General features: G+C 32.2%; 2 protein-coding genes and 3 long non-coding RNA genes across 7 annotated transcripts in view; 1 reads left to right on the top strand and 4 right to left on the bottom strand.

Annotated features, from left to right (window-relative positions):
* Positions 1–4,383: 4,383 nt before the first annotated feature.
* Positions 4,384–6,311, bottom strand: LOC139486224 (uncharacterized). Its single transcript, XR_011655516.1, has 2 exons — positions 6,173–6,311; positions 4,384–4,882 (listed from the first exon to the last, which is right to left on the bottom strand). It is a non-coding gene; the product is annotated as an uncharacterized lncRNA (long non-coding RNA).
* Positions 6,312–6,437: 126 nt separating this feature from the next.
* On the bottom strand, positions 6,438–50,293 carry LOC139486225 (furin-like protease kpc-1). Of its 2 annotated transcripts, XM_071271014.1 has the most exons (10): positions 49,924–50,293; positions 46,915–47,031; positions 25,764–25,844; positions 21,397–21,525; positions 20,484–20,548; positions 17,419–17,507; positions 16,379–16,551; positions 11,616–11,819; positions 9,567–9,670; positions 6,438–7,851 (listed from the first exon to the last, which is right to left on the bottom strand). In XM_071271014.1, exons 1-10 carry the CDS (start codon positions 50,191–50,193, stop codon positions 7,683–7,685), a joined length of 1,401 nt encoding a protein of 466 aa, XP_071127115.1. In that variant the 5' UTR covers positions 50,194–50,293; the 3' UTR covers positions 6,438–7,682. The 2 variants fall into 2 exon arrangements, with proteins under 2 accessions (XP_071127115.1, XP_071127116.1); XM_071271015.1 differs by lacking the exon at positions 25,764–25,844 and having other exon boundaries at positions 49,924–50,265.
* Positions 28,654–34,338, bottom strand: LOC139486226 (uncharacterized). The gene is made up of 3 exons (XR_011655517.1): positions 34,004–34,338; positions 30,279–30,366; positions 28,654–29,645 (listed from the first exon to the last, which is right to left on the bottom strand). It is a non-coding gene; the product is annotated as an uncharacterized lncRNA (long non-coding RNA).
* On the top strand, positions 38,269–44,886 carry LOC139486223 (uncharacterized). Its single transcript, XR_011655515.1, has 3 exons — positions 38,269–38,448; positions 42,086–42,179; positions 43,486–44,886. It is a non-coding gene; the product is annotated as an uncharacterized lncRNA (long non-coding RNA).
* An 11,189-nt stretch (positions 50,294–61,482) lies between the features above and the next one.
* The window catches only part of LOC139486228 (heat shock 70 kDa protein 12A-like), an 11,157-nt gene continuing 550 nt past the window's right edge, over positions 61,483–72,089 (bottom strand). The window contains exons 1-6 of one of the 2 annotated variants that reach the window (XM_071271016.1): positions 70,695–72,089; positions 68,292–68,424; positions 65,830–66,122; positions 64,614–64,832; positions 63,721–63,874; positions 61,483–62,646 (exon numbers count right to left, since the gene is read on the bottom strand). The exon at positions 70,695–72,089 is cut by the window's right edge and continues 550 nt beyond it. In XM_071271016.1, the coding sequence (XP_071127117.1) occupies positions 61,589–62,646; positions 63,721–63,874; positions 64,614–64,832; positions 65,830–66,114 (1,716 nt within the window). In that variant the 5' untranslated portion in view covers positions 66,115–66,122; positions 68,292–68,424; positions 70,695–72,089 and the 3' untranslated portion in view covers positions 61,483–61,588. The remainder of the gene's footprint in view (positions 62,647–63,720; positions 63,875–64,613; positions 64,833–65,829; positions 66,123–68,291; positions 68,425–70,694) is intronic. The other variant, XM_071271017.1, reaches the window with a different exon arrangement.

A 72,089-nucleotide genomic window follows, 5' to 3' on the forward strand; every position in this document is an offset into this window, starting at 1 on the left:
CAAAGACGATAAAAAAGACAATCAAGTTAAAAAAACCACTAAACATGAAACTAAAGACCTATGAATATACATTATGTATTGCAAACCCTAGGTCATTACCTGGGGATGATCATATACATATATATACCTATATGAAGTTATTTTCTTTCAGAAGTTCAGAACGATAGGTCATGTTTTCGAAGAATCAACCCGGACTATACCATGTTTCAATAAAAATTGACCTTGATTAAGATTGTCCAAGATTTAATTCGTTTGATAGTTTGTTGTTGTCAATTAGGGAATTTATTTTTTTAAGTTTCATCTTTGACAGGTTTAACAAGAATTCGTCAGTGACGCGCATTTTAACCTTAGAAACAAGTAATGTAATGTTTTGTCAATTTTTCGCTACAATAAAGGGACATTATCATATATGTGAGATGAATTTTAAAGTAAAACTTTTCATGACACTAAAACAAGCCAGATTGAACACATTCGTGTGTAGGATTTTTTATAATATTATTGTTTCACACTGAATAGGAAATCATACTGGAACCTACATGTATTGATATTAGTTTTCGTGGTGCTCTCTTCGTGTCAGTTCTTAACTTTTTACATCTATATATACCTTTACTCTATCAAAAGATCAACTGATAACATATTGGTATATTATATTAAATAACAGTTACGAACCTCACAATGGGGTCGGGGGAGTATAGAATTAAATCTTGATTCTCTGTTTTAAAAAAAAATGTATTGCTATTCAAATTAAAACATTGTTGTGACGTCATTCTATTGTTTTACCTGTTCTTTATTTCAGTGATTGGACTACTATTTACCTGTAAGAAACCATTATGTCACCTTTAGCTGTCCAATATTTTTAAGAATAGCCCTCCTCTTTCTTAAAATATTGGATAGCTAAAGGTAGCATAACTGATTCTTACAGGTAAATGATAGCTAAATCACTGAAATAAAAAAACCTATTAATTACCCCAATTGTTTTCATCATGTTAACAAAAATACAACCAAAAAACAAATGACAATTAAAAAAAACCATTTTCATTGAAGTCACTTTCAAATACAATAACTTGTCACTCATCAAAACGGTTTCTTGAGGAAAAAATCACTTTCAAATTGATTTTAAACACATCCAATACTTATATCACAACCATTTTCTCATGTTTTGGGGTTGTCTCTTTTAAGACTAATTCAATAAGTTGATTGTGCTCGTTGTAAGTCTTGTTTTTTTGGCTATTATAAATTTCTTTTTTCAAAAGAGTTATCCTCATCCGTCTTTAGGCTATCAAAATTGACCTCTGGTGTTGCTCTTATTCTTCCTTACATCATTTTCAACTACAATTAAAATGAAAAAGAACAATGAAGTAATTTTTCTTAAATTTGATTGATCATGCTACAAACCAAGGGCCATGAACAACATAAACCTTATCCTGTGGACAAAGTGCGAATCTTGAACTTCCTTTATGAACTAGGGGACTATAATAGTTTTTATAATTTCCGATTCGCACTTTTTTGCAGTGATCGTTTTATGAGAGATTTTTGTTCAAAAGAAAATCGAGACAAGAATATATTTCGGTAACATTTATAAAACACAAGGGACTCAATAAACGAAAAAAGAGCGACACGATCTTGCAGAAAGAAAAAAAAAAAGAAATGGGGGAGGGTAATTAGGTGTTACTGTTTGGGTACAGTCTCTTGAAAATTCCAACAAAAGAATACAACTGATTGCATGTTGCTATTTCTTCATTTGTTAATATTTACTATATATCTGTAATAAAATCGACTGCGATGCACTCGATATGGTTCGACTAGAACCTGTTTTCATATCCTATTCTTTTTCTTTTCTCATTCACTTAGTTAAAATAAAACCCAAGAAGAAACAAGAAACTAATAGAAGCGCACAACATTATGAAATAAAATATATATATAATAAAATCAACGGTACCAATTTTGTTGCACCAGATGCGCATTTCGACAATACATGTCTCTTCAGTGATGCTCGTGGCCAAAATATTTGAAATCCAAAACATATATAAAAGATGAAGAGCTATAATCCAAAAGGTCCAAAAAGTATAGCCAAATTCGTGAAAGGAATCAGAGCTTTGCATGAGGGAGATACATTCCTTTATTTATAATAATTTCTAATATTTTGTAACAGCAAATTTTAATAACACAAAAAATCCGTATTTTCATGCCAGTACCGAAGTACTGGCTACTGGGCTGGTGATACCCTCGGGGACTAATAGTCCACCAGCAGAGGCAATAACTTACCATTATTAGCTGCTTTGACTATATCCTCTTTGTAATCCACACTGAAATAATGTATCTGAATAGATTCTGAATACACATTTGATTTTAATCCAAAGTTTGAAACAACACATTCATTAATACATGCAACGACATCTTTTTCTTCGTTTTTGCATTTAAATTAATATACTTTCATCACTTTATCCATTTTGAAACACAAACCGAATGTAAAGTTATTCACGGAAACTATGAGCAGAAAATGTGAGTAGTCCTTGCGCACGCAAAAATCATGATACGCATACCCTGTGTCTTATTCTTCATGTAGCAATACATGTTGTTTACCTTCAGCTGTACTTTCTTTTTGTCTTTTTGTTTTACGTTAAGTTATTGTTTAAAGGGGCCAACATGTAGGATATATTTTTATGTAAAGAAAGTTTATTCACAAAACAATTTTCATACTTGATGAAAATAAATCTTTGCTTGCTTTTTCTTTTATTTTACCTTTTATCGACGTGTTAAACAATGTTTTAAGTAAGATATAAGCCTCTAACAGTCCATTCTGTAAACTATTGAACAGGTCTTCGGGCCTGCGGCCTCAGACCTGTCCAATAATTTACAGAATGGACTATTATCGGCTTATATCCCTTACAGAAAATTATTCGGAAAAGTTCATTTGTAAAAAATCGTTGAAAAATAAACACTTTGCCTCGATAAAAATGTCATTACAAGTAGAGGTCGGTCATTTACAAACGTATCAACCGTATCGTATACGTTGACGTATCCGCATCTGCAGATATATAAAAAAAAACTATTATGCGATCCCGAGCTTATTATTAAGACCATACTCCATTTAAAAAAAACTAATTGGAATCTTTTCAAAACAATCAAACATACATCTTCAACATTTGTGATAGTAGTGTTTTGTCAACTACTTTTACATACTCTTAAAAAGGAGCCAATGTAGGGCAGGTACACGAATATCGTACACAATCCTTTAATAATCTAGTTAAAAAATATTTCAAGATATTATATGAATAAACACCAAAAAAATAAAATGTACTACTTATATACACGTAAGGAACTTTGAATATTGTTCATTTGTGATTTTATCAAAGGTAATAGAAAACTCTGAGTATCAATTAACAATTTGGTTCTACGTGAGCACAAGTTCATACACAAACAAACGGTTTTTACCGTATTTACTCCTATCATGCCTGTAAACTGTTCCAACTATCCGGAATGTCTTTAAAAGTAGGGCTACATATTCCACAAAAACTCGATACTTCCTTATTGCATTAGAAATTAATCAGTCGCCCATTTGCGTTATTGAAAGAACATAAAATTAAAGCTCGGGATCTATAATCTGTTTTTTGGTATATCTGCAGATGCGGATACGTCAACGTATATGATACGGTTGATACGTCTTTAAATGACCGACCTCTAATAGTAAAGAAGAAAAAAACCATAGCACCCACTTCCTTAAACTAACTAAAAAAGTTGGTACATTAAATTACTTACAATGTGAGTTGTATTATTCATACACCGTTATCGGGTGATTATAATTCATTTGTGGCTTTCTTCATGCAGTTACTGTAATATTTTTATTGTTTGGATAACGATTTTTAACGTTTAAATCTAGATTAATTAGTGAGTTTTATTTCACATTCTAAGTGAGCCGTAGGGCGTATTAAAATCTTAACGCATCAGAAAGGAGTATCCCACTTTAGTGTAGTCGGTAAAATAGGATGATAATTCTGCAAATCTTTGCAGAAAATAATATTTTGTTTACGGTTATTAAGTCAGATAATGCATATTTGAATGTTTTTCGTGTCGTAAAACACACCTCGGGGTGTCAGGATTGCCCACAAAAAGACCCCCTACGGTTTGTTATTCATTTAATCAATCCTGCCACCCCTCGTTGTGTTCTACGACAAGAAAAACCTCTAAGGAATGACTTTAATATTCTTTCTGTCTATGAAGAAATAACATAAAAAAATTGGTGCACACTGAATAACGCGCGTAGCAACTAACACAGAAACGAACTATAAGATAACAACTGCCATTTTCCTGACTTGGTTCAGGACATTTAAAGACAAAATGGTGGGTTCAACCTTGTTTTATGGCTAGCCAAACCTCGCGCTTTTATGGCAATGTTTATTATAACACTAAAATGACAACATTACATGACAGGACTACAGTACAAATAAATGCAAGAACATTCAGGACAGACAAATACACAAATAAACAGTACAATAGCACATTTCGAACTGAGAAAATCTCATTTAACACAGCAAAATATATTTAAACACTCGAAAAGGTTATTTATTATCACAAAAAATAGAATAAGTAGTTTCTATGAACAAAAATAGAAAATTCCGATTTTTCTGATGAATATGATACATGTATACCCGTTAGTTATTTCGAAAAAAAATACTATACACAGTTCTTAGTCAAATGTAACTGCAGTGTTTTTGTTTTCTTTTACTTTTTATTATGAATGTTCTACATTTGTAATGTAAATTACATCATATGGTCAATAATTGTCATATCCAGATCATGATGGTCCGATGGGATTTCATCTATATATGATGGACCGCTCTCTTCTGAATTGGTCTGGTTATTCTTTGAAATTGATGTTCGCCTGTCAAAAATGAATGCTACGTAAATTTTTTCGCGTATAAGTTTTGTAATACATGAATGGTCGTAAATACTCCGATATATGCATTTTTTTTTTAGCTCGTGTTAATGTTATATAATCCAAAGATGTAAATGCCAAACACAGAAACATATTTTCAAAATCATTCATTCAACTTTAAGATGTTAAAATTTTCACATTTAAAACATATCCAAAAACATTAAGGATTTTTAGAATATTTTCAGATAGATTTATAATGATAAAAATCCGTTCAGATAAATTCTGAATGTTAATTATTTGTTCTGATTGTAAAGAATATATTGAATGATTGAGACAAACATAAAAAAATAGTTTTGTTCAGTTTTTTCAAAATGTTAAGAACAATGACATACAGTTCAGGCAAATATGGGTCATTGCATATTATGGTGACTGTATTGTGAATCTATTATTAATTTCAGAATAATTGTCAAAAACACCAATCACTACTACAAGAGCGTCAATTACGAGAAAGTAACTGCCACGGAGAATCGTCTGACATTTCTGACATATACATTAGTAAAGTAAATCATTATAGGTCCAAGTACGGCGTTCAACACGGAGCCTTATATCACATCGAGCAGCAAGTTTTAAAGGGCCCATAAAAGACTAGTGTAAAACTTTTAAAACGGGAAAACCTGTTTTATAGCAAGCTAAACCTCTTACGTCTTTTGATTTTTTTGGCATACTCTTAATTTGTCATTCATGCTTCCTTATTTCCTAATATTATTCATGTTATTTCAATACCCATGTATACATACAGCATATATAAAACATATACAACATGCTTATACCACGAGACGGGTATAACATGAGAAGCGTCAAATCAAATGATTTCATTCTTTTTAGATGCCAATTTCCAACAAGGAAAAACAAGAATGAAATATTAAATGCCAAAAGTCGAGAGCCATAGAACTGTTTATAAAATAATTATTATATAGTTCTGATTTTGTAACTAGAGTACTTCTAAATGTGGTTCTCTTTACAAAACTTTGCATTTTTGAAATACTAAGGCTTTTCTACCTCAGGAATAGCTTAGCTGTATTTGGGAAAAGCTCTTCAACCTCGTATCTATGATGAGCTTATTCTCAAAAATGCGTATAGCCTAATGAACCTTACTAGAAGAATTACATTTGCAAAAATTGCAGAAATGACATAATATTTTGCTATCCATATATCGTTATATGTGCAAATGACATACATCTAGTATTAAGATAATGTGTTTGCATGATAATTATATATAACTTAATGATCACTTACTTTATTATCAAAATAACGACTGCAACTATTATTAACAATCCTACAGTTCCGCCAACTGATCCGAATATGACACCATCTACATGAAACAATTTTTTTTTCAAATTAGATCGGAATTGAAAAGATATTCTACAGATTCAAAAAACTCACAGCATAGTATTCATTGTAGGAATAAATCAAAAATGAAATCACTACTAGAGTGAAGACATACAAACAAGAGTCATAAGTCCAGAGCCAAATATTTCATGAATTATTTGAACAATATAATATACTATTAGCAACATGATTGGTTTTCACATGATGTGCGGGATCTGCATACCCTTCTGGGACATTTGTGGTGAACCCTGATTTGTTGTTGGAATTTATTTCGCTTAGTCTTGAGTTTTCTCAGTTGTGTTTTATAGACTGTTATTTGTCTCTTAATTGGGTTTTTTTGCCAGAGCAGTGTCATTTCGTCTGCGAGTTTAAAATTCCCTTTGTCTCTTCAGCCTCCCTTATCCTTTATATAATTTTGATGAACAATGCCTTTTATATTAATTAAAGTCAGCTTCTAAAAAATGTTGCAATTCTGAACTTCAAAGTCAATCATTACTTAGCATATTTAGTTATTTAAATGCATTTAGTCCTAATTAGTAAATATTAATATTAAACATCACATAATGGTTATAGTAAAAAATAAGTAATCGGAAACATGAGTTACATCTGTCTATAACTTACAGTGGTCCGATCTGTTGATAAATAAGATAGCTACACGTAACGATATAATCATAACAAAAGACGCACGTTTTGTCTCATAAGTGGCCCTCGATTCAAAAAAATGTACAGTATAATGTAAAACAATTCAAAGAATAACATAATGGTAAGATGCAAATGCAAAAGAGTAGGTCCAGGAAGATCCCTTAAACTATAGCAGTTTTACAAAATTGTTAAAATGTAAACTTTTAGTTATTTAAGTAGAATTCTTCTGCTACATAAATATGGTCTGTTTTTGACAATACAATGTACATATATTGGGCACTAGCATCATTAAGTCATGCTAAATTACTGAAATCTTCACATTTCAGTTAAATTTTAGACGGTTTCCGTCTTAAATGAAACCACGGGGCTGCATGTATGTTCATTCTTAATATAGAAATGTAAGTTGTATTTGATGATAATACATAACATATATAAAGGTTGAGGATGAACTCGGATGAGGCCACTTACATTTTTGACAAATCCATCTGAAAAGTGACATTTTTTGGCATATTTGATAGATTTTTTTTATATTTAAGCTTAAATGGGAGCGTTTTTAATGACTAAATCAGTTAAAATCTTTCACATAAACTAATTGAATCAACTGAAATAGACACTCACGTGTTAAAAAAGTGTCCAAAATCTTTCGTCAGATGAACCTGAAATTTGAGGCCAAAATCGGACCTACTCCTTTATAAAGCATGTAAAACATTATATCGATTATTAAGTTCACGTAACTTAGAATTGTTGCACTGCTGATTTCTATCTTTTATTTTTGTTAGTGTATATATTCATCTGTTTCCATAGTACTGCAATGTTTAATTTGTCGAATCTTACATTCTTTATTTGCTCCGTTGATTGACCAATTAGAGTAGGTGTCATTAAAACCACTCCTGTTTGATGTGAAAACAATCAGATGTTGAATGTCTCTCCAAGTCAGATTTGGGCTGTAAATATAATCATTTAGAGGACTAAAATCAGATATAGAAAGGCAGACAATCTAGGAACATATATGGATTGCCCAGACAGACCACACAGCAGTATAAACCATTCTAGTCGTGATATTTGATACAAATAATTAATTAGTTGGAGTACGTAAGCCTTTTTTTTTTTTAAATCGAATATAAATGATACTGTAGAAAAGACCAAACAAATTTGTTCAAATTGTTGGGTTTTTTTTGGGGTTTATTTTTATATTTGAGTTTGTGTAGTTAAGCATTAGGTTCAGAATATAATTACCAGCAGGCACATGTGATAATAATACCCTCTACAATTTTCGTAAATGCTAGACCAATGTAACCAAAGACCTTAAGTACATATGATACTACCCTTTACAATGCCATAAGTACATGTGATGATAATACCCTCTACAATGCTCGTAAATGCTTGATTAATGTAAAAAAAAAGGACCCATAAATGTATGAGATGATACTACCCTTTACAATGATGGTAATTAAGTGTTAGACCAATGTAACAAAATATGATAAGTACATGTAGTGATGATTAATTTAGCCCAAATGCTACGGTAAACAATGTCATCGAATAAAGATACTAATTAATCTTTCAGAATCTATGCTGAACAATAGCAGTGGTATCAGGTATTCACTTGTATAAAACACCAATAATAGCAATAATTAGAAATTGATTAAAAAAACTCAGATGGGTCTAAGTTACTGCGACTCTCGATGTCAAAATACATATAAGGTATTGTTCAATATTCCAGCCTAGATAGTTGCGTATTAATCAAATTAAAACCATCCAAATGAAGTTCTAGAAAAAAATCAAATAACTATTTTTCATATCGAATAATACTAAAATATTACTACATAAAGAAACAGACAGTAAGAGAAGTGTTTTCATCACTTATATATTCATTATAATAATGATGTGTCATACACTTTTAAGCAATAGCTTCAGGACTTTAAGATAATTGTTTGCACATAATATGATACAAACAATACATTTGTCCTTTGTTTCAAACTTTTAAAAATTTGTTTAGCAAATATGCTAGCTGTCTTTGGTACATTTTGCGCCTATACTATCATCGCAACACCATCAGAGGATATAGGTCCATCAAATAACAAGACCTGTTTATGTTGATACTTTTATATTTCCTCAGCTATTAGAGCAGCAATGCTGGAAAATGTTAATTCGATGGATTTATTTTAACTTGCTTTCAACTTTACACTGACAAGTAAAAGATACATAGTTTTTCCTGACTTGAAAAACAGCGATATGTCTTAGTATCAGTTGTTTTATATACTCTTAATTATCTGCATGTTTATGAAGATCAACCATATGTGTGTTTACCTACTTCGTGTCAGCAAAAAAAGCTGCTGGGCCTGGATTATTAATGCAACAACGGCGATTTAAATTATTCAATTAAAAGCCAAACTAGCTGTAAGTTACGGTACTTCTTTGTTTCGTGTAAATAACCAATAATTGTAAATAGTGATAATGTTTGTCCCAAATGTTAGAGCGCTATACAGGTCATTTGAGGAATACAATTTGCATCGATTTTCACTCTATGATGAGTTTATTTAGAAGAAGAAATAAACAGTAGATATTTACATTGCAAATACCAGTAGCTATTAGTGATTATAGATCCTCTGAATTATTGTACATGTTTAAAGCAACAATTTCAGCAGCGAAATATACTTACTTAGCCTCGAGAGTTAACGCAACAATACCAGAAGCAATAGCTGTTGCGTACGACGTCCCCTGGATACCATCACTTTTGCATCCTGATGCAGTTGTAGTTGTTGTCTAAAATGGATTATTATCAATGTATTTCCAGCAAATATACAATTTCCTATTCATATTCTTCGTTTCACGGCCAGAGGTTACTGACTTGGTACATATAGCACAAAGTTTAATACCATTACAAATTGATTGATTGATTGTCGTTGCGTTAACTAGCGACATGTTCGAGTGGTCTTATATCTTTAGTTACTAGTCTGGTATATATTTTTATTAGTTGTGTCCTATGCCCGATTTTGACATTTTCATTGAGTTTGGATTCATATAACAAGATATTCATACATAGAAGAGAACGTTTTCACAGTCCATCCATCCGGTCTCAATCCTTTTGTGATTTTAATCAAAGTTTAAATGGAGTGGACATAAGCAATTATTGGCAACCGTACGGCCATCATCAATAAGACAAACCCATACCGTTTAGTCAAAGTTAAAGGCACTGACATGAAAAATATAAAACAATTCAATTGAGGAAACAAACGGTCTAATTTGTAGAAAGATTTTTTTTTATTAAAACCAAATATTGTGGCGAGGTCAAAAATGTTTGCTGGCGCCTACCTTACCGCTAACCAGTGACAGTGGTGTAACAGAACATCTTTCGAAAAAACTATATAAGTCATTTGAAAAGGGATTAACACATCATATCGATACACAACAGAAATCAATTTAACAAAAACACAGACCGGACAGGCCAAAAAAAAAAATAAAGGATAGATCTGAAAGTTCTCGCAGTTACTGAGAGCTAGTTTCAAGCCAAGTTCTAAGTTCACCCTTGATTACGGTCAGTGTTCGTGTTGATAAAAATTTAGTTTTCTATGTGATATTAAGTTATATTTGTATGTCCATTTATCGTTTTTATTTTGGTTATGGTGGTGTCTGAATTACTTAGACTTCATATATTCAAATATACCTGCACTCTCTTAGTTTTTATGTCTACATTTTTTAATTTAATTTTATTTCCATAATATTAATATCAATATCTAGTTGTCATTTTTGATGAAAGGTTCTTTGAACGATTTTAATGGAACAATCGAAGACAGATTGTCAGAAGCCGTTTTCTTATTTATGTCGATTAGTTGCTGTCTCATTTGTCGTGTATATGTCATATTACTGACCTAGTTTCGGTACTGACACATATAAGTAGTGGACTGAACCATTTTGACGCAGAAACTCATATCAGGAATTTAAAAATGCTGACTGCTTTAAAAATTAGCTTTTTGTAGATTTTAGGGCTGTTCCGCTCCTGAAAATGTTTGCTTCATATCGAAATAGTTTACAAACTACTTTTGACCTGTCTGAAGATCGGGTCTTCAAAAGTCAATTATTTGTAAATAAGTATTTCCGCTTTAGACCAACGTTTTAGTAAATTGAAAGATTGTTGTCTGCTTTTAAAAAAAATCTTGTTATAATATATAAAATAGCTCTCGTCGCGATATAGCCTTTTTGTGGTGATGCGGCCTAAAACAATCACCAATAAATCAATCAATCAATCAAAGTCCTTACATTTCAACAGGTCTTCTTTTGACCGGCCTAGATAACAGTGTAGCAAATGTTTTTTTTTTATTTTTCTATTTAAAAAAAAGAGGATATTTTAAGATGTTTCAGTGATTGATAAAACACGGTCCAGGTTAAAAGTTAAATGTAGCGTCGAGTAGACAAGAACCAACCGGTTGAAAAATTGATAATGCAAAAACAAAAATTGAAATCAGTAGAAGCATACCTTACTAATCAAACGATAAAGAAGTGCTGATTGACGGACAGCTTGATTATTATCGGACAGCACTGAACAGCCGTTTGGGCCTTAACACAAAACTTGTGAACAAGCCTTTGAAGAATAGAATATTTTATATTATGAAACACCTTATTGTTTCCTGTAGTTAATAACTTCCATGAGAGTCATACTTATTGCTTTCACTTCTTTTAATGTTTTGCTATTGTGCAACAGAAGACTTACCAGATATCTATCGTCCAGGCTTCCACCATACGCTGCAGCTAAGGCAGGAGCACAAACTTCGGCATACCATGCATTTTTATTATTGTCTACACCAGTAATGGCTACAGTATAAATACTATTGACATAGCCATCAGCATTACAATTGTCTGAAAGTTGTCCATTACCTGCTGCCCATGTGAAAATAACACCTTTTCCATTCCTTCCCTTGAGATTGAAAATTGGAATAAGATTCATCAATTAAATGCAATATTTGTTTTCATAAGAACCATACATGTTCTTATAACTAGAAAAATAATGTCCGCGAATTCATATTTACGTGAAATTTATTACAACAGTATATGCTTAATTTCGGGTTATGAAGGAGTAGAATACATATTTGTAGTAACTTATTTTGAAAAAAAACACAAAAATACGGAATTGGTTTAGTTGACATATTTTTTTTTTCTTCTCTTAGTCGGGATTTAATCTTTTTGCGTTTCTCAAACGTATAGTATGGCGCTTTGTTGTTTAATCTTTTGTTTGGTTTTTTGTCTGATGTTTGATAATTAAAAGAAAAGGAGAAATGTCTACCGGATTCTTACCTTTTTCAATATTACGAAAGTAATAGATAAGAATTGAGCAATATCATATGGCAGTTAAAAAAAGTCTTATCGTATAGCTCAAACGCAGTTTTGTACTTTCATTGGAGATGAAGCTTAAAAAAACCTCGAGGAGGGGGGACTTCAATACTTTATTGATAGGGGGTGCAGCTGGGGTTCTGTTATCCCACTCTTTTCATATAATTTAGATTTTAAAAATGTATACCTTTTCATATATTTCGTAGGTAAAAAGGGTTACCGTTTTCCATATTGTTTAATTTCATGTCGTGTGTAATGTAAAAGCGGAATACCAAAGTGCCAAAAGATAGAACATTGATTGATAAAAACACAGCCTGGAACACCAAGAAAGATGACAGATGTAGAAGTTATGGGACCTTTATTGATCTTATCATATATTTTTGATAGTTTTACCGACCTATTCACCTATGTTCAAGCTTGAAAGGGTGACCTATTCCAGCTGTACGTCCTATCACCTTGCATATAGGAAGTCCCCCACCCACCCCCCGAGTAAGAAAACAGTGAATGAATTTAACCGAATGCATGATACAGCAGCGGGAACTGAATTAGGATTTGTTATAATTGATACAAATGTATTCGATGGCTTACTTTTAAATCCATCTGCTTTGAATTTGCACAAATCGGGAAATATGTGAGACCACACTAGGATGAGAATATATAATAAGAAACATTATTTGACAACTACAAGTTTTAGCATTTCTAAAAAAAACCTTATATTATACTAAAGTGCAGTAATGTGAATGTTGATGGCATTGATGAACTTTTCACAATCACGACTTTGACCAATAATTTTCATTTTGATAATAATTTCTACAACAATTATGACCACCAACATACAACCACTGTAAACATATTTATATCGAATCATAGTTTTCATGTAAATCATCTTTAGAATCAAACTTTTTCGTCTGTTAGGATCGCCATTAAACTTTAACGTAAAGTTAGACAATTTTGGTGGAGTTAAAAATTTCTGAATCATGTTACAGTTTTAAAGGCTATCATACCCTTGGCGTTGACCTCAAATTATAATTGCATTCTTAATTGACAAATTTGAAACAAAATGTTTCTTGTAACAACTGGGGTTGACTAAGCTGTTATCCTCAGAAAATGAATATGGAGAAGAAACCAAGTGGCCCATCAAATTCCCTAGTCGAAGAAAGACAAAATACATATAACAAAAAGAGGGACGAAGATAAAATCATAGGAATATTTCATAATTATTGCTAGTATGCGTTTAAAATTTCTTTGCAATGTTTTTGATTTCCATATAAAGAATTGTATATAAGTTCCAAACAAGTATATGTGTTTATCTTCCATTCATAAAAAAAAATCTCCCACAAACACCACTCCCTCCCCTAAAACAGAAAATTTCGAAAAAAATGGATGACTGTTAAAATATCCTGAATATAAACTGATAAATGCTGCTTTTAAACTGGATATCAACCCAATGTTAGATGGAAAACAAAACATTTAATGTATTTTCCTTTTGACTTTTAACTTTTTTAATACGTACTCCTCATCTTTTAATTTTCAATAATCATGATAAAGGCTTTTTTCAAATATAAAGACAATTGATATAAAACCTTCAAACGTAATTTCAGAAAAAAAACTATCAGCGAATAATTCCTTGTGGTGATATTTCGAGCTAACACAAAAACAGGCTGTATCGAATTAAACTCAGGAAAGGTGGAAAATGGTAATTTTCGTTCCACTAAATGGAGATTCCTTTTTGTAAGTCTTGTCTGTTTAATCTTTAAAGACAATTCCAAACGTTCATCGGACATTTTCTGTTGTTTATGATAACAACGTATTTTATCGATTCCATTTAGGAGGAACGGTGTTTTTCAAATAACCTTACATGCATGAATTCGACAGTCAATATTTGCAATCCGATCTATTAAAGGCGAAATCCGACCAAGAACAAACAGCTGATTTTAATCGGAATAAAACATTTGAGAAACCAAAGGAACAACTACTTTGGTAAGTATTAAAACCAAAAGGACATGAACAACACAGGCAAAGTAAATTAAGATCTACTTTTCCTATTGAAGTTACAGCCTTTTTGTTTTATCTTATCTAGTTCAGCATTTTAACGTAACGATTTTTTACATATCATTCAAGGTCTACTCATACAGAATTACTGCTTTCCCGACGAACAGCATTTTCGAAAAATATAGGATTATCCTCGATATAATCCTTCTACGTTAGAAAACTACCGAATGGTTTTCGTAATCTTTTATCAACTTATAGTTAACCTGCAGCATTACTCAACAAGAAATCGCAAAAAGTGGTTGAATTAACAACAACCTAATATAGACATTGAAACTTAATATAGATCATAAAGGTAGAATATTAAAACAGGTTTTTAGTTTAAAATGACGACAGGGTCACAATTGTTTGTTTTGCTAGGTATGATAGATATGAACAGCATAGTATTATTCTATATGACAAAACCTTAGATACTGGTTTATATACGATAAGTCCGTTAGGTAGCAAGCTTTGTTACAAAGAAGTGCTTACCTAGAACCATCTTGCGAACCCAGCACTGCATACACGTCAACATTACTTACACATAGGATATTTTTGTGAAATGTCCCGTTTAAATGGCAATAGATAAACATTTGAAGAAGAAGTTACCAAAACGACAGATACTCGGGATTCCAATACATTTTTTAAGTTTAATTGTAAAAGCAATTAAGTGCAATAACTTCTAAAAAAATGTAATAGGCAATTATCAAAAATCAAACTAGCTATCAATTTCGATTTCAGAATCAAAATGTTATCAAAATTCGAAAATAACTGCCGCGCAATTCTGAAGTTGTCACCTGGAATTAACATAAAGCGTAATTAGTCAGTCAATGAATGAGTATAACTCCTGAACAGTACCAAATGTAAACGTCGTCCATATCTTTATTTTTGTCATTGCATACAACATATTAAAATTTAATAAGGATTGAATCTATGATGCTCAAGTTATCAAAAGGAGAGAATATAGATATGTAAGTCCCCGCCCGACGAAATACAATGAATTAAAATCTGTCGGTTTTCGTAGGTAAATTCAGTTAATGACTTAACATTTCAGTTCCTTCTTTCTTCTACGACCAAGTTAAAAAAAAGATCGTTTAAGGTAGTCTACAATAAATGATTCCGCCACATTTTTCATTTTGCGACTTCCTAAGGGCTTTTGGGGGGATACAACTTGAACCATAATAATTTTATTGAAATATAAAACATTCGAAACATCTATATTAGTGATTGAAATCTACAATGAAACCAGAACGTTGAAAAATATTAAATACTAAAGCAGTTGCAGGAGTAAATAATTCACGCATGATTCTTACATTCTAATTTGTTCCAAGCATGTTCACTAACGTTGAATAATATTCATTAGTTGCCTGGTTTATTTTTCATGTTGCGGATTTGACACTTATCACTGGATATGACTTTGAAATCCTAAGATGTGTAATTGATGTTTTACAAATGATATTTATCCTATCGACGCACATAGTTTCATTCTGCGCGGATTATTTTTTTTTTACAGATTCTTATTCCTCGTAACGTATAATGTATAACAGTTCACCTGTTTACTTCTTTTATAATTTGACACTTTTTTTATTTGAAAGAAAATAAAAGGATATGGAGTAAATGTACATGGGACAAAATCGCACACAAAACATAGAAAAATAAAAAATTATCAATGAACAGGGCTTTTATTCCTGTCCTTCATCTTGACAGTAGATGTAGGGTCTTCAACAATGAACGAATCATTCATACCCTACAACAAGGTCAAGACGGCCCCTAGCGTCGACTTAAGCGGTACTATTGAAATAAAATAAACCACATTTCACCTTCTTGCTCCCCACAAGGGATAGTTTGACAATCTGCTAAAACAATATTTAATCTGTATGTCCATTGCCAAGTATTCATTTGATATGTTTTAATATATTCTTGGATCACTGCTCATAGTAAAACGAACAACTGTGGTAAATCATTGGACAGATCTAACTTTGAAGCAATTATGCCCAATATATATCTTTTCAGATACACTTAAATTGTTAGGAAGTCAAGATTATTTAAAACTAGAACAACCATATTTTATATAAACAACAAAGTACTTAGATTGTCTTAAATGTAACAATAACTTACATTAGTTACTCCAGATTGCAGTGCTTTTTTTGCAAGTAATCCGGGTCCTTTGAAACCAGAACTATCACCAGGTCCCCAACTATTGTGGTATATGTCAACATTTGAAATATAGTGATTCAAGCCTCCAGCTTCCTCTGAATCAGATATAGCGTAAGTACCTGCAATCCGAACTCCTTTAAAACAAATATAGCAAAGATAAAGATATAAAAGAAGGGCTTGTATTTCCTATCATGGTTTCCTTGATAGAGAATTGCTGCTCACAAGGAAGCAATTAAACCAAGAGTTTCAAAGGGTGAAGTGGAAATCATCCCTTCGCACATTTTACGGACGCTATCACGAGTTGATTGACCGTTATGGAATAACCGTATCACAGATGATATCGGATATGTTCCTTATGTCGTAACAACAATACCCTTCCCTTTTCCCGAATGTGACCTACCGAATTAGAACATTTACCGGATTTGTAATAACATAAGCAACACGACGGGTGTCACATGTGGAGCAGGATCTGCTTACCCTTCCGGAGCACTTGAGATCACACCAAGTTTTTTGTGGGGTTCGTGTAGTTTTACATGTATATGTAGTGCTTTGAGGACTTAAGTTTGTTCTTTTTGTGGATTTCCTTTTAAGTCATGGTTTTGACAGTTTCTCTTTTAATTATAAATCTCAACTTTTCAGCTATCTCTTTTTAACAATTGTGTCTACTTGCGGTTTATGGATACATTTGTGTCTCTCAATCGCCATGTTTCTGTAAAATCGTTTATCAGATCGATACAAATCACAAAAAACTAACAAAAAGACCTGAAACTCACTTATGAATGTCAAGCAATCAGCATATACACGGTAGATTTACAACTTATTCAACATTTTGCAATTATCATCAATTGTAAAAATGAGAGGATAATAACTTCAATTTCACATATTTATTATATAGACTACAATAAATCATTTGGTACTAAATTCACTTGTAAATTTAGAGCTATCTGTACCTCAAACAAATTCTAAAACTGCTTTGCAATGCAGCAATTTATTAAACTCACCTATGAGAGTGCACCGAAATGCCACACCAACTACACACATATTATTGTCCTTTACTGCACCTATAAGTCCACTTACTTCTGTTCCGTGACTGAAATATAATACATATTACTATGGTATCGTGTCTATAAACTCATTCCATACAGAAGCTTAAGCATATTAAAAACAACAGATTGCTTTCTGATAACCATGTGGTTTCAAAATCCACCGTCGAATATTGTTTCAGTTCATTATCATCTTATTTTCAGTACGAAAACGGACCAAACAAACACAGCATAAAGTTTACCCCTCCCTAAAATTTACTCATTTACACGTATAACTACTCAAATTATAGGGAAATTAATTACTAGTATCAGAACAATCGAATCATAAATGGAAATTGCTAAATTGGTCACTTTTTGTAATATATCGATTATTATTACTGTGCATGAGACAACCAGGATTTATAATTTCAATATAGAAGGGCATGGTTTATGTAATAGGTTTTTTTTAAGGATGTACTTAGGTGAAATTAAAAAAATCTATATTTTAAAGTTTATACTATAAGTCTGAAGAGCATTAGTTAAGAAACAAAATAAGCGAAAAATAATGATAGTTTATGGAGCTCCTTTTCGAGATATTTAATTTTTTTAAAATGGCGGGAAAAGGATGACTCTAATTTTTATCTTATATTTGCATTGGAATTATTTGTGTCTCAAATCGAATGAAAAGAAATCTAGAATCTACTCTTAAAAATGTTGATAAATGACCTTTTCTGAGCTATTGAAGTCTTATGTGAAAAGAAAAATGGGTGTGTAATTGGGCAAAATATTTTACCTTGTATCGTCTGAAAAAAAACAAGGAGTGGAAGTTTGACAAAAAGTTCTATACCTCACCTAAGTACACCTTCAAATTGTATTTTGACATGTAGATACCTTCTATTTGTTGTATTTTTTTGCGTTTGGTTTCTGCTCATTGACATATACCCCACATCTCCTTTCATTTGTTTAACATAGATTGGAATAATGCTTGTGGACAGAAATTGTGAATACAAATACTAAATGGCACTTTCATTTTTGTTGTAAAGTTTGTGATGTCATTTTAGCAATATTTTTAGTATTGTCATATAAGCGGGAGGTTTTACTAGCCTTAAAACCAGGTTCAACCCACCATTTTTTCTTAAAACGTCCTGTACCAAGTCAGAAATATGGCAGTTGTTATCAGATAGTTCGTTTCTTTGAATGTTGGCGTTTGTTTTTTGTAGCAGTTCAGGGTTTCTGTTGTTCGTATTTTCCTCTCATGTTGATGTGTTTCCCTCGGTTTTTGTTCGTGACCCGGAATTGTTTTCGCTTAATCGATTTATAACTATTGAACAGCAGTATAATAATGTTGTCTTTATTTATGATGTTAGTCAGTATCTACTGTTCGATTGTTTGATCTTGATACATTACACTATGGGACCGAACAAACAGACGCAAACCAAAGTATGTGCGTTATCTGTCACCGGTACTCTAACATACTAAAGCTCTCACCAATTTCTATTAAACGTTATTGAATTCAAAACGTTAATAGACTCAAGGTAAAATCAATGCGAAATAAACCTTTTCCCTACCTATAATGGTCTGCTGTTTATAAATAACACTAGGCGTTTACATTACAGATGTAAAGTACATATCAGCTTACATAATCTAATAAACAAAATACTCTAACAAAATATTTTTTCCATTTGAAATATATATTATCTGACAGTTAGAAGTATACTTCATAAGCTCTGAACGCCATAATGTTAATTTTATTATAACGTTAAACATCAGTCGTTAGGCAAACTATGAAGTTGTTTTGGCGATTTTGTTGGAGGGAACAGGTTTCCGTAAGTGTCGTGTGGCTCATATTGGAAGATATATAATTAGTAACATAGTGTGGTAGTGACTTAATACGATATATATGGGGTCAGTATGATGAGTGCGAAGATCGAACCCTATACGGAATTTATTGACACCATATATATCGTTTTAGGTCCCTACTACACTTTGTAACGAATGTATCTTACCGACTATCTTAACATGTGGCATTTAGACTAGTGGCCTCTCAAAGTGATCATGTCTTCAATATAAAGAACCTTCTTTTATTGGTCTATACAAAAACAAATGCCAACAATAACAACTTCCACTCTATGTTTTTGTTAGATGTATTTATGTTCGTATCCATCCAATTAGTTAAGCCTTTTCCAACTGATTTTTATAGTTCGTTCTTTAGTTGTACCGTTACACCACTGTCCCAGGTTAGAGGAGGGTTAGGATTCCGCTAACATGTTTAACACCGCCACATTCTGTATGTTTGTGTCTGTCCCAAGTCAGGAGCCTGTAATTCAGTGGTTGTCGTTTGTTGCTATTCTTACATATTTGTTTTTTTTGGTTAATTTTTTTGTACATAAATTAGTTAGTTTTCTCGTTGAATTGTTTGACATAATTTAATTTTGTCATTTCGGTGCCTTTTATAGCTGACTATGTGGTTTAGGCTTTGTTCATTGTTGAAGGCTGTACGGTGACCTCTTATTGTTAATTTCTGTGTCATTTGGTCTCTTGTGAAGAGTTGTCTCATTGGCAATCATACCACATATTCCTTTTTATATTGTTAACTTTTAATGTGTTTTTTGCTTTTATTTCAATACTTCATCATCAATTTGTAGAAACATTTCAGATTTTTCATCAACGCCGTATTGTTTTTATAACGGGACGTAACACAACTAATATTTGTGCATTATAATAAGCTTCGCCTACTAATATTAAATAAACACGGTCTCCTTGGCGTAACCGTTAACCAATGATATTCCTAGAAAGTATAGGAGGTAAGATAAATGTATATACTGGCAAGCGAAAATCTGGGTATGGTTTTGAAATGCGTTTTGTTTGAATCTCTATTGTTCAAAGGAGTGTTTTGGTAGTCGATTTTGGTGTGTTTTGCTTTCCATAACTGTAGGTGATTCCTGTTATCTTTTTCATCTATTATTTAGAACAAACATTTTATTATGCTTAATGTCTGTCCCCGACATGTTTAGATACCCTGAAATAATAATGGAACTGTTTACCTTCTTCCTGTTGCAGGATAGGGATTATGATCGAAGCCATATATATCAATATCATGGTCAGTATCCTGTGTAGTAATATACAAATATGAAATATTATGTATTGATATATTTCTGATGTACATCATGCTATGCATCCAGTATTTCATTCGGATGTTTGAATACTTAAAAGTAAAATAACAAAAATACATATTACCAATGTTATTTCAACTGATCGGGCGGAGCTTACGTTTTAATTTGCATGAGGACAGTCGATTTGAAAATGTGTGTGATTACGATGATTGCCGTTATAGTTATTACTGATTTCTAATCACCTATCAGTGACCTCAAAGGAATTTACAAAAGAATGACTGGACAATGCATTGATGAGTGTATCCTTAAACACCTATCTATGGATGGACTGGTTTATTATGAGCGAACTGGATAAACTCCGCCCAGTTAAGTGAAATAAATTGAGTAATAACTCCGAGGAAAATTCAAAACTGAAAGTCTCTAATCAAATGGCAAAATTTAAAGCTCAAACACATCAAACACAAATGAGTGTTTAATTTCTGTTAGTAATAGATGGGTCAATTTATAGAATATAATATTGCTTTTAAAATAGAGCAATGGTCGAGGAATTGTATTGATTAACTGTTGATACTGTATGTGATATTAGACAAACAATAACTTATGCTTTATGATAATTTATTTTTAAAAAACCAACATGTTTCACGTGATATTACGTGATAAATACAAGCGGTTTGATAAGGCTTTTTAAACTCTGACTGTTATAAATATTATTAAGGATGGCTGATACAGAATAATTGCCATTGATCGGATTACAAATACAATTTGTCTGTATTTACTACTCAGTAAATACTAAATTAAATTTTAAAATAATTATACCATAAAAAAGTTTAAGAAGTGTACGTACAACATTGACTGCAAGATCAGGGTGGTCTGTCTGTAAACCATCATCCAACACTGCCATTATAATACCCTGACCAGAGTAACCTGCCGCCCAAGCTTCGTCGATTTTCATTGAAGGAGATACATCATCATTCTGAAAACGTGACCGGAAAAATTTAAGAAATGTTATGATTAACTATGAAACTAAACTTGAATATATGAATAAAAAACTTTCTTATATCAGTCTTATAACTTAGTACGCCAAAGCTCGTGTCGTCTGTATAAGTTTCACCAGTGGTGCTCAAATATAAACAATTTCGAAGTCCACATGATGTACGAAATTTACAATATTAAAACAAAACAATTTGTGTCAAATCTTGATAAAGGTCAGTCATGCATAGGAAGTTTTTTTTTGCTTCAGCTGATTTCAACAATATATGAGCAGTCAATTTATAGAAAACGACCGTATCAATATTATTTCATGTCACCTGGGGAGTGCTGACTCTTATTCTGCTGCATAGATGTTGGAATGTTTACAAATTATGCAAACCATATTTTCCTTATATTTACAACACTATTACGAAATTAAAAGATATTCTGAACATTATACAATTATGGACTTTTGATGAGGTTGATCCAATGATTTATCAACCTAAGAGATATGATATTCACCTAGGCCAACTGGTCGATAATTCATTGATAATAAGCAAACCAGTATCAAATTAAATTATGCTTTTGAATTTTAAATATAAATTTAATGTTAGTACTGATATAGGCAGCATTCAAAGATCTTAATTCTATGTTGAATTAATAAGCTTAAAGAATAAGTATATTCAAAGAATAAATAAGTGTACATACATGACATAGAGAGTTTATGATTATACGAGTTCTTTTAACAACATCAACGTATACATTAGGATGTGTTATCAAGTCAGTGATAATGTTCTGCCGAAACATGAAGTCAGACGTCAGAACAATATACTCGTATATATGAAAAAAATTGTAGCAATGTTAAGTAGTCTATGGCAACAAAATTCTTGAACTCATAGTTTACCAGTTAAGCATGGATAACGTGCATTGACACTACAGACAATGCCATAGCGAACGATCTTGGCATTATTAAAACCGAAAGACAAAGCCAAGAAAACATAAAAGTCTAGAGCAATTAATTATTAGTGAACAAATAAACGTTGATTTTTTTTGCCATTATTAAAACACCATTAATCAAAATTACATTAATCGAACATTTGTGAATTCCAGGAATTACAAATTGCTTCCCAGGACATATCAATTGATGATATGACGTTAAATTTTAGCCTATCAAAAACACTGTTACATGAAGATTGCACTAGAATAGTTAATAATTCTTATATGATTTGCATATCTATAAATACTTAAATTGGATTGGTCAATTAGAATTTTTCTCTAAGTTTACACTTCGATAAACCATGTTCCCGAAACTACTTTTGTAATCTATTCATGATCATTCATGCGCGATACACAAGCTTGCAGTGATCCCAGGATTTTCAGCAATTTGAGATTTAAAAACAATTGCATAACAGTTGTGACTATTCTAGTGCATATATAACCAAAAAAAAAAAGAAAGAAATTTAATTCACTAAGATTCGAAAATGTATAAAAATAAAATTTAATAAATTCCGCGAAATTTCATGAAGGATTTGGCGAATTTACGTCATGGCAAAACACGACGTCATACGAATAGAAATTTTCAAGGGAAAGATTATTTCGTTACGTGTACGCTTCAAATTCAAATAACATTTAATTAAAATGAAGTTTTTGAGGTAGGTGCTATTTTATTTAAGATTCCGTTGTATTTATCTGACATTTATGGTTTTTAGAAAGTCAAGAGGGCGGCGTACTCCTTAGATACGACTTGTTATTGTGCTTTTGATGGTAATATATATAGTAGCCATCATAAAAAAATATGTTTATTAAATATCACAAATATTTGGCTGAAGAATTATAAGGATTAAACACATTTTTTCTAGAGGTTATTGGTGTGTAAACCGGGGCTCTTACTCACAAACTCAACATAAAAGTCCTTCGGACTTTTATTCAGTTTGTGAGTTAATCGCCCCGGTTTACACATCAATAACCTCTAGAAAAAATGTGTTTAATCCTATAACAGATCCTTCTTCAAACGTGATCTATGACATACGCTGCTAAATTATATAGCAGGTCCTAACTCATTACACAATAGCGGATTGTCGATTATTTCTCATATAACCGTACATATACACTTCATCACCAATCAAACATTTAATTTTTTTGGTAGTTGGAATCTATTAATTCATGCTTGTTAAAATACAATACTGACATTTTTTTTAACAACAAAGTGAATAGTTGTTTCAACATGGCATACATATTCAGTGTAATCATCTATAATCGTGAACTAGCTGGGTGGTGTTTTTCTCTGACAGTAAACATAAGAAAACATTCCCAATGTATGAAATATCGCACTGAAAACATGATTTTTCGTATTTGTTATTTCGACTTAAGTATTATAACGTATCATATTTACCTTGTGTCATGCTATAAGTTTCGACAAAACTGAACACGGCTTTGATCAGAAATGAAATATTAACATATTGATATAAATATATATCAAACAGCTAAACAACGATAACCGTTTTTTTTTCTTAAACAAAAATAGAGGCTCCAAGGAGCCTGTGTCGCTCACCTGATATTTTTGTTCACAATTGATGAATGAAATAATGCCACCATTATACTTTAACTTGAGTTTCAGAGATACAAGCCAAAAACTGCATTTTACCCCAAGGTTCTATTTTTAGCCATGTCGGCAATGTTGGTTGGCAGGCAGAGTGATCGGACACATTCATTAAACTAAATACTCTAATGATGATTGTGGCCAAGTTTGGTTAAATTTGTCTCAGTTGTTTCAGAGGAGCAGATTTTTGTAAAAGATAACAAAAATTTACGAAAAATTGTAAAAAATTGATTTTCAAAGGTAATAACTCCTTTCGGGGTCAATTGACAATTTTGGTCAAGTAATTTATTTGTAGATCTTACTTTGCTAAACGTTATTGCTGTTTACAGTTTATCTATATCTAAAATAATATTCAAGATAATAACCAAAAACTGCAAAATTTCCTTAAAATTACCAATTCAGGGGCAGCAACCCAACAACAGGTTGTCTGATTTGTCTGAAAATTTCAAGGCAGATAGATCTTAACTTGATGAACAATTTTACTCACTCTTATTTGCTCTAAATGCTTTCGTTTCAAACATATCAGCCAAAAACTGCATTGTACCCCTATATTCTATTTTTAGCCATGTCGGCCATGTTGGTTGGCAAGTGGGGTCATCGGACACATTTTTTAAACTAGATACCCTAATGATGATTGTGCCCAAGTTTGGTTGAATTTGTCTATGTAGTTTCAGAGAAGAAGATTTTTGTAAAAGATTACAAAAATTTACGAAAAATTGTAAAACATTGATTATACAGGGCAATTACTCCTTAAGGGGTCAACTGTTGATTCATTTGTAGATCTTACTTTGCTAAACATTATTGCTGTTTACAGTTTATCTCTATTTATAATACGATTCCAGATAATAACCAAAAACTGCAAAATTTCCTTAAAATTACTATTTATGGGGCAGCAACCCAACAACAGGTTGTCTGATTCGTCTAAAAATAACAGGGCAGATAGATCTAAACCTGATGAACATGTTTACCCCGTCAGATATACTTTAAGTGCTTTAGTTTCAGAGACATAAGCCAAAAACTGCATTTTACCCCCTATGTTCTATTTTTAGCCATGGCGGCCATGTTGGTTGGCAGGCGGGGTCGTCGGACACATTATTTAAACTAGATACCCAAATGATGATTGTTGCCCAAGTTTGGTTAAATTTGGCCCAGTAGTTTCAAAGGAAAAGATTTTTGTAAAAGTAATTGACAACGACGGACAACGACGACGACGGACGCCAAGTGATGAGAAAAGCTCACTTGGCCCATTGAGCCAGGTGAGCTAACAATGAATGCAAAAAGTAAGATAACAAAAATACCGAACTCTAAGGAAAATTCAAAACGGAAGTCCCTTATCAAATGACAAAATCAAAAGGTCAAACACATCAAACGAATGGAAAACAACAGTCATATTCCTCACTTGGAACAGGCATTTGGTTATGTAGAAAATGGAGGGGGGGGGGTAAATCTGGTTTTATAGCTTGATTAACCTCTCAATTGTATGTAGTTCGTATAAAATTTCATTATGTTGCCAACAATGTGTGAACAAACTAGGTAAAAATGTAAAAACAAATGGTTGCATTGACGATATTTTGCGTTGACAGTATTACGCTTTGTTTTTATAACAAATACAAATTATTTAACCCTGTGAAACTATTACATACCAAATACCAGAGGTTGGGCCATTCTGTATCTGCTGTTCTTTTCACTCTGACATATGCCTTTTCTTGTATAACCCAGGAAATCTATAATGATATAAATTGTGTTTTACTTTTTTATATGACAAGAAAAAAGTAAATGATGGTTTCGAGGTTAAGTTCATATGCTTTTATTTATTTTTAAAGATACTTTGAAATCAAAACTTTGTTCACAATCACAACAAAATCTTAAAGAATGGACACAACATTAAGAGGATTAACATTGAAATTTCGTAATTCAAATAATTATCAACATTATTTGGTTGTTCACATTCCCACTCGTTCTAAAGATTTTATTTATAAGCATACCATAAGTTCGTTGTGCCCTAGCTCAATGTCATAGGTTTTTAATTAAATCATGTGTAAATGGTCTTTTGAAAAATCTCATTGCAAATTTATTTGCTGTAACTCGTTTACAGCCTTTTTCTGTAACGAAAAAGGAAAGTATGCTAGATACATTTACTGGAAATGTGAAGATATGATTGAAGCTTTAAACTTTCTCCTGGACAACATATATGTACGTTTCGGCGATTACGTGTATCGACAGGTAGTAGGTATTCCTATGAGCACTAACTGCACCCCTTTAATAGCAGATTTTTTCCTGTATTGCTATGAATCTCAGTTTATGACCAAACTCAGTAAAGACACGTCATTGTTACATTTGGTTGATACATTCAACAATACATACCGTTATTTTGATGACATTGTTTCGTTAAATAATCCAGAGTTTTCTAAATATACTACCGAAATTTACCCAAAGGAACTTACTGTAACTAAATCAAACATAAACAGCAGTAAATATAATTGTCCGTTTCTAGATTGAGACATTTCAATTTCTAAAGGGAAACTCCATACTAAAATTTACGACAAAAGAGACGATTTTCCATTCCCTATTGTTAATTTTCCTTTTTTAGACGGCGATGTTCCTTTGGCTCCATGATACGGTGTATATATATCCCAACTCGTTCGTTATGCCTGTGTGTGTACTGATGTCATAGATTTTAACGAACGTAATCAATGCATCACTGGTAAATTATTAATAATTTCGTTGCCATAAACTACTTAAAACATTTACTAATTCTTTCATAGATAAAAAGATTTGATTAGTAAATTTGACTGTACCTGTAGAAAACTGATTAAAAACGGTATTTTTTATCCTAAATTTTACGACAATATTGTACTTAAAGCGCGGAAATCATTATGCGATCCGAGTTAACTCATCGAACCTTTAAACAAACTTATTAGTAAAGGTTATCTTACCAATGTTGTAATTAGATCTTTGAATTTAGTTTACATTGGCACAAATATCGATTTTGTCATCAGCAAATTAAAACAACTAATTTGTATTCTTTTCAAGCGGGATGTATAGAGACATATCCACGTTCATTTTTTTCTATAAAGAAGTTAACTCCTAACTATCGCCTGTCGATACATTTATTTTTGGCATTGCACAAGTCATGTCTTCTTTGACTGTCCATGACTTTTAAATACTAAATCCCTGGGGTGTGTTTTAGTTGATTTTAGTCTCTGATGCATGATTTTTTATTATTAATTGTTTTCGGCTTTTTACTAGCTGTCAGTAATTGTGAGTACTCTCAAATCGTACTTTCTTGTTAATATGACCTGTTGATACTATTTGTAATGCTTTTTTTTAATATATTTTGATTGAGTTAAACTATTTCATTTGATATTTTATAGTGTGTCTTTCTATGTTGTGATGTAACACTATTGTTTCAGATAAGGGTGGAGGTTGGTACCTTTAAAACGTTTAAACCCGCTGCATTTGTTTGCACCTGTCGTAAGTCAGGACTTTGATGTTCAGTAGTTGTCGTTTGTTGATGTGGCTCATAAGTTTCTCGTTTCTTGTTTTTTATATAGATTAGACCGTTGGTTTTCCCGTTTGAATGGTTTTACACTAGTCATTTTTGGGGCCCTTTATAGCTTGCTGTTTGGTGTGAGCCAAGGCTCCGTGTTGAAGACCGTTCCATTGACCTATAAACACTGTGCGGGACAAATTTGCCATTCCGGTATCGGCAAATCTGACTTTGTCGGTTTACAAGATATCCAAAAAAAAATTTGCCCAGTGATAGATTATTGAAAAATTAAAAAAATGCCATATGTCCCAACTTGTCACTGTTGTCACTCTTGTCACTGCAGCTGATTAAAAGTACATTTCCCATGGGAAATTTGATAATTCCCATGGGAATATTAGAATTTCCCATGGGAACATTGGAAGTTCCCATGGGAAAAATTACTTTTCCCATGGGAAGTTTAGAGTTCCCATAGGAACTTTAAAGTTCCCATGGGAAAAGATGAATACAAAAAGTTCCCATGGGAATTAATTCTTCCCATGGGAACAATTTTTCTTCCCATGGGAACAATTTTTCTTCCCATGGGAACAATATTTCTTCCCATGGGAACAAATCTTCTTCCCATGGGAACAATTTTTCTTCCCATGGGAACAATTTTTTTTCACATAGGAACAATTTTTCTTCCCATGGGAACATACTATATTACAACATGTACAATACAAACATTATTTTCCATTTGAATTTTTTTCTTCAGAAAAATTACAATTTGTTGCAAATACTGGATATATGAGAATAAAAGAGAATATACTTCTGCCTTAGCTGGATGGAAAGCTGTAGGGGATAACACATTTTTGGAACCTTGTAAAACATCTCAGAAAAGCAGATTTGTCTCCGGGACAAGTTTGCAATTCCGATGAGTGCAAAAGTTGTTCACCTTAATTTTTGGAGTTAAGTCAAAATGAAGTTGATAACTTGGTTGGTATTGGTTCCCTGATATTTGTCCCCCTAAAGGAAAAAGATTTTTCCTCAAAGGGAAATTGTTTTTTCCTCAAGGGAAATTGTTTTTTCAAGGGAAAAAGATTTCCTTCAAGACAACAAATTTCCTCTAATGAAATCATTGTTCTTCAAATTTCCTCTAAAGAAATTTCTGAACATCAAATTTCCCTTATTTGTTCTTGTTAAACATTTCTTCGCTATACCATGTATACAAACAGTATGAATATAATTATTACAAGACTGTATAGTTGATGCAAATGATATTCAAAACTTTCATAAATGTTTGACTCAACATTTTAATGACATTGAAAATTGATAAAGTCTGACTGTTTAGATCTAGGTATTGTTCATACTTTTTATAAAATTTAACTATGATTTATAACAAAAATTTGAGGCAAATGATTCTGTTTTCTTTGTAATTCATGTAATTGTTTCAATGCAATACTTTAATAAGCAACCAATTTGAATGTCATACCATTTGTGGTGTTCTAAAGAATTTGTTTATATATTTACAGATTAAATAATAAAATATACACTTTTCGTGTTATTTTAAATTAGAATTTTCTTCTGTTTCAGCTTGTGTACAGTTTTCAATCCACTACGTAAGAATTCAGTGAATACATTATTCCATTCACTTAACATTTTCCTTCAATTCTAAGAGAAAACATTTTTGCAAATTGTTCTTCAATGATCTTCTTCCGTATATTTGATATGAGGGAGCGATGTAAATGAGTGGATAAAACTGGTGTTCCTTTTTTCAACAACAAAATAGTATTTGTTCTGCATTCTCCTTTCTTTCGAATAATATATATAATATGTTGTTGCTTTTATGCAATAGTGTTTTTGTGTATCTATGATAGAACTCCATTTTGTTTATTGGCATTATCATGTGATAATGATGAAATTTCCTGTTTCTTTTTTGCAGGAAAGCACACATTCCAGTTCAAATTAATCCAATTATGCACTTTGTAAATAAATTTCAACTTTAAGTTTCCTCTTCAGTAATGACCTATTGATCGTTAAAACCAAGATGTCTGATCACCTATAAATACACAAAATAAACAAATAAAATGTTATAAATGGAGAGAGAAACAGCAATAAATGTTTTTCATATGTAGCTTTCTTTATTAAAATTCATTAAGTAAACTTGAACCTTGCGAAAAATAATTAGCTGTGATGTAGACTAGAAAGTATAAAACGCAAAATAAAGTAGTCGCGAAAAATTAGTTGATTTACATTAGTCCAGTCTGTGTTTGCAGGAAATTTACATCATAGGTTGCCATATTCCTATTGTGCCTGTCCAAAGTTCAGAGCCTGTAGTTTTTGTAAGTTTAGTCTGACACTAAAATTTAGTGGTTGTTGTTGTTGTTGTTTCATACCGGTTATATTTATTTTTTGTAATTTATTTTGTAATAAACTAGGCAATTAGTTTTACAGTTTGGACATGTTGGATTGTTTCAATTTTTCATCTTTGGGTCTTTTATAGCTGCCTACTTTGACTATAGGGTATGGATTTTCTCATTATTGAAGGTCGTCACAGGCCTACAATTGCTTTCTTAAAGCCATGATAGTTTTCATATTTAATATACCACATCTTTTAATTTTTATAGTAATCATGATTATCATCTTTCAAGTTCAACAACTTTAAAAAAAAAAAAAATAAAAGTGGCCTTACCATTTAGGTTTAGTTTGCTTCTGCAAATTTTAAATTGCCTATCATTTCTGCTGTTTATAATTTCTCTGTATCTTCTATAGTTCTTGTCCTATACATAAAAGAGTAAAAGTTATTATTGAATGGCATCTTGCATCAATATTTTTTTTTGCTGTTTAATGTACATGATGTATATTAATGTGTGTTTAATAAGAAGAGTGCACATGCTGAAATGTCTCGCCTTCTTTTACTAATCATTGATAATATGTTGATAGTCCTAAGTATAAAGCTTTATCACAACTGTCACATAAACTTAACATTAACCAATATAAATAAATAAAGACTAAGGAACCATGAGAATGAGGTCAGGCCTAAATTAAAATATTGTTTGTTTGCCCTTTTCCGACCCTATTTTTTGAAACAAGGTAGGTAGGTAGGTAAAATATTTGATTTTTCTTTCCCATAAAATAACTTGGCTCGGTACATTTTTTGTCATGGGTAGGCAGGTAGGTATAATATTTTATTTTATAGATACAATATCTGAATGATATCATTTTTGTCTGTATTTGCTCTTGTTTTAAGAATGATCGATTTTACTAATCTTTACTTTTATTAAAGTTTCTGAATAGTCCCAGGAAGTTATGAAAAAAAATTATCATGTATAATGTGAAGTTAATTTATATGCACTTCTATTTGTTTTTAAATATCAAAATATAGGGCTCGAGCATATTTTCAACAATTATATGCCTGGAACTTTTAAAGAGTTTTAACTTGCACTGATATTTTGTACTACGTACATGTACCTTGTACGCTTAACTTGACGGAAAGATTTATTAATATCATATATATCTCCCTAGCATGGTTTGTGAAACAGCTTTACTATGTGCAATCTATTAGGGGGTAGGACCTTTATCGGGACTTCGGGATTGGGTGTTTTTAAGCTCAGGATTTCAGGATTTCCAGGAATTGTTTTTTTTTTTAATTTTTGGGATGCAGAATTTAAATTTATTTAAATTCGGGAGCTCAGGATTTCATGTTTTAAAGCCCGGGATTTCAGGATCCGGACCCTCCAACCCCTATCTATAGTATGTGTCATTCCGACATTCTACCAATTTTATCAAAATTTGAACTGAAATTATCAGAGATGATATCTGTGAAATAAAAAAAAAATATTTGACTAGAATATAAAGCCACTGCCCAGCAGTGCATTTCCCACCATCGTCATCATGCAACCAGTTAAAAGAGCTAAAACTAAGCATTTATCTTACTTTATTTACAACCCTAGAGACTGAGTGTGTCCGGGTGTTATAAAAAAAAAGCTAAAAGACTTGAAACTCAAATGTCACATATTTTACATCGCATTTATAAATGGTCTGCAAGGAAAACTTGGCGATTTTACTGCCAATTATTCTCCAATTTACAGGACTTCGGTTCATTTCAGATATAAATAAAATGTCAAAGCTGGTAATAGGCAGCAATAACATAATCATCCGGATATACGAATCACTAAACGTCATCCTTATACATGTTATATAGGATACAACATCCGTTAACAAAATATTTTGTACACACGTTGATAATTTTGTATTGGACAAACTTTTTTGAATGAACCCTGCTCTTCAAGTATAAAGGGCAACGTTGGTTATACTTTCAACATCGACTTCAATCAAAAGCTTTGAATCTCTAAATGCAAGTGTTCATGCCAAACGCTGACGTGATACCAAATGGACTTAACCTTATACGGGGAAGATAAAACCTGTGGATTCCGGTAAAAAAGTTTTGAGCAGGAAATACAAATATAAGATTTTCGGGAGGAACAAAAAATAATGAAAACAAAATATTGCTGGTAAATACAAATAAAAGATTTTCAGTCGGAACGAATTTATAGAGTCGGTCGGTAAAGGTTAAACAAATAATATTTTAATTTAAGCCTCAATGTCAGATGAACCATGCCAGGCAGACATATACAGCTAACAAGGCTTCAATGCAACAATTATAGTTGACCTATTACTTATAGTTTAAGAAAAATAGACCAAATCACAAAAACACTGATCAATGAACCGTGAAAATGAGATCAAGGTCAAATAAAACCTGTGCCACTGACATATAGATCATAAAATATTTCTATACACCAAATACAGTTGACCTATGGCTTATAGTATTTAATAGATAAAGACCAAAACTCAAAAACTTAATTTTGACCACTGAACCATGAAAATGAGGTCAAGGTCAGATGACATCATCCCACTAGACATGTTCACCTTACAATCATTTCATACAACAAATATAGTAGACCTATTGCATAAGGTATGAGAAAAACAGACCAAAACACAAAAACTTAACTATAACCACTGAACCATGAAAATTGTCATAAATAGCATAGACACCTCTTAGTTTTGAGAACAACATGCGTTAATTGTGCAAGTATAATCATTGATAAATCATGCACAAGATTGACTTTTTTTAAAAAGCCTATTTATTGAAATTTTCTGAAAATATTGCATGCATTTATTAATATGACCAATTTCAAGAAATGCGCAAAGATGTGAGATGATTTATATAATTGTAATTTCAGGAATTTACAGTAAAGGCTTTCATCCCCACTGCATTTTGCACTTTTCCCACGTCAGGAGCCAGATTATGGCCTTTGTGACCTTTGTATGATTTTTATTTTAGTTTCTTTTTTAATATCAAAGAGTTTAATATGACGTCCATTATCACTCAACTAGTATACATTAATGGCAAGCTAAAGCATGCCTCACAGGCAGGGATCCAGGAGGGTCTGAGGGTTGGACATGTTGGAACCCCCCTTTCTACATTGTTCTTTATTGGACGATCAATGCATTTGAATTTTAAAATTAACACCATTCGAACGTAAATATATTTCAAAATTAAGATGCTGCAATGTAAAATCACAGTAGAGCTGGGAAGATGGTATAAGTCATTCCAAAAGAAGAAAGGACATGCAATCTGTGTTTAACTGTAATTGGCAATGAATTCCATTATTTATTTGAATGCAATTCTTTATTAGTTAAAAAATATCAGAAATCAGCATATTCCAGAGTACTATGTGAAATATCAGAATTAAGCAAAAATGAAAGGACTAACTGTCATTGACAAATATTAACTTATTATTTAAAAATGTGTCTATATTCATTTCAAAGTTAACTAAAATATTATAATGTTAAAATATTATAATATAAAGTAATTTTCCATATATTTTATTTCTAAGTTGTTTTATTTTTTTTTTAATTGTATGTGATTGTATTTTGTAATTTACCTCTTGTTTCACATGTCAATGTGACGGAGTGTTTTTCAAATAAAGCATATTGTATTGTATTGTATTGAATGGGGACATGTAGTTGGACCCCCCCCCCCCCCCCCCCCATTTGTCTTTGGTTAGGAACCCCTTCTCGGGTTGTGGGATTTTCTCGTTGCATTGAAGACCCATTGGTGCCCTTTGGCTGCTATCTGCTCTTTGGTCTTTTGATACATTCCCCATTTACATTTCGATTTTATATTCAGTTCTATTATAGATGTTAGACTTCTTGTTGATTTGGTTTCACATTTCGGCTTCGTCAGAGGAAAGCGTTCCAGAAATAAAATAGCCTTGCAAGACGTAATAATTATTTGGACTAGATTTTCACCACCATCAACATTGTAAAGCTTGTCTCACTGTGGAAGAAATGAGTTTGGCGCGTTTACAAAAATATAATTGTCTGTGCTGACAGGGGAGTGTGTGTGCATACCATTATTTAAATTTTCTAAACCTTCTTTTTCAATATTTTGTGCATTTCTTGGTAATATACTGTCAAACCTCGAGTGCTGCTTTACAAAAACGATCAACTTACAAGTAATGTAGGGGAAGGAAACTAGCAAAAAAGACCAAAAATAAGCCACAACTAATGGGGTCTCATTTGGGGGTTCTGTTCACGGATCTCGCTTTATAGTTACTATTTATTTTTTTTAGATTCCCGCATCCCGCTTACACTATGTAAGTAAACAATTCTAATATTTTTGTAATTTCCTATGTCCCGCTAAACTTCATTTCCAGTTTTCACGGCACAATATTTTGACTATTAGTGACACTAACACTGTGGTATTTTCACGTGGGTATTTTACCAATAAGGCCATATATTTCGGTGTGTAGAAATACCGCAAAAGAATTCTTAAAGGCGCTGACTAAGAAGAAAGTTTTTGCATTAAGGACACTAAAACGATGTTTTAAGATCACAGAGAATATGGATATATAGGAGGATATGATTAAATACCTCATATCTGTAAAGTTAGGTATCAATAGATATTGTAATTTTGAAGTTAAATGACTTTTTAATCAACGCGTGCCACTCGGCACGTGACCAACGGCTTATTGCAAATTCAATAATCATCATGTTCAATCAACCTAATCCAATACACAATTGTCTTTTTATCGTTACTTATTGATTAATTAATGGTTGTTGTTGAATAAACTTAACGGTTTAGCGTGGTAAATTTTCAAGTTTATGAAAGAAAAATTAAAAAAAAATGAATTTTGTGTTTTAAAACTTTGCCTTTGTTATATTTTATTTTTAAGGAAATTGCTATGCAAGCTTTTTTTTAAATTAAAGAACCCTATTTTGAGATACAAATTGAGACAAAAATGCTTTTGAGATTTCGTTTCCTTGTTAACAACACAAGAGTTTACATATATTATCATTATACCTTGAATGAGTGACATATGCATGAGAGTATGTGGTGTCCGTGGGGTTCTTCAAAATCCGATTACAGAAGTAATGTAGAAAAACTCCAAGAGGTAAAATTATATTACGTTTTAAAAAGAGACTATAAATCATAACTGTCTCCTATGAACAATAACTTTAAAACTGATGTCAATGCTTTTTTTTTTAACAATTCATCTTTATTTCAACAATTGAAGATGAATACCATTTTATTTTATAATGTAATAAGCATCGTGATGTAAGAAATATAATTCACAATGTGCAGGCGCGAATCTAGAGCTTGAAGCGGAGGTTTGGGGGAGGGGGTACGTGATAAATGTTTAGAATACTAGAGAAGTTTTCTTGTTATATAAAACCATATGTTTTTCAATAAATGGCAAACTTTTTGTTCATCCGGCATATGGTTACTCTAAATAAACTTTTGATTAGTTTAATTATTTGATTACAGATCGTATCTACCCGTTTTGCAATTGCTGTATCACCCTAAATGAGGCTAATAAAGATATGTATAATAAAATATAGAGGTAGCAGTCTTGGATTGTCTTAATTAAATCCTTTGATCCTCTAATTATCAAGTTACCCTCTGGCCAATGTAATTATGACTTGTGTATATTTAAAGAAGTTACTTATATATCTTTATTCTCATAAAGCAAATGCATTACATCGGTACAGAGATAACAAATACAACAATAAATATTTACAATATGTACAAAACAAGCGAGAGAGGTTACAAAAGTTACAAGCCAGGAGTACAAGCACGGGCCGACAAACACATGTATTTATATTTTCTATAAAAAAAAACAAAGCTTCTTCAGAACTGGTTTTCTTGTACTTGACATAACTTCAGAGAATTTAACTGTATTTTGCCGTTTTGTAAAATATGCATTTAAAAACTCTTTTCGTTTTTGATTGAAAAATTTGCATTCAAATATAAAATGATATTCGTCACCTATTTGTCGATTGTTACATAGACTGCAAAAGCGGTTTTCTCTGATTACGTTTTGCCATCTTCCTGTTTCAATCGGCAACTTAGTATTAGTCGTTTGAAATCGACAAAAAACAAAAGCGTCTTTGAAGTCCAAAATATTAAAATATTCTTCAATTTCAAGTTTTTTTTTTTAAATTTTTGTAGTTTATACCTTTTGACGAATTTTAAATGAGGGAATTCCAGTTCTGAATATATTGATATAGCAATCTCTGCTTTATGACAGTTTTTAACCATTCTTTATTAACAAAATTTTGTGACTCCCATATGTTTGAGAAACCACAATCTTGAAAGATTTTTTGTATAAACAAGATCCATTTTATCTGGTTATTATGTAGCGACAACGTGTCACCCTATTCAATATATATATATATAGTAAAGATAACATTAAAAAATATTTTAAGATTTTCAAGCGGTGTGGTTGGGTGTCATGTTGACAGGGGGGGGGGGGGTCACCTTAATTATGATTAAAACATGTTTTTTGTACTGCCTCTAATCAACAGAAACTAAAATCTCATTAAAAATGAAAAATCAGAATATATTTTAATATAAAATTTGTAGAACAGAAGTTAAGTATCCCATAAAACATAATGAATCATTATACATGCAGAGACCAAAGCAGCAAAGATATAGTCAATAGAATCTATTTGCATTTGCCTATGTTCTATCCTTATAAAACCTTGCTGTGAGGCATGGTCCCTGACATCAGAAAAATGAATGAAGTATTGGCAACTGGACGTTAAGCAACCAAATATAAATCCTCACTTTCCGTGAAGTGTTCACAATTATTTGTCTTTTTAAAATTAAAAGGATTAAAAATTCCCAAACTGAAAAGAGTTGAAAATACTTTATTACTTTAGAAGTAAAAATTATAACAGACAGAATAAATACGGCAGAAACAAACAAATGGGAAAAAAATAAAGAACAATTTGAAATACCATATATACATGTTTAAACAGTTTACTAGCAGATTATGAACGGGTCAAGGTTCAGCGAACGTGAATTTCTACCTATTACACTAAAAAGGTGACAATCAATTTTTTGAGGCACGTGTCGAATACACATTAGATAACTTTCTAATTAAAAAAGGTATAATTGTAAAATTTAAAATAATGAATTTTTACAAAGTCTATTTTTATATGCCATGTCCTTTGTAACAGTTGTATCATTCCATCAGGTCCTTAGTGCACATTTTTGTTCTTAGTGCACTAAGGAGGTCCTTTGCGGTATTACTACGGACCCCATATATTTGAAGCTGTTCAAAATACTGTACATTATAGGTACGTGTATCAGATTAAACAATAATTGTCATATATATATAAAAAGAATAAGTAATCTGGTATGAAATATGTCCACTGGAACGACCGTGCAAGTGCTATATATATATTATAGCCAGTCAAGGTCGTTAAAAACTTCCATTTGTTGTTGTCCACTGAAAATAAGCTCTTGAATACACGAATCCCCGTTTTATTAATGCCAAATTTATTTGTTAGTATTTCTTATTCTTTTTCTTATGATTTTATCATATTTTTTGTGTGAAATTTTCTGTGTGGTTGAACATGAAATTGCCTCCGATGCTACAAAGAAATTTGTTTAATGTCAAATGTTGCAATATATGCTAAGTATTACACGTGGACAGGATGTTCCCCAAAAAATAAGTTATACACACCCCGAGGGTACACGCTAGTGTCATATGGAAAATTACTGGGTCACCTGTAAGATGGTAATCAGCCATGCAACTAATCAGCCTGAGGTTACTTAACTGACCATGTCACTTCAATTTAAAGTTAATCGGTAGATCAAAATGATAAATTCGTTTTAATTAAACATTTCAAATCTAAAGGATTTATCATTATAATGAAGTGAAATAATTAAACCATATCGTATTATTTTCAAAAGATTATTTATTTTCATATTTTTTTTTATCTATGCCGGGAAAGAATTGAAAACTGTATTTATAATTTTTAAATTTATTTTATAAAAAATCCGTGTAGGTCTCATGAAATGGATGGAACCCACGCATTCCTACTTAAGATTTATAAAGGAGTAGGTTCAGTAAGACCCCTTTTCGGCCCCAAAATATAGCAGTTTTACTAAATTGTATAGTACTAGAACCGAACACCTGTTTTGGGATATATATACATATAGTTAATTTACAGTAAATAACTGCGAGAAAATGAATAATACACAAGTTGATAATTGTCTCTTCTCTGCTTATTAACTTGCATGCAATATTTTCTCTGATTTACTTGTGAGATCACCGACACTAATAATAATTACCTAAAAAAATAGGTGCTCCTTAGTGGGAAGATCATATCGGATCCTATCAATTTATTGGTTCCATTCCCCCAATTAAATGAGTCTACACGTCTCCTTAGAAAAAATGCCTTGCAATGCGTCTGAACTACTAAGTACTTCCATATAATTTCGAAAACAGATAATAATCTATTTCACTGGATGAGATTGGGCTGACGGATTTTTAAATGGAAATGTATTAATTTTTATTTATAGCACAAGTTTTACAAGGCAAGATTATTCACCCTTTTCGCCCTACAAATCAAATGGTTGCCTCCTTACACCTACACGAGCTAAAACATATACATATGAACATTTGATATCATTTATTTTGTGTGACAGCTCTTCACCAATGACCTGAGTGAAAGGTTGACATGGGCAGATCCATAAATTTCCATTTTTTTAATTATTTTTTTGGGGGGGGGGCAGAGGGGGATGCTTGCTCCAGTCATGCTTCAGTGATTCCCTAAATAATCAACAAAATATTTCACACCAAAAAGGGGGGCGGGGCTTTCTCCTTAATAAGAAATCTCTGTTTTCAGGCATAGGCTATGAAAACGGCTAATGAGTTTTCAGATGCTTTACATTAAAATACATCATGTACATACATGTGACATACACAATTATATATAAATGTAGAATCAAATCTTGATAAATGTATGTAGTTGAAATTGTTAGCTTTAAACATTAAAAAAAATGAACTCCCAAAGTTTAAACACAATTAAGAATGACCATGTACATGATGTAGTCTGTAATGTATGCCATTGCCATGAAGCTAGATCATTGTAGGTAAACTGTCATCTATTTCCTTAAATCTTTGTCGCCAGTCACCCCAAGTTTGATTTAAATTAGGGAGCTACCATTTGATTTTTATGGGGGGCTAGGATGAAATTTGAAAAAAATAGGCAGAACAGGAGTTTTGACAGTCAGGGGACTTACTGAAATAGGTGATTTTTAAATCACTTATTCGAGTAGCAAAATTGTGGTTTTGTCACAAATTGAAATTTTGTATTTTTTTCCAAATTTTAAACACATCTGGTTTAAATAATATCTTTTAATTAGTAAAATTAAAAAAAAATAAACTTTTTGCTTCTTTTAAGTAGAAAGGTTTCTGCCTTTGATGCTATCATTTAGCTGAAAATTCTATTTTAGTTGAAAAAATGCTATAATAATGGCTTTACATAATGAACTGATACTTTCTTCAAAGATTTTTCCCAGCAGTGGGAGTATTTTTCCTGTGAAGTTCAAGGTTTCATCTTTCAGATTATGTAATAAAATTCTACTGTTGTGATAAAAATCTCACTGTTCCGGGGTGTTGAAATTAGTAGGGATAATTAAAAGAATGATACTTAAAGAAGTGATTTTTGGGAAGGAAATTGAGGTCTGATACTTAAACAAGTGATTTTTATGTCATTATCCTAGATTCAGTACAAGGTCATCACCTGAAATGACCTGGTCATCCTAGACAACACAGATGTTGGTTCTGATAAGTTTAGAAACATAATTAGTCCCTGGATCATTAGTATTCTATATTTAAAGCTACAATAAAATTAAATCACTTCTTCTAGTGATTAATTTGTACTACTTAAATAGGTGATTATTAAAGAAAGACAACTCTAACTTCCAACCTTGATGGAAATAATGTTACTTAAATCAGTGATTTAGAAAATCACTCATTTAAGTAAGTCCCCTGACTGTTTGAGAAAAAAAAAAGACAGGATGAGACACTAGCAAAAAAGTCAGGACGACAATTTAGGTAAAAAAAGTCAGGATAAACTAAAAAAAAAAAAAAAGGCAGGAACGAACAGAGTGAAAAATAAAAAGGCAGGACAGAGATTACAGCTAAAAAAAAATGCAGGATAAAATTTTTCATCCTAGCCCCCCCCCCCCCCCCCCCTAAAAATCAAATGGTAGCTCCCTTAGTCAAGTATATATCTACTCTATTAGGTCTCTAGTTTGGATAGTGTATAACTTGCAAATTAAAATCATACTCCTTCCAAATTTCTTTCTTTAAAATATTATGGATGAAATAGCAAGTAAAGAATGAATTAAATTGGATGAAATGTGTCAATTTTTTTGGTAAAGTAGTATGTCTGAAGTTGTCAAACTTAATGATAGACCCTTCAGGGGCGGATCCAGTCATTTTAAAAAGGGGTTTCCTAACCCAGGACAAAAAGGGGGGGGGGTAATTACATGTCCCCATTCAAATGCATTGATAGTCCAAAAAAGGGGGGTCTTTGACACATTCCCCATTCCCATTCTTAATTTTATCATGTAGTCGTCGTAGTCCGAAGACACTTGGTTTTCGCATAATTACTTTTAGTATAAGTTAACAGAAATCTATGAAACTCAAACACAGGGTTTGTGACCAGAGTTTTTGTCCAGAGTTTAGAAATTACATGAATTAGGGGCCAAAAGGGGCCAATATTAAACTTTGTTTGATTTTATAGAAAATTGAATTATTGGGGTTCTTTGATATATATATTCCAAATCTAATTGTGTATTAAGCTTCCTAGTTTTTTGGTCCTGTTTAAATTGGTCTATCTTAAGGTTCAAAGGGTCCAAAATTAAACTTATTTTGATTTTAATAATATTTAAATTCTTGGTGTTCTTTAATCATGTTAATATGCTGAATCTGAATATTTACTTAGATTTTTAGTATGGGCCCAAATTTCAAGTTGGTCCAAATTGGGGTCCAATATTTTACTTTGTTTGATTTCCAAAAAATTGAATATATGGGGTTCTTTGATATGCTGAATCTAACCATTCATTTAGATTTTTGATATTTTGGCCCGTTAACAAATTGGTCCACATTGAGATCTAAAGGGTCCAAAATTGAACTTTATTTGATTTCATCAAATAATGAATTATTTGGGTTCTTTGATCATGTTGATATGCTGCATCTAACCATGTATTAAGATTTTGAATATTGGACCATTTTAGAGGTTAATTGTCAATTTAAAATTTTTAAGTACTTGGACCACATTCATTCAATGTCAGAAACCTATGCTGCATCAACTATCGAATCACAATCCAAATTTACAATTCAGAGTTGTATCCATAAAATTGAGAATGGAAATGGGGAATTTGTCAAAGAGACAACAATCCGACCAAATAAAAAAACAACAGCAGAAGGTCACCAACAGGTCTTCAATGTAGCAAGAAATTCCCGCACCCGGAAGCGTCCTTCAGCTGGCCCCTAAACAAATATATACTAGTTCAGTGATAATGAACGCCATACTAATTTCCAAAGTGTACACAAGAAACTAAAATTAAAATAAAACAAGACTTACAAAGGCCAGAGGCTCCTAACTTGTGCCAGGCGCAAAATGCGGCGGGGTTAAACATGTTTGTGAGATCTCCCCCTCCCCCTATACCTCTAACCAATGGAGAAAAGTTTGAATTGAATGTTGTGTCCATACTTGCTCCAACTGTTCAGGGTTTAAAGTGTACGTTTGTATCAAGCTGAGCCATGCATAGCATTCTTATTGGTTATTTATATATTAATTTGAAATTTTGACGAGTGAGACACATACAGATTATACAGTGTAAACAATATTTCAGAGTTTAAAGTAGTCAAGCAAAACAAATCATAGAAGAATAGTTGAATCATGTTTTTGTTGTCCAATGAAAAATTAGTACGAACACCAAGAAAAAGTATGGGAATGTTTGTTTTTTAAACTATTGACCAGGGTGAAAGTCTTTGAAAGTCATGACTGACAAAAAGTTTGTGAAATGAAATAGCACAAATATTCCATTCTTATTAAATATTATTGTATATAAAGAAAATACTGATGTTTAATAATAGTTTTTACCCTTTTTATGTTTTATAGGACAAGAAATATAGAAAAATAATGAAAAATATAAACAGTTTCAATAGAAATGAGCGACAAAACAAGATAAACAGAATACAACAAGGCCTAAATGGTAAGACCACTTCTATATACTGTAAATTCAGAAATTATTGCTTGCCTTTATTATTGTGATTTTTCAGGGAATGGACAACTTATTGTGATTACAAAAAAAATCTGCATCAATTATATATATCATGTATATACATGATATATATATGTTTCTGTTATCAAAATATGATTTCTTATTTTTGCGATACTCACCCAGTCACATTAATCGCATTACTAAAAACCTCTGGATAATTTCTGAATTACAGTAATAAACATGATAAAAGTAATTGCCTTTGAATGATGACTCTTATAAAAATAAGAAGATGTGGTATGGTAAATGAGTGACTTATCCACCAGAGTTCAAAGAAGTGGATGCAAGAAATTAAAGGCCAATGATGGGCTGGCCTTCAATAATGAGACAACACTTCCTTTATAGGTCAGCCAATAAAGATCCCAACATGAAAAGATTTAAACAATCCAATTTAGTTCAACATGTTCAAAAACAATAACAATTAATAAAAAAATATCATGTCTGTGAGCACTCAACCTCTTACCTGACCATAATATAGGACAGTGGTTCAAATAACACAGCATATGAACATTCTATAACAACTTTTGCAAGTGGCTAAACTTTAAATATCACTGCAAGGCACTAAACAACGAATATTAAATCTTGGACACAAAGCACTGAAATAAGAGAACTCATATAAAGCATGACAAGTAAGAATATCAAATGAAAGTTTCTCAAATGTTAAAGTCATATGAAACGAGTGAGTGATGAAAAATAAAGTTTGTCCAACTTTTGAACCAATGCATGTATACATCATAAACTTAGTCCTCTGTGCACGATTTTATCATTATTTTCACAAGTATATCATATAAATGTTCAATTTTTTTTTTCTCTCTGTTTGTTATGATTTAACAAATAATGCTGCTCATTAAATGCCGTGTTTTGAAGCTGAGTTTTACCGATTGCCACCTTATAGTAAACAAATCACAAAAAGCATGGGTATTGACACGTGTTTAACATGTATAATCAGCTATTTGTTTATTTCAATGACAGATCCTTGCATATTGTGGTCACCGGATTTTTACGAGGAGGGTTACGCTCGGGTCACTATGTATATGGAAAATATGTATCGGCGAATTGCTTCCTGGAAGCAAGCAATTAAAAATAAGTAAAAAAACATAATTATTATACATATTGTTTTTTAATTTGAGGTTTCTTATGACTTTAATTAAAACATGATAAAATAAGCCTATTTATATTGCTGTTTTTTTCTCCATTTATCATGTTTATAACTTTTTATTTTTATTTTGTGTATTTATAGGTCAGATATCTTGCTTTTTATGATCATCGTCAGGTCCTGCAAGTCTATACTGAAGAGGAAACTTATTTGTTAATACTTTTCTACATAATGTGCTAATTGGATTAATTAATGTGAAATGAACTCAATTGTGTGTTTTTCTGGAAAAAGAAATAGAAAAAATTCTACAAAATTGCTATAAACAAAATGGAGTACTATCAAAGATGCACAAGGACACAATGGTGTAAAATGTAACAACCTACATATTCACTGATGGATTATGGAGAAATTAAGAAAAAAAATAGTGTCTTTGTCATGTTTGTTGTCGAAATAAACACATGCGTTATCTATTTATGTACATAATATTATGTACATGGCTCTCCATCATATCAAATATACAGAGAAGATGTTTGAAGAACAAGTTGCCAAAATTTATTCAACCAATTGAAGGAAGATGTCTTGTGAATGGAATTATTTATGCACTGAACTGTTATGTAGGGGGTAGAATAATTATACACAGCAGCTGAAACAGAAGACAAGTTAATTTGACATGAAAAGTGTTTATTTTATATAATCTTTTGTATCAACATGATCAATAATTCAGTCTAGGAGAAAATATATTTATACTGTTTGTCAATGTTTGTACTGTTATGAAATTTTTATAGAGGAAAAACATTTCCTTAAGAGAAATTTGATGTTCAGAAATTTCCTTAGAGGAAATTTGAAGAACAATGATTTCCTTAGAGGAAATTTCCTCAAAGGAAAATTTGAAGCGGCAAATTTCCTCAAAAGAAAAAGAATTTCCTCAAAGGAAATAATTATGCAGCAAATTCCCTAAGGGAAATCTTTTTCCCTTGAGGAAAACTCTTTTTCCTCTGAGGAAATTGTTGATAAAAGGGGCATTACTTTTTCAACAGTGGTGCTAGAGCCAAACATTTTTAGGACAAATATAAGAGAACCTTAGATATATTATTGCTGTATGTTTATGCTTATGAAATTAGATATATTATTGCTGCATGTTTATACTTTTGACCTTAGATACATTATTGCTGTATGTTGATTGTCACTTGCTTATGACCTTAGATATATTATTGCTGCATGTTTATGCTTATGACCTTAGATATACTATTGCTGTATGTTGATTGTCTTTTGCTTATGACCTTAGATATACAATGTATTATATTGCTGCATGTTTATGCTTATGACCTTAGATATATTATTGCTGTATGTTTTATTGTCACTTGCTTATGACCTTAGATATGTTATTCATGTTATTTGTGCAGGTTTATTGACACTTGCTTGAGTTATTTTATTGCTGTTTGTTTAATTTTCTGTTTTTGTTTTACACATTTTACTTGATGGTGTTATCTCAGTGAAAGATGAAATATTAAAACACAAGTGCCTTATTTGTTATACCAATTGTAATGTTTTGTCTTTTTGAAAATGATATTCTCAAATGTATATAACTTAAATTAAGAAGTGTTGAAATTAAGTAAGGATATGGTATGTGATTGCCAATGAGACAACTAAAAACCAGAGATAAAGGTATTTTCAGCCAGTGACTGAACAGCCGTCAACAATGAGCAAGACCTATCAACATTTAAATGTCTGCATGAAAAAAAACACAAAAACATTCAAATGGATAAACATAAGACACTGTGTGCAATGGTGTGAAAGCTATATATGCAAAACTATATACTGAAAATTCAGAAATTATTGCTAGCAATTGTAAGTGCGATTTTTCTCAATTTCATCATTTTTTTGTGTGCAAAATTTAGAATAATCCTGTTTAGTTCATAAAAAATTTCAATATGCAAGTGTATATTATTGTGATTATAACCCTGTCACTATTTTCACAATAATAAAAACAGCAATAATTTCTGAATTTATAGTAGTTAAATTTTTGACACGTAGTGATTTACTTTCAATTAAGCATGCCAAGACAAAAATCGTAGAACACACAATTATATATTTCTACAATTAAGATTCAAAGAAATACTTGTACCCATAATAACTAAGTCCGTTTTGTGAAATTGCTTCACTCATGCAATTAGAGGATTTTTTTTATGTTTTCTTTTTAGTTATATCACTTCCCATGTGAACAATTATTGTTCCCATGGGAAAACATATTGTTCCCAAGGGAAAAATTATTGTTCCCATGGGAAAAATTATTGTTCCCATGGGAAAAATTATTGTTCCCATGGGAAAAAATATTGTTCCCATGGGAAAAAATATTGTTCCCATGGGAAAAAATATTGTTCCCATGGGAAAAAATATTGTTCCCATGGGAAAAGTATTTTCCCATGGGAAGAAATGGAGTTCCCTTGGGAAGAAAAGTTCCCTTGGGAAATTTAAAGTTTCCCTTGGGAAATTTAGAACTTCCCATGGGAACAAACAATTTACTTATGTTCCCATGGGAACTTTAAAGTTCCTATGGGAACTCTAAACTTCCCATGGGAAAAGTAATTTTTCCCATGGGAACTTTCAATGTTCCCATGGGAAATTCTAATATTCCCATGGGAATTATCAAATTTCCCATGGGAAATGTACTTTTAATCAGCTGCAGTGACAAGAGTGACAACAGTGACAAGTTGGGACATATGGCATTTTTTTAATTTTTCAATAATCTATCACTGGACAAAATTTTTTTTTGATATCTTGTAAACCGACAAAGTCAGATTTGCCGATACCGGAATGGCAAATTTGTCCCGCACAGTGTTTATAATGGTTTACTTTTACAAATTGTGACTTGGAGTGAGAGTTGTCTCATTGGCACTCATACCGCATCTTCTTATATATATTAAAACTGCAATTGGAATTTTCTAGTTTCTTGAGAGAATAATTTCCCGCCAATTTTTCAATCGATTATATCTCAAATACAAGATCGCAGACTTGTCATTTTTTCTCCTTTTTAAGTTTTGATATTTATATACTATCAATGTATTACAGTCTTTTAAACAGCTTGTTATTTTTAAACAGAGGAGGATTGGGCATAAAAGAAAATTATACAATTATAATTGGCAGTCGAAGCTTGATGTATGTCGGAATTTATAATGTCATTTGCAACTCAAGCTTCACTATATGATGGCGATCAGTTTGTATTGAAAAAAAAAATGACAAACAATTGTACAAAAAATAACTGCTTTTGGACAAACGGTATAATATAAGTAGTTTTAACAGAGTACTTTGTATGATTGTATACAATTTTGTTATTGGACAAAGACGTCTTAAGCATGGGTTGTGTTTCATGTGTCACAGTACTGTAAAATTCTCTCTAGTATGCATTTAATTTGTATATTTTATTTGACGTAGTCATCACTTTGAAAATATGTCGATTTATTTCCTAATACTTGGAAATATTCGATGAACGAATTTGATCAAGAAAACTTGTTCAAAAATGGCGAAAATGAAGAGCGCTTGGGAAATCGTTTAAATTCCTATTTTGAATCATACCTCAGAACTTTGTCTTAGAACATTTATATCCGGGTCTTCTTTGAGAGTACTTAATGCCTCTTTGGTTTTCTTCTGACTTATTTGAGCAGTGATATACTTTGTTTTCCCGATCCAAAACTGAAAGAATCAAATGTTCATTTTAGTTTTCAAACAAATAAACAAACAAAAAATAGTTTTAAGAGTTTAGTTTGAATTCTGTCGATTGTTTAGGTGTAACACCACCATTGGTTTTCCCCTATTTGTCTTTATTAAATTTACACTTTTCAAAACATTGTGCAGAATTTATCTTTGTTTCAAATAAAGAAATACTTGTCATGAGTAAAGTTTTAATCTGTCCAGTACTATAGACAAAATTTCACATAACATTTCATTGCATATACAAAAATTACCATCACTGAAAGTTAACCAATCAAAATTTAATGTTCACCCCTTGTATTCCTGTGTACAAGCTTTAGTAACCATGTAACCCCGGGTTTCCTAAATCTTCTATAGATACACCAAATCAAAAAATTATGGTGCTTTGAAACACCCAATGTATGTGTGTATAACTCAGATTTTTGTTTACTGCAATGAAATGTAGGATTAATTTCCTGCAACTGTCAAATTCAAGGGAATACTTTTTTCCGACCCTTTTCCGTATGCAACCGGATGTGACGTACAATGATTTGTTGGTATTGCACCCAAACAACGAATACTTCAAGGATTGTTGTTCAAGAAACCAGCTCAAAATTTAAATTTAGATTTGAAATGTAAAATTAAGTCGTTCATGTTTTTTATGCATATATATGTACAGAAATAAATTCCAATGAACCTTGATAAAAGTTTATAATTAAAATTTGTATTTATTGGGGTTAAATTTGAAATAAATTAGCCAGTTTTAGGTCTAATTTGCATCTGAAAAGTGTATATTGGAAATGAAATTGTCTGATGTAACATGATGCAAGGTAATTAAAATACGTAATAATTTTAAATTCAAATAGCCTAAAATAATATCCTGCATGTTAAAGTTGTATTTCATATTAATTTTGCCTTATTTTATTTTTTCTTTGAAATGTTTATATTTCATTTGAAATCCGCCTATAAAGTTTGCTTTAAAAACATATGTTCTCCTGAAAAAGTATACACATCGAATAGACATATATACTGTTAAAGAAAATTTCACGTAACGAACATTTCTAATTGTGAAAAAGTTTTAAAATTTATAGTAAATAAATATTTTTTCAAATATTATTGAATTTTTCCAAGATAGAGGGCTTATAATTTAAACAATATAAAAGTAATCAAGTACAGATATTAAAGTAGTTTTATTTATTTTGAGGTTATGTGGGTATTTGTTAAAGAGTCAGCAAGGTAACAACACATTCGTAGAGGGTTGCCTCAAAAATGAAGCTATTAATTGGAAGTTGAAATCAATCCTTTTGATCTTTAACTGACACCATCACCAGTCGGTTGACTATTATGGAATATATCGATGCCATCAACGTCGGTAATATAAGATGTAATCTAATTGTTGCCTGAGAACAAAACTTTACATCACACGAGATGATTTCAGCTTTCCAATTGCGAACCTTCTTTTTCTATGTAGTGTGATGATTTTGTATCTTAGGTTAGATCGTTTACCTTAGTTACAGTTCGGTAAAAGCCTTATTTTATACATTAATAAAACATAGAAAAGAATACCATATTTTGCGGGTAAACATTGGGTCAGGCCAGATGTGAAGGAGTGTTCCCGTGGAAACTCTCATTCGAGTAATAAGGCACTTTGAAAAAACACCCCTCCTTCAAAAATGGTACGGCCGCCATTGGGTTCTATAAGCAGGGGCGATTTATTGCTGTTTGTCATTCGTCTAATGCTACGAGGACGATGGCCATGATACGTACGGTACGTGATTTTTACAGTAGGATATTTTAGATCGTTGTCTCTTATACAAGATACTTTTACTTTAAAAGACTGGAGGTGATATCATAAATGTTGAGATTTTATATTAATATATAATGCTGTTATGTTTTACATGAATGTTGACTTGTTTAAAAAAAAGAACAGGTTTGTGTCTGTTAGTTTCCTCTACTATGGAATTGCATTCATGATTGTAATACAACAAAGGACAAGGTTAGTGTTGTTCCTTAAGACTTTTACAACTTGTAGTTTGTCAAGTATATATATATATATATATATATATATTTATTACGAAACTACCCCTTTACAACGGGGGCACTTGCAGGCAGGGTACCTACAAAACGAATGAATAATGTACAATGAAATAAAATACACATAGGACAATATCAAATTTTTTATGTTAAAAATTAATTCTTTTTTTTTTAAAACAAGTCAACATTCATGTAAAACATAACAGCATTATATATTAATATAAAATCTCAACATTTATGATATCATCTCCAGTTTTTTAAACGGTTCGTGTACATTTGTACCTCTTGCTTTATTTTCAAGTGTTGCTATTTTGTAAAAAGGGTATATGCTTTATGTATGCTATTTGAAAAAAAACCTGATTGTTTATTTTTATTCAAATTCGTTTCTTTTTTAACATTTCTCAAACAAACCTCTTGAACTGAATTTTAATGTGCGTATTGTTATGCGTTTACTTTTCTACATTGGCTAGAGGTATAGGGGGAGGGTTGAGATCTCACAAACATGTTTAACCCCGCCGCTTTTTTGCGCCTGTCCCAAGTCAGGAGCCTCTGGCCTTTGTTAGTCTTGTATTATTTTAATTTTAGTTTCTTGTGTACAATTTGGAAATTAGTATGGCGTTCATTATCACTGAACTAGTATACATTTGTTCAGGGGCTAGCTGAAGGACGCCTCCGGTTGCGGGAATTTCTCGCTACATTGAAGACCTGATGGTGACCTTATGCTGTTGTTTTTTTCTATGGTCGGGTTGTTGTCTCTTTGCCACATTCCCCATTTCCATTCTCAATTTTATTTATTACCATTAAAAGGTTGAATCAAGGTTACTTAAACTTTGTCCACTGAATTGTATAAGCACATATTACCTGTCCAATGTATTCATATTGATGATAATTATTATTAAACCATAAACTAGGGTCATCTTCTCTTGTCGTTGTAAAAACTATTCTGTTCGTGAATTCTCCATCTTTTACATCTACTCTTTTGATCCTTTTCGAACCATTTATCTCTTTCTTTTCGTCTTCGATGAAACAACTAACCAGATGATTCAAATGTATCAATATAATTACAAAGTACATTTTCAATACACATATCCGAAATGAAATATACTCAGAATTTAGTTTTGAAATAAACATCCAAAAGCCATCAATCCACGGAATTGTTTAATCCGACACAAGTTCTTGGTCCATGAAATACAATTTATTTATACTTCCTCTTTTTAGAAATAATACACACAACATTTAAATGTATGTAATGGTTGACCGAGTTTCATTTGTATTTTTTTTTTAAAGCTGGGTTTATGTTATTTTATTTTATCTTTTTTCAAATCACACATTCCTTTCGAAAATCAAAATAAACGACAAATGTATCAACAATTATGTTTGTTATGAAGTTAAGGGACGACATCAAAAGATCAATGTAAGATAAAAAAAACTTAATTCAAATAGTTTGGGGGTGGGGGGTTGAACTGCTGATTTTTACATATATCTATATGGGTCAATCAATTTTTCCCAAATTAAGTTAAGAGGGGGTGGGGGGTCAGAGAAAAAACTATGTGAATTAAGTTTGTTTATCCTTCATTGAACTTTTGATGTAGTCCCTAACTGTATTAAAGTTTAGAAAGATTTAAAGTGTGTCTTGTGAAATCGATCCGATTTTATTTTCTTTCATGTAAAAACCGGGTCAGTGACCATAAACGTTATCTGTGAAATCTAGACTGTATATCTATTAAATGGCATTAGGGAACGACCATTTAACTTCAAAGGGGGGGGGGGGGGTGAGGGGTATGGTTTTTTCCTAACAAAATATTATGATTCCCAAATTGATGGAAAAAAAAAATTTGTTCAGAGGACAACAAAATATTCTGAATCCAGATTTTCACCATACCTTATAGTGTTAAATTTTGAACAAATAATTTGATTGATAGCGTTGAAAACTAAATAAAATTGTTCGCGAAAAAAAAATTCTAACTCAGTAAAAAAAAAAAACATATCCCCCTCCCACCCCCAACTTGACGTTTAATAGTTCCTCCTTTAACATAAATAATGTATTATGTGTACCATTTCAGTCACATTTTCTCATTTTCTCCTTGACATTTTTTTTTCTATTAACACCTTCAGAAGAATTATTCTCGCAATTGTCAATATAATAAATTTTATGTGACTGCCACATGTGAAGCACCTGAGATCACCCCCAGTTTTTGGCCATGGTGGGGTTCGTGTTGCTCAGCCTTTAGTTTCTATGTTGTGAGATGTGTATACTGTTAATTGTCTGTTGGTCTTTTTTTCTTTTTTAGCCATGGCGTTGTCAGTTTATTTTCGACTTTGAGTTTGATTCTTCCTTTCGTATCTTTTGCCTCCCTTATACAAGTGAGAGGTTTAGCTAGCTATAAAACCAGGTTTAATCCACCATTTCTACATAATGAAATGCCTGTACCAAGTCAGGAATATGACAGTTGTTATCCATTCGTTTGATGTGTTTGTGCTGTTGATTTTACCATTTGATCAGGGAAGTTCCTTTTGAATTTTCCATGGAGTTCTGTATTTTTGTTATTTCACCTTTTAATACAGACAACAACAGTAGAACAGACTATAGTTTTTACCGTACCAACAATGATTCACTGTGGTCAATTCAGTCCTAACAATTCGCTTGCAAGCAATTATAAACTGTTCATTGGCTATTCATTTAATTCAGTATGGTGTTGATGTGTTCTGGTAAATAATAACTGCTGGATAGTCTGAATATACCAGTACAACAGTGGCGGATCCAGGAATTTTCACAAGTGGGGGCCCACTGACTGACCTAAGAGAGGGCCCGCTCCAGTCCCGCTTCAGTGATTCCCTATATAAGCAACCAATTTTTTTCCCCAAAAGGGGGGCCCCGAGCCTCCTGCCCCCCCCCCCCCCCAATCCGCCTCTGTACAATTTGTCTAAAAGGTCAGTGAACTATATAAATAAATACTGAATGGAAAGAGATATACCAACATGGCTATCTACCTTAAAATCAGTATGCAAACTTTAAATAAACATTAGAGATGACATTTTTGGGGGGAGATAAATAATAGCAATCAAAAAGCGCGGTTTATTTGCTTTTTTCATTATTTTTTTTCATGTGCATGTACTGATTATGTGTCATTGATGTATACCCCATATCCTTTGTTTGTTTCTATTATGTTAAGGGAGTTTGTCTCTCGAACTGTGTGGTTGTTGTAAAAAGTTTCCACTTGAGGTGTAATATGTACTTATGGTTTTTATTTAAGTTATAGCGTATGTATTCTTGAGATGGCTATCTTGCATCTTCGCTAGCCAAGGGTTTCGATCCACTCCCGCTCTCTTCACCCTTGGCGGATTGAGCCAACATTTGTGATAACAATGTTGCGCCATCTATCGGAAGATAAAAATCACGCCCATTCCGAATACATTATTCTTGACCGATGGTAGCACTTTAACTCTTCAATTTGGAGATGAAAACACGGTAGCCGTCTAGATTCTACAAACTTGGTAAAGCCGGAAATGAAAATATACGTCAACATTCATGCATTTGTGCATGAAACATACACAGGAACTTCTATTGGTTGATTAAAAACATTCAAGTTGTCATTAAATATAGTCGTATGTTTAGGGATGTAAAGACTTGTTGCACAATAAACACGTGGTAATTGTTTACAAACACTTTCTACATTTACACGTAATCATGTTATATGCGCTTTTTGATTGGATGCAGCGAGTTTTGACTGCAACCAATAAAAATCCTTACCTTGTGTGTCCGAAATTTTATCTCAATCCGCCAAGGGTGAAGAGAGCGGGAGTGGATCGTAACCCTTGGCTAGCGAAGATGGCTATCCTGATGTGTGCTCAATTTAAAGCCAGTTTATACAAAAACAATTTTAATAAGACGCACACCACCTATTTTGTCCCACATTCCTTTCTATGTTATTTTAACTTTCAAACATATATGGGTGACGGGGTCAACATACCGGGGTTTTTTTACACATCAGACCGTATAGGTTACCGGAATTTTGGATACACCAAATTACGTACTTCATATTAGTGAAACAGGCAATATATGAACTGAATTCTGTATTCATTCATCCATTTTTGTATTATTCAAAATTATCAGTCAGAAGGTGTTCTACATGGATCACCAGTCCTTCAACTTTCATTTCATACCAAAATTACCAAAATATATTCTACATAGTTTGAAATTTACACCGATGCGTAGAAACTATTTTGTTTTGAATATGTACTACTTTCTGGTATGCTCGTTTTAACCGGGCCCGAGTTGGTGGTGTTACATCTTGCAGAACCTAACCGAATTATTTGCCTAAACATACGTTGTGTCTTGCCATGTCATTTAGCATATATGTTGATGTGCTCCGTGCCTGTTTAAATGCTTGTATCATTAATTTTGAGTAGTAGTCAACAAAAGTTGTGTACACTACACTTATCCTTTATTGAATGATGTTCCACATTTACATCTAGTTTGATGGGGACCCTTAAAGCAAAAGAAGGCAACAAGGATATAGCTCCCCAAATATGACGAGGAAAAGAATTAACATGGTCAGCAGGGTAATTAATGGCTTGCAATCGTATTCAATCTCTTTCCTACTCAGGTTCTTAGCTGACCAACCTCTGAAAAGTAACTGAATTCTTACAATTTTGTGCTTTTTCAGGTCTTATAATTTTAGTAATGTAAATGAAATAAACTTAATATATTATGTAGCATCCCTTTAGGGACCGACCATTTAACTTCATAAGGGGGGTTATTGTTTTTCCTAAGATAATAAATTTTGATCCCCAATTTGATGAAAACAAATATTGTCAAGCAGATGACAAGAAAAATGTTCGAGCTTTGCGCGAAAAACAATTTCTGACTGAAACAAAAAAAAACAAACAATAACACCCCTCCCCTATTTTGAAGTTAAATGGTGGCTCCCTTACGAACTTTATTAAGGACATTTGTTAGGAAACACGAGTTAATACTTTGAGAATATAACACAATCAACTCATCAAATGTGAAAATAAAATTGTTACATAGAAAATATCTGAAAATAAAAAGAACAACAATAATAGTTTACTCTTGTGAAGAGTTGTCTCATTGGCAATCATTCAACATCTTTTTATTTTATATATATATATATATATATATAAGATAAAAACAAATTAAAAACCCTTTGTAATTTTAACAGACTGTAAATGCTACGTTATGCGATCCAGTTGGCGGTGAGGTAGAATATTAAAATCAATATGAACATTGTTTCAAGTTTTGATTCCAGTGGTTTTAACTTATGCACAAGTTCCTTAACATAGTATAATATATTGTACAATATACAAATATATATATAATGTCATGTCAGTCTTTTTCAGAGTAGAAAAGTGTTCTTTTTATTCCCTATCTGTCATAAAAGAAGAAACCCTGTATGTTTTCTGTCTTGTATGATGTTAGATCTCTTGGTTAAGGGAGCTACCATTTGATTTTTATGAGGGGGGGGGGGGGTTTAGATGTAATCTCTGTCCTTCCTTTTTATTTTTTACTCTATTCGGTCCTGCCATTCCTTTTACTAGTTAATCCTGACTTTTTTTACACAAATTGACATCCTGCCTTTTTTTTTTTTTTGTCAAGATGCTCATCCTGCCTTTTTTTGTTGTTGTCAAGATGCTCATCCTGCCTTTTTTTTTACTCAAAAACTCCTGTCCGGCCTTTTTTTTTCAAATTTCATCCTAGCCCCAGACGTCTACATGTAAGTACAGTTCAACTATTCGAATAACTTCACACCCTTTTTATTGCATTTCTTATTAAGTTTCATTTCTAAGGTAATGAAATATTGTTTTGTTTGTTTTCTGCATAGATCTTTCTTCTGTCGTTTAGTGGCCGCCATCCTTTCTGATTATGCTGCCACTTTGTGTTTGTTTTTCCTGTTTGATTGGAAATTCGTTGACATTCTTTCCTGAAAGCATGTCAAACTTTGAACTAGCTGTCAGTAATTGTGAGTACTCTCAGATCTGTACTTATTTGTTTTTCGTTCATTAATTTGTACATAAATCAGGCCGTTAGTTTTTTGTTTGGATTGTTTTATATTTGTTATTTCGGGGCCTTGTATAGCTGACTATGCGGTATGGTTTTTTTTTATATTGTTGAAGGCCGTACAGTGACCTATAGTTGTTAATTTCTGTGGCATTTGGTCTAGGCATTGGCTACGGTTACATGGAAATGTAACAATAATAAAAATATTATTATTACATTGGAGACTAAATGCCGGAATGCATGGTTGGGTAAGGACCTGTTTAATTACGAATGTAACAATAATTATTGAGGCTACGGTTACATTGCGTTATTGTCACATGAAAAAAAGCAATGTACGATGGGACTAGTAATATGTACTAAATAATAAAAGTTGAGGACATTTATTACATACATTTATAACATACAATTTATTTACTGTAATTTTTTTATTTACAATGACAATTTCTACAAATCCAGTAGAGTGGGGTGCTCATTTTCGCTATATCTTTCCATGTTTTCTTCAGTTTATGTTCAGGGCTTTATGTTTTTGAAGTATACTGATATTTCTATATGAAGATAACTTCAAATGCAAAATATTCTTAGCTTTAAAACGTGTTTGTTTTGAGAAAAATCATTTGAAATGTTGGATTAAAGGGTGTTTGAAATTTCCTGATGTTTTGTCAACGGGGGACATATTCGCTGTTGTAACACATCTATTTAAAACCAAATAACTGCAGCTTTAAACAATATTTATCAAATACATTTCATTATAGATGAATAGCAGACATTTGAAAGGTGTAAAAAACTGAAATTAAGGGCAATCAGTCAAAGAATTACTAAAGAAATACTTCTTTGAAATCGTTTTTTCATTCAGGAAATTGGCTGAAAATCGTTGACCGTTTTTCGGTCTTTTACGGTAAGTGCCGAAATTTGGTCTCATTTTAAAAAATAATCATATTTGTTATAAAAATATAATTTACCGGCATATTTCTTCAATTTCAACCATCCTTTGAAGTTTTTACACCTCAAAATCATAAAACGGCGAAATTGCGTCCAAGGCGAATATGAGCGCCCCACTCTAAGTTGTTTTTAAAGTCCGACACATTTTTGATGAACGAAATTACGTCCTCCACGGATACGTGTACATACATAATTTCTTAGTATTTAAGTTACAGTTAGCAAACTTTGCTTTAGATTATCAATTTGCGTCAAGTTATAAAGCTGTATGAAATGTATGTCTTGATATTGTTTCAGTTTCGTTTAAAACGCATCCCAAGTTTTATTTTTTTCACCATAAACAAAATTGGTCCAAAGTATAATGACAGTAATGTGCAGTTAAATACTTTAAAAAAGTGAAACCATTGAACTATATTTTTCGCCTTTGACAGTCACACTCCTAATCTTGAGTAGTATCTTTAAACACATCAAAACCATTAATACGTAGTAAAACTATTCAAGTTGTACACCATTTGTTGAATAATATTTTATTATTTATCAGTATTAGATTACAAGTATTGTTTAGTACATATGAAAGAATGAAGCAATAAAACTATAGAAGATTTAATTTTAATCAATCTAGCGTACATTGCTGTTTTTCATGTAACAATAACGTAATGTAACCGTAGCCTCACATTTGTAATTAATCGGTTCCTCTCCCAACTTTGCATTCCGGCAATTAGTTTCCAATGTAACAATAATATTTTTATTGCGGGCTATGGATTTTTTTCCCGGACAAACGTTTTTGTTTGCCGTCGGCGAAAAACAATCTATTTTTTGGCCACAAGCCGAAAACAACTTTTTTCTTTCAATTTTAGAATTACATATAGTGGCAGTTGAGGGTCAAACACATTTTTTTTCTCTCCAAAAACTGGAAACAAACTTTTTTTCCAAAAAAATCCATAGCCCCCCCCCCCCCCCCCCCCCAAAAAAAAAAAAATTAGAGTTTTGATCCCAATTTCACGGTGCACTGAACATGGAATATGATAGTCGGAGTGGAGCATTCGTGTACTATGGACACATTCTTCTTCTATTATTATTTTAGTATAGATACGTTCACTTTTGGGGAGATTATGTATATAAAATAATCTTCATAGGTGAAGTGAGTCAACAGGACTAAATTCATCGGAATTTTACTTTTTTCATAAATGAGGCGAGTTGCCAGGACTAAATTCAACAGGTTGTACTCTTTTTCATAAGTGGGAGGGTTGGCAGGACTAAATTCAGCAGGATTTTACTCTTTTTCATAAATGAGACGAGTTGACAGGACAATTTTACTCTTTTACATAAGTAAGGCGAGTTGGCAGGACAAACGTCAACAGGATTTTACTCTTTTTCATAAATAGGGCGAGTTTGCAGGACAAAATTCAGCAGGATTTTACTCCTTTTCATAATTATAAGTAGGGCGAGTTGGGAGGAAAACATTCAGCAGGAATTTACTCTTTTTCATAAGTAAAGGCGAGTTAGCAGGACTAAATTCTGCAGGATTGTACTCTTTTGCATAAAAAGGACTAGTTTGCAGGACAAAATTCAGCAGGATCTTACTCCTTTTCACAAGTAAGTCGAGTTAGCAGGACTAAATTCTGCAGGATTGTACTCTTTTTCATAGAAAGGGCGAGTTGGCAGGACTAAATTCAGCAGGATTTTACCCTTTTTCTGAAGTTGGCAGAACTAAATTCATCAGGATTTTACTCTTTTGCAACATTTGGACGAGTTGACAGGCCTACATGTAGCGGGATGAATCCCATTTTCATAAGTAAGGCGATGTGGTAACATAATTTATGTGGGGCTAGTTTGCTAAAAGTTGAAATTATTTTATCTGGGGAGAATTTGCAGTGTGGAGAGTTGTCTTGCTTCCGTTGAAGATGGACGAAGACTTTCATACTATCTTAACTAGTTTATTTGTGATACATTTACTTATATATAGGTGTAAATTATTTTACACTCAAACGTATTTGTCATTATATGCTTTTTTGACTTCTCTTGTAGAAAATTAAAGTTAGGCTGTCTATTGTATGGTGGCCGGTTAAGGCGGTTTCGCGTTTTCGCCTTTCATATTCTATAGGGCGAAAACGCGAAATCGATCTGATTTCGCGTTTTCGACTTCGCCTTTTCGCGTTTTTGCCTTTTCGATTTTGCGATTTCGCCTTTTCGCGTTTTTATTATATACATGTTATTATATATATATAACATAACATTTTAAATATAATTGGAGACAAGACTACAAAGTATAAGTCATTCAAATGATTGTCATATAAATTTCATATCTGTGGTTTACTTTAAATATTTTCATAAATTAGACAATTCCTTTAATACATTCGTTGTTTCAAATACTCAAGTCATTATCTTTTTAAGAAGTGTCACAATGTAAACTATCATAGGCGGTTTTTGTTGTTGAAATTATAATATTTTGTTTATATACATCTATTGTTTACATGTGTATATATATTAGTAGATTAATTATGTTTTAGTCATGTAGTTGATATTGTATTTAGAGAGCCTTATTTAAAATTGGTTTAATCCAAATGAGTTGCTCTATTTAAATAAAGATATTATTATTATTAGTTGTAGTAGTAGTATTACTGAACAAATTTAAAAACAGATGCATTTGCATAAAATGCCTTGGAGTATACAATTTGCTTGAAATTTGTTAATTAACCAGATTCAGTTTCTCTATTTGTTTTGTTAATCTGGTTCTGACACGGGGAGGATTGTTGTTATTGTCTACCGCATTCAACAGTTTATCCCTTGTCGCTTGGTGTCTCCTGTAGATGAACAAATTTCCATCTTTGAAAATTTGAAATATTAATCAATGCGTTTAGTAATATATGGGAAACACATTCTACATTTACATGAATTTTCTAAAAAATCCAGGTTACTTTTTGTTTAAATTAAAAGAACATGCGACAGATTTATGATATCTTTGCTAAGATCAACCTACGACGTCTTGGATAGTCCTAAGAGGATCATAAGACATGTCATAAAATATTCTAGTATCGTATAACAGGTCTTAGGATAGCTTCGCGAAACCGCCCCAAGTTTTATTTGACAAAAGTCTTATCTCCACAATGTATTAAATTTTAAACTTTTTTCGCACAAGCTATTTAAATATTATTTTTTTTAGATTCACAACAAGAGCATTTAAATGAAATATTATGTATTTTAAGTAACCATGGCCATAATAATGATTAATTTAATTTATTTTGAAATGTCCAAACTATAACTTCCAGCAAATTGTATATTCAAAGGTATTTTATACAATTTGAAATGCATCTGTTTTTAAATTTGTTCAGTAATTGCCAACAAAGAATGTAAAGAAATTGTCTTAATTTATGAAAGTATTAATAATACGTCACAGATATGAAATTTATATGACAATCATTTGAATGACTTATACTTGTCTCCAATTATATTTAAAATGTTATGTTATGTTAACATGTGCATTTTCGCGTTTTCGCCCTATAGAATATGAAAGGTCAAAACGCGAAAACACGAAATGGACTTAACCGGCCACCATACTATTGACTTAAATCTCTGAATATTCATTATATTATTGAGATGTCATAATGGTACTAATTTTGCACATACATTTATGTTCTTTTAATTATGTGGACACAAACATAAGAAAATTTTATTGTTTAAATAATGTTGATGGGCTTCGATAATCAAATGTGTAATAATCCTTAATAACAATTGTAGTAAATATTTTCATTTTAAATTTCAAAATGTTTTTAAATTTGAACAAAATTATAAACATTGCATTGATAATCCCAGCATGAGCCCTTCTCTTTTTTCCGACATGTTTTTATCAGTACAGAATTATGTCCAAAGAGCTGCTTTTTAAATATAACATGAATGGGAATAAAAGGAAAGTTAAGTTTGAAAAAAAAACAGTTTTGTTCATGCGTAAACGCCCATTTTATGAGAGAACGGTACATGTACAATGTATGTATTTGTAATACTTGTTAGCTGTTTTTGTTCATGCGTACACGGCCATTTTATGAGAGTACGGTACATGTATGTATTTGTAATACTGGTTCGCTGTTGCATAAATATTTTATGTAGCTGGTTATTGTCTCATTTAATCGGTGGTCACGTGTTCGAACCAGGATTGGGTCAAACCAACGACTTTAAAATTAGTATTTGCTGGTTTTTATTGTATATGGGCAAAGACTGTTCGGCTTGAAGTCAGAATAAATTGCCCGGGTAGGAAGACATACAATTGAGAATGGAAATGGGGAATGTGTGAAAGAGACAACAACCCGACCAAAGAGCAGAAAACAGCCCAAGGTCACCAATTGGTCTTCAATACAGCAAGAAAATCCTGCAACCGGAGGCGGACTTCAGCTGGCCCCTAAACAAAAATGTATACTAGTTTAGTAAAAATGGACATCACACTACACTCTGAAACATATTCATGAACTAAAATTAAAAAAACATACAAGACTTACAAAGGACAGAGGCTCCTGACTTGGGACAGGCGCAAAAATGCGGCGGGGTTAAACATGTTTTGTGTGATCTCAACCCTCCTTATATACCTCTAGCCAATGTAGAATAAACAAACACATAGCAATACGCACAGTAAAACTTAATCTAAAAGAAGTCCGAGTCCGAATGTCTTCCTACGGACTGTTACCTTTTGAACAAGCATGCTAAAAATGTTTAAAAACGGCTTGGTGTTTTGGTCTTGTATAAAGCAGGGTTTATATTCATATAACATTAATTTGTTCTCATGCTGAACATGCTTTGACTTTGTCGCTTGACTTTAAACAGTTAATCATCATCATCGTCATCATACAATGTAGATGAGTACCCAATATCTTGTGTTCCTATTTTTTATTATGTAACCTGAATAGTCCAGTCGTCATATTCCGCGCACTGCAATAACTCCCTTAAGGAAAACCAATAGTGGATAGAGGGCGCTGAATTGAATATAATTCGAATTATATCACAATTTATATTACATGTACTTCAAGTTTCATCTTTTTTCTGGTGATTATAAATACCAGCTAATATTACTGACAATAACCTATCAATCTCAGAAAATTAGTGACGCGACGGGTGTTTCAATCCATATAGAAACTGCTTGCCTTTCGGAGTATCTGAAGTTCGTCCCGGTTTTGTTAATGCATATATGCATGCTGCTAAATCTTTAGTTTTTAGTTTTCTGCTTTATTTACATTTTAGTCTTTCTTTTGACAGTAGAGTTGTTTGTCTATCTTCTACTTATGTTTTATTACACCTCCATTCCCCTCCATCCCCCCGGCCCCCTGCATTCATAAAACAAGCATTTTTCGTCTGTTTATGCTCGAAACCATGTTCTCTAAATATTTCAAGATCAAATATGTAAAAGCATCATATAGAATGTTGCAGCTTATTATGATACAAACTGCGATTCTGACAAATGATACAAATGAAAACAAATAAAAAAAAACACTACTTTATACATTTAGTATCTAACAATTTTAAGCAGAAAAAACCTCGATCATATCACTTCGTATGTGAACATATTAAGTACAAATGAATATGTAATTAAAAGTCTAGTTGTGTCTCGAACACTCGACCTGTTTTTAAGTTTTTAGCCCTGAATAACAATTCAGTACCACCGAAAACAAGTGTTTCTTCTATTTCCAACGTTTCTCCATCTTTGAGCTTCGGCAAATCTACGATTAAATTACCCAGACGTTGACAAGTCGGATCGGTAACGTATCTTGGACTCGGATCAGTTGAAGTGTAGATCGCACATTCAAGAGTCCTCTCATTCGGATTCAATGCTTGGAAGATCTGCGAGGAGGTATGGCCGTCCTCAACTTTATCGTCGATAGTTGCAAATTTAAAGAAAACATCTTTACAACGATCGGTTCCGCCCATTCGGATTTTCTTTGTTTCCGGATGAATATCCGGATCCCATTCCGGCCAGCTTTGAATCCCATACGTTTTCGTCAAAATTCGCTTCGTTATTTTCTTCTTCTGGTGACCAAATAACACAGCTCCTTTTAAAACAGCCAATCCAGATTCATCCGGAATAATTATTTTTCTGTCTGCACCAAACTTATTTCTGACAGCCATTTGAACAAGCTCGCATTCAGAAAAACCGCCAACCATGATCACATTTTTTAGATCATATAGTTCTGGTTTTTCAAATATTTTACGGAGATGCTGTATCAACTTATCTATTGTAGATTTAAAAAGGTCCCTGAAAATTTCGGCCTTTATATGTAACCTTTGAACTTCAACTGATACGAAGTCTTTGTATTTTGTTGTCTTAATGTGTGAGCTTATGCCACCTCTTAATTTCTTGATTAAGTCCATTAATGTCACTGACATCTGCATAACAATGTCCCTGTTATCGTCTCCTTTTGATTTGACTGATCTTTTCTTGATTTCAAATTCATGCAAGAGATGGAAATAGTCTTCTAAATCTTCTTCTTTCAACCCATCAATTACATCCGCGCCAAATAAATCTTTCATAAAGTCTAGAAATGCTTGGTCTACGGCAGTGCCTCCCCAGGGGCCGCCGCTAGGAGGTATCACTTCTTCTAATGTTTCGTCTCTTTGACGCTGATGAACTGTAATATCAACTGTACCACCTACAAGGAGATTAAAAAAATATTTATTACGTTTTTGTTAGATGTATTTTCTATTAGTATCCATCTGACGAGTTAAGCCTTTTTCAACTGATTTTAATAGTTTGTTCTTATATTGTACTGTTTCCTCACTGTTCCAGGTTTAGGGGAGGATTGGGATCCTGCTATCATGTTTAACTCCGCCACATTGTGTATGTAGTATGTGCCTGTCCCAAGCCAGGAGCCTGTAATTCGGTGGTTGTCGGTTGTTGTTGTGTTACATATTTGTTTTTCGTTCCTTTTTGTAAACTTTAAATGGGCCGATGATTTTCTATGTTCAACATTAAATTGTTTCACATTTGTAATTTGGTAATATTTTATAGCTGACTAAACGGTGCGGGCTTTGCTAATAGTTGAAGGCCGTACGGTGACCTATATCTGTTTATTTCTGTATCATTTTGTCTCATGTGGAGAGTTGTCTCATTGGCAATCATATCATATCTTCTTTTTTAAATATGCTACTATATAGATATAGGAAGATGTGGTGTGAGTGCCAATGAGACAACTCTCTATCCAAATAACAATTTATAAAAGTAAACCATTATAGGTCAATGTACGGCCTTCAACACGGAGCATTGGCTCACACCGAACAAAAAGCTACTATACTTCAGATTTCCTATTACATGTATTAATAAATCTGAAATAATTGTGGTTGTTTGTTTATCTTTGATCGTCATCAGCCGTATGGATGTACTTATAAATGCATGTGAGGTTTAGGAATACTTGTCAGATGATCAGAATCCTTGGTTTTTTTTCATAAGAAACATGGTAAACTATTTTGACCCATTACACCCACTTTTCTTTTCACAAAAAAGTCATTATCAAAATTTAAGTAAATGCAAGCTTTTCTTCCCTACGATCTGAGACCCAAATAATGGCTATGCTATATACATGTACAAGGTAAAAGTCCAAATCAGCCGGCCATTTTTCTGGCTAAAAGTGACAATTTTGAACTCTAGATTTTTAATTCCATGTAAGTACATCCTTAAAGAAAATGGAAGCGAGTAAGAAAACAATTATACCTTGACCTTAACCTACCTCCAAGGTCAATGACCATGAACTTCATTCCAGGTTTGATTGTTTGAAGAAACTTGTTCTGTTTTTTGTCAACGTCTAGCCTCAGTTCATGACAGTATATAGATGCCGCCTCAGGTTCCAATGCTAAGGTCAACTGGTCTTTGGCTATACCGGCCTGAATTTTAAAGTTAATGTTCGTTAGGTTTAAACCAATTATGAAATTAATAATCGTTTCTCTTATATATTCTACATGAAGATTTGAAAAGAAAAATATCCCTTAAATGACACTAGAAAGGGTTTTTTTCTTCCTTAATTTTTCTATCGTCTTCATCAGCATTGATTTATTTGTTGAATAATGGAGAACATGTTGTAAATAAAGGAAATCAAAAACATCTTGTTCATATAATTATGAAGCTACAAAATGTACAATGATGTCTCCCTTTTAAAGAAATATAAAAAAAATAGGAAATCCTTGTCTGGCATACGAACTATGACCCTGCTATCTGACTTACATTCATATCATTTAAGAACAAATCAATCTAATTTAAGAACAAATCAATCTAATTTAAGAACAAATCAATCTAATTTAAGAACAAATCAATCTAATTTAAGAACAAATCAATCTAATTTAAGAACAAATTAATCTAATTTAAGAACAAATCAATCTAATTTAAGAACAAATCAATCTAATTTAAGAACAAATCAATCTAAAATCGGATATTTATGTTTAAAAAATATATATGTACTGATCATTTCTTATTTGTAAAAAAATAGGTCTAAAGAAATAAAATATATTACTTTACTTAAGGAGAAAAGGGGAAAACATCCAATAAGATTTTTTTCTTTGTAGAAATAAACAAATTGCCTATCGATAAAGTAACCGTTGCTTTTTTCTATTATAATTACTAATTAACCTTTTCAGCAGCTTTTCTCATAAAGAACTTTGCTTGGTCAGCCCATATAGCCGGTACTGTCAATACATATTGTACGTCCTCCTCTTTCGTTGATAAAAATCTGCTTTGCAATTTCTTTATAACTTCTTCTTTCAAATATTTGATAGACATACAAAATACATCTAGTGCCTTCATTTTCTTGCCACACTCCTCCTCAATTTCTGTATCTAGTGATAATCTCTGAAATGTATAATGCACTTTCATATATCCAAAATATTAACCAAGTTAATATGTACTCTTATTAAACATCAATCAATCAATCATCTTTCCATTTTTAATATATAAATCAGAATAATTATACATCCACGAACTTTAGAATGAAACTTACCGAACTTGTATTAACCATGTGAAACATGACAGATGCTACTGGTGGAGCGAGATCTGCTTTTCTTTTCAGAGCATCTGTCATAATATCATATTTTAGGTGGGGTTTGTGTTGCTAAGTCTTTGGTTATTATTCATTAATTTATCTTAATAACTTGCTTGTATTTAAGTTGTGTTTTTGTCATGACATTGCCATTTTTTCTTCGGCTTATAATGAGCTTTGGATGTTCCAGAGGTATCGTTTACCTCGAGTTTTTTGGTATTATGAATATAATCTGATTGAATTAAAGACTCTTTGTCCACGATTTTGATTTCAGTTTGGACTTGCCCTTCAACACGCATGATCGGATATTACATTGAATTTCCTATTCTGAACGAATTTAGCTGTAGTTTTACACCCAACATGTCAATAGCACGCTACACCTTTAAGTTAGCAAAATATATCCTAAAAAGTAAAATCACAAATATATCAAACTCCGAGGAAATTTCACACGGAAAGTCCCTTATCAAATGGTAAAATCAAAAGCTCAAACACATCAAATGAATGAATAACAACTGTCATACTCCTGACTTGGTACAGGCATTTTCGTATGTAGAAAATGGTGGATTAAACCTTGTTTTATAGCCAGCTTAATCTCTCATTTAAAGTTCACGTTCTGGAACAAGCCAAGCAGTTCGTCAAATAAGTGTACACAGCCTATAGATAAAGGAAGCTGTGGTATGAGTGTCAATGAGACAGCATAGTATGTTATATGTAAAAATCTAGGCTGAAATAAATAAAAATCATTGATAGACACAGTTATATAGTTCACGTTCACGGGATGTTGGCGTGTAAAAAATGTCGCATACCAACCTCGTTGTGTAAGGTCATCTTGAAACGTCGAAAATAGTAAAATTCGTCCATTGATTCATCTGGGATGATATCCTGTATGTATTTATTATCGGCCTCATATCCAAATGCTTTAAACTTTTGTTGTTTGTCCAGCAGCACAGTCGTTGGTGTCTTGCTTGAGGTTAAATCAGAACTTTTCCAATCGCACGTGTACACCGCTATTTGGTCGTCTCTTGTTGAAAAAGCAAAGCCAGAATAAGTTGTCCCAAAGTCGATTGCCGCCACAAAAAGCTTCGTAACATCCATCTGTTTGTCTAAACACAACAAAGATTGTTTTAATATTTTATACTTGTAAAGAAACACTAAACATTAAAACCTGAATACAATAATTTTAATAACGAACAAATGATTAAAAAAATAATCATTACGTCATGAGTTATGGATAATTGGTCGGTTAACGTCCAGTGGCAAATATTTCATGCATAATTTAAGGACTAAATATTTTGAATTTTATTGGTGTATAAGGTTAATTGAAAATTTATTGTATTCATGTATTTAGTCAGTTATTGCTTTACCCTAATGGATGTTATTTTGCCATACAGGTTAAATCAAATACTTTAATGTTAATTTTAATTTTAATGTGCGTATTGTTATGCGTTTACTTTTCTACATTGGCTAGAGGTATAGGGGAGGGTTGAGATCTCACAAACATGTTTAACCCCGCCGCATTTTTGCGCCTGTCCCAAGTCAGGAGCCTCTGGCCTTTGTTAGTCTTGTATTATTTTAATTTTAGTTTCTTGTGTACAATTTGGAAATTAGTATCGCGTTCATTATCACTGAACTAGTATATATTTGTTTAGGGGCCAGTTGAAGGACGCCTCCGGGTGCGGGAATTTCTCGCTACATTGAAGACCTGTTGGTGACCTTCTGCTGTTGTTTTTTTTTTCTATGGTCGGGTTATTGTCTCTTTGGCACATTCCCCATTTCCATTCTCAATTTTATTGTAATCATAGATAGGCAGAGCGATGCAGGAAACCACAAATGGTATTACAATTTAGCAATATAACCCAAATTAAAAAAAAACTATAGTATTGGTTTTCGGAACTTTAATCTTGTCATTTGAAACGACGACCAAACTTTAGAAGTGTCTTTTTTTTTCAATTATGTATTTTACATTATCAATATGCGAGTTTCGAGTTTCAAATGATCTACCGTCACACTAAATACAGTGTATCCAATCTGCAGCACGTGCAGCTTTTACCATAGCGGTGACGGTAAAAAAAAAGTGTTCCGAATAAAAATCAAAATAACAAAAAATAAAAAAAATCTTAATGTCGTTACTAAACTGGTTGAAGACGAGTTCTTTAAAAACAACAAATGCTAATCGATAAAATAGTTCATTGACCAAAAATATAATAATTATTTATAATTAATTTAAACAAAATCATGAAGCGACTTTTCTATGGAAGTCTTTAATGTATTAAAGGCAATTCATGATTTTCATTTATCTTTAATAAAAGTATGAAATTATGATTTTTTTGGTATTGTTTGAAAATATTTTTTTCGTGTTTCTTTTTCTGATTATGATCAGCATTGTCTGGTTGTATGCTAGCCGTGTTCCATTGATTCTAGTGCGGTAGGCCGTGGGTTCGAACCCCGGTAGGTCAAACCAATGACTTGAAAATTGGTAGAATAATGTGTCCAGGAAGGTTGACATGTTTTCCAGCGGAATGTTTACAGGACTGAGTTCAATATCGTAGCAGCTACGTAGTTGCTACAAAGCTGCTATCAATATCTATGTAGCAGCTAGTCTATAGCTACACGTTCAATAGTCATAATCTACGTAGCAGCTACGATATTCAACGCAACCCTGGTAACTTGTGACATTAGTACGTCAAAAATATAGTTAAGTAACAATGTTGGTCTAGTCTTCTCTGTACCTATTCGTTTGAAAACCTGGGAACGGGCTACAATAGGTGATGACAGGCTTTGTGGGCTTGCCATGCTCCATGTGCATAGGAATGATACAGTTGACAAAGAACGTGTGTTGAAGCTTTTCGATAGTACAGGTCACAGGAGAATCGGAAAGTTTTGGTTGACCAACAGAGATTAACTTTAATATTGAAACTTGTTTTGTTACTTACTAGGCTGGCTAAAAAAAAAAGCTCTTTCTGTTATATATATTTTTTTTTTCATTTTTTTTTATTATAAATACATTGACCTCTCCCATAGTAATGCTGAAATAAGCTTCTCCCGTTTCAGGCACCCGAACCACCCAAAAAAGTATTTTCGCCTCGCTTCGCCTCGCTTCGCTCGGCTGAAAAAAAGGCGACTTGCCTCACTTCATTTGGAGCTGCACGACGGCCTTGATTACACGTGAAATTATTGACTCTATATATTCTGACTGGACATTTGTTGCAGTAAATTCTATAATACGTAAATAAGACTCCTGAAACCAACTTGTTCTAATCAGAATGAAATACCTTAAAGTTTGATGTCTATCAAGTAACAGTTTATAGTATTGTCATTCTACACAAAACATCGACTGCAAAATTCAGGAAAATGTTCAATAAGGTACATTTGTCACGTTGTTGTACTACTTCGGCATTGACTGAGCTGTAAAATATATATGTCATCAAATTAAGATTGAGCAACATCTTATTTACTTTTAACATTATATTTTATAAGGTTAATAGCTGTCAGTTAACTGCGAGTACTCTCAAATCTGTTAACTGTCTTTTTGTTGTTGGGATGTACAAGTACCCGGCCACGTCCACTTGTATTTTTGTCCATCTGATGAGTTAAGCCTTTTTCAACTGATTTTTGTCGACTTAAGTCGAAAAAGCGAGACATAGCGATCCTACATTCCGTCAGCGTCGCTGTCGGTGTCGTCGGCGGCGTCCACAAATATTCACTCTGTGGTTAAAATTTTTGAAATTTTAATAATTTTCTTAAACTATCCTGGAATTATACCAAACGTGGACAGAGGCTTGTTTATGTTCATAAAATAGTATCCAGAAGTAAATTTTGTAAAAATAAAATTCCAGTTTTTCCATATTTAATTAAAAATAGACTTAGTTTTTCTGCCAGGAACCATTACATTCACTCTGTGTTTAAAGTTTTTAAAATTTTAATAACTTTCTTAAACTATCCTGGAATTCTACCAAATTTGGACAGAAACTTGTTTATGATCAGAAGATAGTATTCAAAAGAAAATTTTGTAAAAATAAAATTTCATTTTTTCAGTATTTTATTTATAAATGAACGTAGTTTTTTCTGCCAGGAAACATTACATTCACTCTGTTGTTAAAGTTTTTAAAATTTTAATAACTTGCTTAAACTATCCTGGATTTGTACCAAACCTGGACAGAAGCTTGTTTATGATCATAAGCTAGTATCCAGAAGTAAATTTTGAAAAAATAAAATTCCCAATTTTTCTGCATTTTACTTATAAATGGACTTAGTTTTTCTTCCAGTTAACATTACATATATACAGTCTGCCGTTAAAGTTTTTAAAACATTTTTAAGATTCTTTTTAACTATCCTGGATTTTTACCAAACTATGACAGAAGCTTCTGAAAACCAAAAGAGTATCGAGAGGAATATATTTTTATTGATTTTTTTCATCATTTTGTAGAGTGTGTGATTAACAGCAAAAGTAAGCGAGACACTGGGTTCCGCCGAACCCTTACAAATTTTTCTTATGTTGTACTGTTATACCACTGTCCCAGGTAAGGGGAGGGTTGGAATCCCGCTAACATGTTTAATCCCGCCACATTATGTATGTATGTGCCTGTCCCAAGTCAGGAGCTTGTAATTCAGTGGTTGTCGTTTGTTTATATGTGTTAAATATTTGTTTTTCTTTCATTTTTTTTTTAAGAAATAAGGCCCGTGTTAGTAAATTTTCTCGTTTGATTTTTTTTACATTGTCTTTTCGGGGCCTTTTATAGCTAACTATGCGGTATGGGCTATGCTCTTGTAGAAGGCCTTACGGTGACCTCTAGTTGTTAATTTCTATGTCATTTTGGTCTCTTGTTGAGAGTTGTCTCATTGGCAATCATACCACATCTTCTTTTTAAATTAAACTTGTTCGAAGGTGCCAAACTTCCTATATAATAATAATAATAATAATAATAATATTTTATTCAATAAAATATCAAGCATATTTATAATTACAATACACAAAATATACGATACATAGACAATACTAACACATAATATGGTAAAATATACTGGCATTTTATGAGTGCAGTATCCTTAAGTGTATAAAACAATTTGCATATATATACATATATTATCCTAACCTTGAAGTGGTATAACGGCACAACACAAGAACAAACTTTGCAAAACAAATATAAGAGACAATCACTCAAAATAAACATGCTACAAAGTTCTGAGAACAGGTACATACATTGAATAGGGGGGAGGTAAATATGTTTGACGGTGCTATGTCTATTTACATTCTATAATGAAATTAAATCTTTAGTCGTTAACCTTTGTCGGGGGTAATACCAGGGGTTAATACCATGAATACCATGCATGTAGACCTCGTACGTCCTTTGGTTGTCAAGTGTTGTCTCATTGGATGATACCCATCATTGACGTTCGTTCTTACTCCACTCATGATCATTATATATATAGAAAAATAATTCTATATTCCTTGTGAAGCTTTAGTGTTCCAGGGGATTTAAGACGTGCACGAACTAATTTAACAAAACGAAATTTTGCGTTGCATGGTTTAATGTATTACTTAAAAGAAAACACATTACATATTACTCTCAGAGATTTCTTCTATTTGACCGGTTAAAAGTCAATTATAAGTGCAAGATATATATGATAATGAGGATAATTATCATGAATATAAAATGATAAATTGCAGTACACACCTGAATTATTTCTGTTGCACAATCGTCCTTTTCATTTTCAGCTCGGAGGAAGTAAAATAGAAACACCGATTATAAATAGATTGCAAGCACGTTTAAAGGGAAATAATCCAATTGAAAAAATGTACTAAAATCGCCTTGAAGAATCTTTAATGCTATTTTTATCTCCAGATTTTTATATGCATTTGTTAAAAAAAACCAATTTAATTTCATTTTGCCTAAACATCACTTAAATTTTATTTATTTAACGATTACATAATAAAAGGGTGAATTAGGGTGAATTTATTGTAGGGTCTCAAAATTCGGTTTTAGATGCACATGCAGGCACTTGTCTCAGAAAAAAAATTCCTATATAAAGGTATGTAGGAGAAAAAAATCTGAGACCGACGAGTGCCTGTGTTTAGATGCAGCAAAAAATGGGGGAGGGGATTCTCAACATTGGATTTTGTGTGCATACCCCATTCTTATTCTATGAATTTCATACTCAGCGTTAAACATGCAATCAAAATTCAATTTGTATTGAATAAGAGTGATTTAATGTATTCAAATGTAGTTAACATTTTATTATTAGATGTATATATATGTCTATTTAGTAATATGTGATATTGTGCATCTGGACACTGATGTCTATTAATTAATATGTCAAAAACTGTATACATATATCCTAGAAGCTGTACGTACAGTACTTGCTTTTGGAATAAAGTATTATTATTAGAAATCTAGAAAAAAAGTTACGACCAATAATTTTCTATTAAAAATTATAACTAAGTTGTACTGTTGCAGATTTCAACCACATCCGCATTTGCTTGTATATTGAAGTTAAATAAAAATCACATTCCACATATGTATTTCATTGCAAAATTGTCTGAAATGAATTTCCAGTGATGCGTCTGTATACATAATACATACCTTTATATAGAAAAAGACCATATCGTGCACCTTGTAATAAGTATTTATGTATTGTTTATATAGAAGCGTAGAAGTTATGCTAGATTTATAAATACATGAAAGCTGCATATACGATTACAATTTAATAGAAATTAATGTTTAAAATAATACCTAGTTAAACATCGGATACATTATGATCCTTTATGTGTTAGTTACTATGGGACTCAAAGGAAAGGGTTCATTCTAAGGTTGAATCAGGGATGTTAGTCCCGCCCCCACCCCTAAAGTCCCCCTTATGTAAAAAAAAATGGTTGGTTATTGAAGTAATCACTTAAGCATGACTGAAGCGCCCCCTTCTTACTACTTGTTTGGCTTTATAAATATTTTGATATGAGCGTCACTGATGAGTCTTATGTAGACGAAACGCGCGTCTGGCGTACTACATTATAATCCTGGTACTTTTGATAACTAATTAGGCAGTCAGTGGGCCACTATTTATGAACATTTCTG

Source organism: Mytilus edulis, chromosome 8, assembly GCF_963676685.1.
Source record: "Mytilus edulis chromosome 8, xbMytEdul2.2, whole genome shotgun sequence".
Lineage (NCBI taxonomy): Eukaryota > Metazoa > Mollusca > Bivalvia > Mytilida > Mytilidae > Mytilus > Mytilus edulis.

Excerpts from the sequence above, each read along its gene's own strand:
- LOC139486225 (XM_071271014.1), bottom strand. The coding sequence starts at position 50,193 with ATGTTTATTTCAAAACTAAATTCTGAGTATATTTCATTTCGGATATGT. Across the intron at positions 16,552-17,418 it reads ATTTCGGTGCACTCTCATAG|GAGTTCGGATTGCAGGTACT; the intron begins GTGAGTTTAATA and ends TTTGTTTTAAAG. Across the intron at positions 7,852-9,566 it reads GCGTTAACTCTCGAGGCTAA|CCCAAATCTGACTTGGAGAG; the intron begins GTAAGTATATTT and ends TTATATTTACAG.